A 72,089-nucleotide genomic window follows, 5' to 3' on the forward strand; every position below is an offset into this window, starting at 1 on the left:
TTTTTAATAAAATAATCCTATTTATATTGTCACTTAAATTGGAAAAAACTCCCTTATTCCCTCTCGGGTGTAGTAAAAAAGGAAGTGTGACAGCTCTGGCGACTCTGCTGGGGACAAGAACCCAGAATCTCTGGTTCAGGGTTCAGAATTCGAGCTTAGAATATCTGTTATAATTGGCTTTATTTATTATTTGATTTTTTATATGTTTGAACCTAATGTGCTAAATGCCGCTCTTTTACCTCTTTGATATTGTTGAACTGTATATAAATTGATACGAAACCCTCCTCCTCTCTTGAGTCTTCTAAATCATCTAGGAAGTATGCACTTCGTGTAACTTATCTTCTATTAGAGTCATATTCCAATTTTAGAATGAGGTTCGGACAAGTTGCAAAGCCGGTGAAGCTTCTGTATTCCCGGTATGCTTCCCCCCTCGGCTCGAGCTGTCTGCTCGGGTAAGCCAGGTCTAGAACAAATAAGCCCAGGTTTTTAAACCTAGAATAACATAGCCTCATGCTGGATCCCTAGTAGGAATGCTTGTTCGCTTCACGTGCATCTGACTTTGGGGACTCAACACAGGGGTTGGGTCCGTCTAGGACATGTGTACCCAATATAACAGACCATCTTGATGCATCATATGTACTACATGTTGCATTTCTTCAAGGGTAAAAGGGTCATTTGGTGGACCAATGATAGTTGAGGGCAAATGAAAAAAGAAATAAAATGAGAAAGAAAAGAGGTTGAAGTATAAAAATGAAGCAAGTGGGGCCCAGTTATAATTTTCTTGCACACCTTTTCAAAAAAAACCAAAAAAAAATTGAAAAAAAAATCCAAAAAAAAAAGAGTTTGCACTTTCCCCGTCATTTTTTTAAAAAAGGAAAAAATCAAAAAAAAATAGGAAAAGAAAATACAAAAAGAGTTTACATGTTTCATCATTTTTCAAAACAAAAGACAAAAAAATATATTTTCTCCAAATCAATTATTTTTTTTTAATTCTTACCCTTATCCAATTTGCCTGAACTACGCATACTTGATTTTCGTCTTTCGGGGCATGATACGTAGGCAACCCATATAGAGTCCGATCTTCCTAGTGAGTTTAGGTTCTTGGCTTCGCGGGGTCTTAGCCAAATCTTGCATTTTTAGCCACTTTTAGCCACATAGGTTAATTTTACAAAAATAGTCACAATCTTGTCTTGCATGTGTCCAACAGGAAGTATTATTGTCTCACATAATGTTCTAGGTCTTTAACTTTATTTGGTTTAATTTTATCATACAGATGTGAATCTACTTACCGGAGTTTGGGCATGACAGACGCCTTAGGACCATCCAGTCAGGGTTGCTCATTTAGGAGTTTGCTTAAGGAGATTTTTTTTTTAGTTATTATGTTTTGAGTCTGTTGTTCCTTTTTATGTCATCTTTTACCTTCTAGTTTTGTATAGTAATATCGAGTATTTTAGGTGATGTTAGAATTTATCATAGTCTAGTTAAGTTTGCCGAGTCTTTTATTATTGTATTTCCTATTTCGTATTTGGAAAACGTGTTATAAATCAAAAATCCAAAAAAAAAAAAGAAATTTTGTGTTTTTATATTTCCATTAGAAGTTTTCTTTAGAATACTAATTCTAGGAATAAAAAATCATTTGAGGTGGTTTTCCTTTATTAAATTAATATCTACAACTCAAATCAAAAATTGCTTTTATATTTCCTTTTAGTACATTAAGACTAAAAATAAAAAATAAATCTTTTAGTACCTCTTTAAAAAGTTTTCTTTAAGGTATTAATTCCAAAAATCCAAAAAGATTTTCTTTTGAGGTTCTTCTTTGAGAAATTAATGAAAAATGAAAAAAAAAATCTTTTTATTTTCATTAAAATTTTAGGATAATGTACATAGAATAAAAAAACATACTTTATCTTTTGTTTATCTTTAAAGTTTCTTCCTTAGGTAATCAAAAACTGAAATCCAAAAATATTTTTTTTATCTTGTTCATTTCTCATTTCGAAATCTTTTTTCAGGGATATCAAATGAAAATTCAAAATATTTTTCTTCGGTTTATTCTTTAGATTTCCTTCCTAAAAAAATCAAAAAATAATTTTTTTTCTTCTTCTAGGGCTTTTTCCTTAATAATTTCTCATAGAGTATTTGTTTCAAAAAGAAAAAAAAAAGAATATATGCTCGTTTAAGCTTGAGTTTAGAATAGGTTATAGAACATTAAGTCTATAAAATTTAAAAAAAAAAATTTGCTTCTTTTATTTCTCTTTTTTCATACGAGTAGTCATTAAGGTAATAAACAAAAAAGGGCTAAAAAAAGAAAAAGGGAAAAAAAGAATGTTAGTTTTTACTTTATTTTCGATCTTCCCGAACTACGCAAAGATCTGATTCATGTAGCGTCATGATACGTAGGCAACCTACGTAGGGTTCGATCGAATTATTTTTTTATTTTATTAAAAGAAAAAGAAAAAAAGAAAAAAAGAGATGAAATTATGGGATGTGAGAAATGAGAGGAAAGAAAAGAGTGATAATTAGAAAAAAAAATAAAGGAAGAAAAATGAGGAAGCCAAGAAGTGCTAGAAAAGAAAGAAAAGAGAAGATTGAAATGAACAAAATTGGGATTATGTCAAGTGACCTTGTGACCCTAAAAGTCAATCTAGAACCATCAATTGTTGCAAGGTGCATTGCACGCAGTGTGATATTTTTAGCTGTTAAATACTCAATGCTAACAGGATGACCCCATTTTATTCCTTTTGTTATCTTCATTTAGCAGAAGGGTGGTTGGTTTGTGGTTCTTAAGGTAACTCATCCATACAACACAAGGTTAAAGAGCAAGGTAGTCATGACTGGCAAAGAGTTGGACAGAAGGGTTATTGATCCATCTAAGGGAATTGTTGAATCAGAATCTGAGTTGAAAGAAGAGGTCTTAAGGGTGAAAATACAAATGACCGAAATATACCAAGCCTAGATTAGTGGGCGTCCTCCACCATCAGTTCCCACTAACTACACCGAAAGCCTTGTCACCATTTTGCCACTGTCACAAGTCTAGGATATCTCCCCATAACCTTTTCACACTCCACCCCCCAGAACCACCTCATATCCCGTTCCTTTGACCACTCATGTTCTTGTAGCTCATCCACCTGCTACCTTTCCTCGATCCTCTAGCGAGACTATGTTCAAAATTCCCGATGCCCAACACTGTGCTCCAGAACCAACTTTCAAGGTTTCAGTTCCATACTCTCACGTTCCTCATTTTGAGCCTCCCGGTGAGATTGCAAAGCCTGCTAAGACAGTAGATCAAGATAAGATATCCAGAAAGTTGAAAGGGTTTAAAATGCCAAAGTTTAATTTGTATGATGGGCGTAGAGATCCAGAAGCCCATCTGAGGGGTTATTGCAGTGAAATGAGAAGTGTTGACAGGAAAGATGAGTTGTTGATGGCGTATTTCAGGGAGAGCTCACTGGGGCAGCTTTGGAATGGCATATTCATCAAGATGTCGGTAAGTGGCATACGTGGGATGACATGGCTAGAGATTTTGTGCGACACTTTTAGTACAATATAGACATTGTCCCAAACCGCTCCTCCCTATCTCAAATGGAAAAGAAACCCAAGGAAGGTTTTAGGGAATTTTGGTTCAGATGAACGAACAAGTTTCTCGGGACTGTCCTCCCATTGAGAGAAAAGATGTTGCTGAGCCCCACCAACGATAGGATCTAGTGGTCATTCCTGCTAAACATTTTCAGCCTCAATATTGACCCCATAAATATCCCCGAGCTCCACATAATCCACCCCAGTATTATCCTCCGAACAACGTCTGGCCATCTGTCCAACCACTGGGTCATTCCTCATGGCAAGCGCCAGCACCGCATAATGCACTTTTGCCTTCATAGCATTTTCGAGCATCCAACAACCCTAGAAAATTGGGGCATGGAGGGAAACAAAGGCAAAGAAATAGTTTCACGCCAATCGGAGAATCCTATACAAGCCTATTTGAAAAGTTAAAACACTTTGGCCTGATTGAGCCGCTCCTCGGCTATACTCCAGACCCATATGCAAAAGGTTTTAATCCTACCGTACAGTGCATGTACCACTCTAACATCCAAGGTCATAGCATTGAAGATTGTAGTACTTTGAAAAAGGAAATAGAAAGAATGATTCAAGAAGGGATAATTGTGATCCAGGACAGTGACACCCATTATATCGCGCATAATCCTTTACCTGCAAATGACGATGCACACTTTATGGGGATGATGCGTGGTGACAGGGAGCATGATAATTCTCTTGGGAACTTGCTAGCTGAAGTTAATGATATTGAAATTGGTAATGGTCTTAGTAATGTTGATACAGAACTCAGTGGCTAAGATGTCGTGCTTGGTAATTGGAAAGGCGCTCCATCTCTTGTCTAGCCGGGAAGGAATCTTGGTGGTTTATTTTGTTGTCATTTCTGTTGTTCGGGTTATTTTCAGGGTTATAATCCAGATATTGTCTTGTGACTCAAACCCTTCTATACTTTTATTTTGCCTAGTTTGTTTGGTCGTAGTAGCTCGCTTAGTATTGTCTGGTTTTGTTCCAGAGTTGTACCCCAGTTTATTTTGTTTGTCTTGTTGTTCAAACCCTTTCACCGTCGGTCTAATGCAATTTCCTATTTTCTGTTATTTCTGGTCATTTTTTGTTTAGTTCTCTTCTCCTTTTATAGTTTTTTTTCTCTCATCTGGCTCTAGTGACATGACATGCGCATAATTCTATGCCTGGTCTTAAAGTTAGTTTAATCATGAAGCAATGAAATAATTTTGAAGATGATAGGGACATTTGAAGGAAATAAGTATAGATCCGGACATTTTGAGATCATTTGGAGCCCGAATTGTGTGAAACTGGGGTAGATAACTTGGTAAGTTAATAGGGTGACAAGAATTCATTAAAGGAGAGTGCATCCCGGACGATTTGAAGCAAGCAACTTTGAGTCCGAGTGCATCTCAAGTTACGGATAAAACCAAGAGAGTTTGCTCCAAACAGACGGAGGATATCCATAGTGAAGAAGAAATTACCCAACGAGGGTTCTGAACTTGACAAGGCACTAAAAAGAGTAGAAGGCATATCAGTGATATCAATGTCGATGCTGCAAAAGAAATGCTATGCATGATCTTCATTTTTCATTTTTAAGTTGTATGTGTTATACTTGGCATTTTCAGGGATTGGGAGGTCCTCTTTCATCTACCCAAACACTTATACCATTTTGTACCCCTTTGAGCATGTGCTGAATTCTTTGACTTCCCCTCTTTTGGAATCAAGTTAGAGTAATACAAAAAAAAACTTCATGTCTCCATAGGTTTATTTTAGAAAGTTCACTCCAAAAGGAGAATTCAAAAAAGGAAGGAAAAAATAGAGATAAAGAAAAAAAAGGAAAAAAAAGAAAGAGAAAAAGAAGGAAAAAGAAAAAAAAAGAAAAAAGAAAAAGGAAAATGCTAACAAGAAAGTATCTGTGTGAACTACGTTCGACCTGATTCTTGTCACCACAAGATACGTAGGCAGCCTCACGGTTCGGTCGCACCAAATAAAATATTTCATGATCCCACGAAGTCGAGAGTGGGTAGAAATTTCATCTCAAAAAGAAAAAAAAAGAGCTAAATTCCCTTGTTTTAGAATTGGGGCAAAGTTTTAAAATGGATTCTACAGTCCAAAAAACACCTCCCAGATAATCTTTGAGAGTGTTGAGTTTAGACATGTCAAGAGTATATGATGTTTTTACCATGGTTAATGCCTTATCATTTGCAGAATCAGAGGAAATAAGAAGAAAAGAATAAAATGAGAGAGTCTTATTGGTGAAAACCTTCACAGGCACCATAAGGCGATGGTGAGTTGAGAAAAAGTACAAAATGAGAGAGGCTTGATGGTGAAAACCCTTCGGGCACTACAAGTCGAATAAGTATTGTGAATCAGATTGGATAATCGAAGCATTGGAGCACAATTTCACGGTTTAGGGGTATAACAAGAGTTGAACATCAGACTTGTTTGACAGATTAGGCCACTTAATCCAAAGGTGCATGTCATGGTCATTAGAGTTGGTACCCACATCTAATAAGTTTCTTCTTTGTAGTTTTCTTGTTAGAAATCATCTCTTTCCATTGTCCTTTACTCTGTTCCTTTTGTCCTATTTACTTTCTCTTCCTGAGTCTGTTTGGGCAAAACAAGTGAGAAATGACTTCAAAATTTTCCACCAACTTTCCAATTGCACAAAACGGGATCTAGCTAGCATATCAAAGTGGCATAAGTCAGGAAAGAACAGCGTGCGCACTGAGTTGGTAACAATCAATGTGCTTTGGGATTCATGTGAAATACAAAGGTTTGGTATATGTCAATTCATGAACAATGCAACAGATGGAGGGTGTGTTGGTTGAACAAATCAAAGGTATTTTCTGTGATAAGGTTGACAGAGAAAGTGGATAACTAATGATAAGCAAGGTCTTCCAAGCAGAAACCAAAGTTATCATGGCAAGTGAAGGAGCAATAGACCTCAAGGCCAAGGCTAGTGGTTTAAGTCAAGAAAGAATAACATGCGCACTGAGTTGGTAAAAATCAATGTGCTTTGGGATTCATGTGGAACATAAAGGTTCGGTAAACGTCAATTCATGAGCAAAATGCAACAGATAGAGGATGTTGGGTTTGAATGGATTAGAGGTATTTTCTATGAAAAGGGTGGCAGAGAAAGTGGTTAGTCAATAAACAGGCAAGGCCTTTCGATTTGAAATCAAAGTTATCATGGGAACTGAAGGAGCAATCGCCCTCAAAGTCAAGGCTACAAACCAACCACCATATTTATAAACTCACAAGTTTTCTTTGTTTGAAACAGGGACAAAAATTGTGTCCAAATCAAAGCTTGGAAGTTTGAAATTTTTTTTCAAGTGTCGTGCCCAAATTTTGTCAGCACAAAGGCGGTTTGCGAAGGGGAAATAAAAATTTGTTCGATCTACAGGAACCCTCCATGAGTAAAAGCATGGTTCACGGCAAGGAATTGTGTTCGTTTTGCAGAGATCCTCCAGGAAGAAAGCATGGCTCAGGTAAGTTCATTTTCGGCTTTTCAGGACCCTCTTGGATAATGGGATTTAATTTAAAATTTTTAGGACCCTCCTGGATAATGGGATTTAATTTAAAATTTCAGGACCCTCCTGGATAATGGGATTTAATTTAGAGTTCTCAGGATCCTCCCGATAATGGTCTTTAGTTAAATTTTACGACATTCATAGTTAACAAGATTTAGTGTAAAGTTTTACTTTTAGGAGACATAGTTTAGCTTTAAAGTTTTCACTCTTAAGATGAGATTTAATTTGAAATTTTCAGGACCCTCCCGGACAATGGGATTTAGCTTTTGAGTTCTTATAGCTCTTTTGATAACAAGATTCGATTAACACTCACAGATGTTCCCAATATCAAACTGGAGTAGAAAAATTTCTTTTGTTTTGTCTGTTCTATTGTAAGCAGGCGTCCACCTAGAGAGCAAAGGAAAACAACACGAGTTTCAAGAATAGAAAGCAGTTCAGGCAAGTAATCAGGCACCCACCTAAAGAAACAAGGGAAGATAGTTCAAAGGAAAAGTAGTCACAAGAGGAAGTAGTTCGAGGTTTCGCAATCAGGCGCCCACCTCGCAAATAAGGGAAAACAATCCAAGATTCAGAGGAAAGGAATAGAAGTCAAAGTGTTGGTAATCAGGATCCCACATGGAGAACAAAGGGAAAGCAGCAATGTTCAAAGGAAGACAGTAATCAGGAACCCACCTGGAGAACAAAGGGAAAGCAGTTCAAGTGTTGGAAATCAGGAGCCCACCTGGAGAACAAAGGGAAAGCAGTTCAAATATTGGAAATCAGGAGCCTACCTAGAACAAAGGGAAAACAATTCAAGTGTTGGAAATCAGGAGCCCACCTGGAGAACAAAGGGAAAGCAGTTCAAGTGTTGGAAATCAGGAGCCCATCTGGGGAACAAAGGGAAAGCAATTCAAGTGTTGGTAATGAGGCGCCCACCTGGAGAACAAAGGGAAGCAATTCAAGTTTCGAGGAGAAACAGTTCAAGTGATGGAAATCAGGAGCCCACCTAGAGAACAAAGGGAAACAGTTCAAGTCTCAAGGAAAAACAGTGCAAATGTTGGTAATCAGGAGCCCGCCTGGAGAACAAAGGAAAGCAGCAATGTTCAAAGGAATACGGTTCAGGTTCAGCAATCAGGAGCCCGCCTGGAGAACAAAGGGAAAACAATTCAAGGGAAAAGCATTTCAAGTGTTAGAAATCAGGTGCCCACCTGGAGAACAAAGGAAAAGCATCAATGTTCAAAGGAAGATGGTTCAAGTTCAGCAATTAGGAGCCCACCTGGAGAACAAAGGGAAAACTAGTCAAGTTTCGAGGGAAAAGCAGTACAAGTGTTGGAAATCAGGAGCCCACTTGGAGAACAAAGGGAAAGCAGCAATGTTCAAAGAAAGACGATTCAAGTTCAGCAATCAGGAGCCCACCTGGAGAATAAAGGGAAAATGAGTCAAGGGAAAAGTAGTACAAGTATTGGCAATCAGGCGCCCACCTGGAGAACAAAGAGAAGGCAGTCCAAGTTTCGAAGGAAGACAGTTCAAGTGTTGGTAATCAGGCTCCCACCTGGAGAATAAGGGAAATCATTTCAGAATTCAATTCAAGTTAGAAGTAGCAGAAGCTCGCGGCAAGAATGCGAGTCAACAGTCCGAGATGATCAACAGAAGTCAGTCACAATCCAGAATAAAAAAAAAAAGAAAAAAGAGAAAGAAAAGAAAAAAGGGAAGTGAATCCAAATGCAGAAGCAGATGAAAGATGTGAACTGTTCAAGTCATGGTTGACGTCACAAGCACTACAAGTCCGGTCTTGATTCGGAAAGCTAAAGAAGAACGAGCTAGCACCTGTAGCTAACAAGTTCCAAGGTTCGAATCTAAAGTCTACATGAAGAACCATTCAAGACTCAAGATCAAACTTCAGAAGACTTATAGATAGGAATCTTGCAACTCGTAGTTGACAGGCTTAGCTAGTATTTTTCATTTTTTGATTTTTTATGTAATAACAGGACCGCGGACCGTATCCTCAGAGGAACGGCACCTCGACCGGCTCTCCACCTCGGTATACTCCATCATCTAATTCACTTCTGAACTACACGTGGTCTGATTCCTTTATAGCCAAGGATATGTAGGCAGCTCAGATACCAGGGCTCGGTCACATTCCCCTTTCTCTTAGTTTTGGTCTCCTTAAATAAGGGTCGGATAAAAAACCTGTCTAGTCGTTCTTTGTCTGAAAATACTTTATATTTCCAGTCAAAGAGGGGCAGCTGTAGACATGTGATTTTTGACCCTCCCCAAGATTTTTTATATTTTAGCATGTAAATATTTAATTTAGGCCTAATATTGTTATTTCAACTAATCTTGACTCTTTTACTTTATTTTATTACAAGAAAATAAAAATTACAAAAATAGTTTCATTAATATTTTATAGTCATTTTTAATCTTGAAAATACCAAAAATAGATTTGTTTTAACGGTCAGTCTTATTTTAATAGTTATTTTACTTAAGTAGGACTAATTAATAAATGAGATCGCATTTTTAGTCTCGTTCGTGGGGAAAGAATAAAATTCGGGCTTAAACGACCCATTTTTAGGCCTAATTTTCGGACCTAGCCCATAATTTCTAGGCCCATACCCCTTAACCTAAAAAACCCTACAAAAAACCTAGATCCCTACCCTCTATAAAAGCTAACCTAAAAATGCCTAAGGACTGAGAGTGAAGATAGACGATCAGCAAAAGGAAAAATCAATAAAAAGGAACTAATGTCTAAGAGCTAAAAAGGGAGGCTACTTAATTCAGGTAGGAAATCGTGTAGGAACCGCGGTTCACGACACGCACACACTCACGTTTCTCAGACGGAAAATAAGAAAAACGAACACACAAGAATTCTGCCTTCCTTTAATTTCGCTTTTGGTGTTCCAAAAATGGAGATTCAATTGAGGTTTGAAGTCCGGTTCTGAGGTCGTCACTGTTCGTCGAGGTTCGGAATTACAGTCCATAGTTTCAGACGATTTTGATTGTTGTTGCGGTTTCAATTTGTGGTTGTTTGTTCGTTTGGATATTTGAATTCCAAACTTTGTACCAACTGATTTCCCATACATTAAATGAAAGCAATTTCAAGATCCTTGAGGTCTATGATGGCAAGGATTCGAACAGTGATCATCCTTTGGTAAGCTTTTCATTGTTTAAGCCGCGAATGTATTAGAGTATTGTCTAACTTCTTAATTTGTAAATTTTGCTTAGTTTGGTGTTTGTTGTGCTGTGGAAATGGGTATCTTAATTATGTTGGTCCATATTGATTTATTGGTATAGAATTTCATTTTGTGCGTTTATTGTTGTCTTATGGAAATAGCTCATTAGCTTTTGTTGACTTCATAATTAGTTTGAAAATAAGGAAGATTAATATTGTGATTATTATTATTGAAGCTAGTAGCTGGAAATCGTTGACCAACTATGCCGATTCCTTGTTGTGTAGTGTTTAATAAATAGCTTGGTTTAATTTCAATTGGTATATCCATGGATAATTAATTATATAACAAGTAGATACAGATTTGTTGCTTATCAATAGGGTTGATTTGGTAAGGTTTCATAAAGAAGATTCTGAGGCGTGCCATACGCAAATAAAATCCATAATCCATGGCCATCACATTAACATTAACTTGGTATGGAAAAATACCTCTTTAAACACTCGTAGTTTGCCCTAGGTGCGTTTATAATAAAATTGTCATAGTTACGGGTACGGTTCCCGTGCCGTAGTTGTGACGCTTAATTGCTAAAATCCGGGGGTGCATTTCATGTGACCGGATTCTAATTTCCAACAAGGTTAAATAAAGCGTGTCGTGAACTGCGGGTGCATTTCATGTAGCGTGGCTTACGATGTGTTTTAAATAACCTTGAAATTTCTTGAAATAATAAAAGCGGCTAAAAAGTTAATAGGGCACGTAGGATTAAAATGTGTAATTAAATTAGATAATTGGGCCAACAATAATAGTTGAGCGACCGTGCTAGAACTACGGAACTCGGGAATGTCTAACACCTTCTTCCGGGTTAACATAATTCCTTACCCGGATTTCTGTGTTCGCGGACTATGAAACAGAGTCAATCTTTCCTCGATACGGGATTTAAATCGGTGACTTGGGACATCATAAATTATCCCAAGTGGCGACTCTGAATTTTTAATAAAATAATTCCATTTCGATTATCAGTTAAATTGGAAAAAACTCCCTTATTCCCTCTCGGGTGTAGTAAAAAAGGAGGTATGACAGGTTTATCGAGGGGCTCCATCCCAGCATCAGGATTAGCATGGCCCAGGAGTTGGAGATGGATATTTCGTACCAGCAGCTTGTGAGTATTGCTAGGAGAGTGAAGGGCATTCTTGCTCGGGAGAGAGAGGAGAGGAAGGCCAAGAAATCTCGAGAGTCTGGCACTTATAGTGATACTCGTCCCCCAACTGCATTTCATTATGGTAGGGGCTATGTGAGTCACCATGTTCATTTAACACTTCCAACCGCCAGTGGTATTCCGGCTACTCTTAGGACCCAGGAGCCTTATTATGCACCTCTAGTATCTAATATACCTCTTGCATGGGGTGGTTTTAGCAGTCAGTCCAACAAACCTGGCCCGAGCCAGCCACAATAGCCACGCCCTCCGAGAGCTTGTTTTGAGTGTGGCGACACTCGCCATATGGTGAGGGATTGACCCAGACTTAGGAGGGGTCCACCTCCACAGACTTCTCAGACATCGTGTGCTCTACCGGGTCCTCAGGCTATGATTACAGCACCAGCTAGCACTCCACCTACTCAGCCAGCTCGAGGTAGAGGTCGCCCTAGAAGGGGAAGTCAGGACAGATATTATGCTCTTCCTGCTCGTACATAGGCAGTTGCTTCCGACTCTGTCATTACAGGTATTGTTCCAGTCTGCCTTAGAGATGCATCGGTTTTATTTGATCCAGGCTCCACTTATTCCTATGTGTCCTCTTATTTTGCCCTATATTTGGGCGTACCTCATGGTTCATTGAGTTCTCATGTTTATGCGTCTACACTTGTGGGAGATTCTATTGTTGTTGACCATGTGTATCGGTCGTGTTTGGTTGTTCTTAGTGGTTTTGAGACCAGAGCCGATTTATTATTGCTCAGTATGGTAGACTTTGATATTATTTTGGGCATGGACTAGTTGTTGCCCCATTATGCTATTCTTGATTGTCACGTTAAGGCCGTGACTCTAGCTATGCCAGGATTACCGCGGTTAGAGTGGAGAGGTACCTTAGATTATGCTTCCAGTAGAGTTATTTCATTTCTTAAAGCTCAACGAATGGTTGAGAAGGGTTGTGACACGTATCTAGCTTATGTGAGAGATGTCAGTATTGGTACTCCTACAGTTGAGTCAGTTCCAGTAGTGAGGGATTATCCCGATGTATTTCCAGTTGATCTTCCAGGCATGCCACTCGACAAAGATATTGACTTTGGTATTGATTTGTTGTCGGGCACTTAGCGCGTCTCTATTCCTCCATATCGTATGGTTCCTCTTGAGTTGAAGGAATTGAAAGAACAATTACAGGAATTGCTTGATAAGGGCTTCATTCGACCCAGTGTGTCACTTGGGGTGCCCCAATCTTGTTTGTGAAGAAGAAGAAGGATGGTTCTATGTGTATATGCATTGATTATCGCCAGTTGAACAAAGTTATAGTGAAGAACATGTATCCATTTCCTCGTGTTGATGACCTATTTGATCAGTTATAAGGTACCAGAGTGTTTTCTAAGATTGACTTGCATCCAGGTTATCATCAATTGAAGATTCGGGAGCTAGATATCCCGAAGACTACTTTCAGGACTCGGTATGGTCACTACAAGTTCCTTGTGATGTCATTTGGGATGACCAATGCCCCAGCAGCATTTATGCATTTGATGCACAGTGTATTTCGGCCCTATCTTGACTCATTCGTCATTGTGTTTATTGACAACATTATGGTGTACTCCCAAAGTCAGGAGGATCATGAGTAGCACCTGAGGACTGTGCTTCAGACCTGAGGACTCTTGCCACTTGCGAAGTTTGCCTACAACAACAGTTATCAGTCGAGCATTCAGATGGCACTGTATGAGGCTTTGTATGGTAGATTGTGTCGATCTCCAGTGGGTTGGTTCAAGCCGGGCGAGGCTAGGCTTTTGGGTATAGACCTAGTTCAGGATGCCTTGGAGAAGGTTAAAGTGATTAAGAATCGACTTTGCACAGCCCAGTCTAGACAGAAGTGTTATGCGGATGGAAAGGTTCGCAATGTTGCATTCATGGTTGGGGAGCGGGTCTTGCTTCGAGTTTCGCCCATGAAGGGTGCTATGAGGTTCGAGAAGAAGGGCAAGTTGAGCCCAAGGTTTATTGGTCCATTCGAGGTATTGCAGCAAGATGGGGAGGTTGCTTATGAGTTTGCCTTGCCTCCCAGTCTAGCAGGAGTTCATCTAGTATTTCATGTTTCGATGCTCCGAAAGTATCACGGTGATCCGTCTCATGTGTTGGATATCAACTTAGTCTAGTTGGACAAGGATCTATCTTATATTGAGGAGCCGGTAGCTATTTTGGATAGGCAGGTTCAAAAGTTGAGGTAAAAGAACATCGCTTCAGTGAAGGTTCAGTGGAGGGGTCAGTCGGTCGAGGAGGCGACTTGGGAGGCCGAGCATGATATGCGCAACCGTTATCCTCATCGTTTCACTACTTCAGGTATGTCTCTATACTCGTTCGAGGACGAATGATTATTTTAAAAGGGGGAGGATGTAATGACCCGGCCGGTTGTTTTGAGAGTATTAGCCCCTATCCCCTATTTACCGCTTTCCCTGTATCTTTTTCTACTTGTGTGATTTACCGGGATGTTCTGCTTTTGTGAATCTTAACATGCTATCAAGCATGGCTTAAGCCAAGAATCAACTTTCTCCTTTCAAGATATGAATAATATTGTTTCAAATCCATTGGAAAATAATTTCCTATACGTTTACGTTTTGCAATAAAGATAAAAAAAATAGGGTTAAACAATCTTCAATATCGAATAGTGTATATCACAATATGTTTTCTTACATGACCAACTGTGTTGCAATTTTAAGAGGCATATCGACGTATATAACAAGAGTCCTGATCATAACAAAGCAACAGAAACGGATGGAAGGAAACATACATCAGGGATATCGTTTATAAAGAAGTATTAGGTGAAGTACGCTTATTACATATTTATACCTCATAAAAAATGACATGTACTTAATTAAACTTTAATTGTACATCTTCTTTGATTCAGACAATATTCAATCATTCCGACCTCGGCAAGGAAGTCACTATATACACTACGATCCACATTGATTATCCACAAAAAACTTGTACTTTTAATCTTTCATGTATTTTTGTTACTCAAAAGTTTGTTTTAATAATATTAATATTATTTACAAATCACCTATTACATGATACAACATAAGGAGAAACTAGTATAGTATAATTTCGAAGAAATTATATCATATATCACTTGGGTCATACAGCCCATTCGAAAATAGCCCACATTTGAAGCCTTTACCTAGTTTAGCCCAGGTTGTATATGTTTTGAAATTTTGTTTTCACCCGGTAGCCCACAAATATTATTAACGGTTTTTGCTTTTTAAATTTCTTTTTCTCTCTCTTTTTCTCACGCTTTTCTCAGAGACGAAGGCAACCATCCTCCATTGTTGGGTCTCAAGTAATTTTTTGAGCTTTCAATCTTATTTTCCGGCAATTTTTGTTTCATTTTATGCTTTTACCACAGTTTTGGTTTTAAATTTTGTTTTAATTTTAATTTTTTTGCTTTTTTGATTTTGAATATTTTCTTAACAATGTTGTTGTGTTTTTCGTTCGATTTTGTGTTCCCTCTATCTTTGTTCTGGGCCTAAACTTGATATTTTAGTTTGCATGCTTTCGACTTTTAGGGTAGAATTTAATTTTTGAGTTTTGTTACAATTTGGGAAAATTGGCCTCTGCTTTGTGTTCATGGCCTTTGTTTTTTGTTTGATTTTTGTGTTTTCCTTCACTTGTCTTCACTTTTGTTAAAGCTTTGTTTGCTTTATTGTAGAAAATACGTTCAAAAATACCTGCTTCTAAAAGTCGTATGAAGGTCGTTGGAAAAGGTGTTAAGTTCGATTTTGCGAAAAAATTGAGGGACTTGCCCTCAAGCCCTGATTCTGAAGCTAATGTGCATGTCCAGGCCCCAGTCCTGCTCCTCCAAAAAAATCTCAACAAAAGAGCAGTCGAATGACTCGTTCGCAAACGAAGAATACTCCTACTCCAGTTAAATCATTGAGGGACTTGCCCTTAACCCCTGATTCTGAAGCGAATGCACATGTCCAGGCTCCCGATGATGATGATTTTGAGTCTCCTGCTCCTACAAAAAAGTCGCAACAAGAGAGCAGTCGAATGACTCATTCGCAAACGAGTAATACTCCTACTCCAGTTAACATTATTAGAATAAGGAGTAAGAAATGTGGGAGACATGAAAATTCCAAAGAAAATCAGAAAGTTGATTTGGTTAATGAAGATGATGTAGGTCCCAGTGTTAAATCGAAAAAGAAAAGATCAAGTACGATGGTGAGAGTGGTCTTGATTGCATATCCAAAGAACAAAGGATTGCTATTCGCCGCAAATTGAATGAGAGAAAAGCTAAGCTAAAGGTATTCCCTGTGTTGCTATTAATTTTATACATGCTGATACAATTTCATACAAAGTTGTACAGTTGTTTAACATATTTATACAAGTACTGCTACACTGATTTATACATGTTTATACAATATTTTAGTATAGTTTTTGTTCCTGATTTCTTTCTTGTTATTTTTCCATATGCAAGGTTGGAGACTTTTATATACAACCAGTTGATCATTTCCACAACAAGATTAGTTCCCATACCGAGACTGATATTGTTAGTATTTTGAAGCAATGTTTGACTGACACGCACCTTCAAATGTTCTGTGCTAGTTGTTTTGGGTACTTCTTGGACCTGCCTTAATTTGAAATTCAAAATCAACTTATTCATTATATACTATTGAGAGAAGTCGTCCCAGGGCGGGAAAGGGAGTTGTGGGTTAAAATTAATGGTTGTTTGCTGCGTTTTGGCATTGAAGAGTTTGTTGTTATCACTGATTTGAAGTGTGTAGAAGAAGATGCCACTTTCTATGACAAACCAGATGTCAATAGGTTGCTAAAAGAGCATTTTCTAGGAGATTGAAAAAAGGCTATAATGAGGGGGCAACTTCTTGATCGCTTCAAGAAAAATGACTGGAAGTCGGACGAAGATGCGTTCAAGATGGCCTTGATGGTGTTTGTCCATCATTTCATATTCTCAGATGCCAATAATCATGGTATCAACAAAGATGATTTTGATATCATTGAAAGTGGTCAATATCAGACATATGCTTGGGAAAAAAAGTCATTTGAAGATATTTTAAAGACAATGAGGGACAGACAGTGTGACTATTTGACAATGTATAGGCTCGGAGGTTTGCCACTTGCGTTACAAATATGATTTTTTGAGTGTTGCTCTATGGTTGACAAGCATCTAATTGTTCGCGTTGGCACAAATGTGCCGCGCATTCTTAATTGGAAAGTCACTGAAACTCCAAAATATACGGATTTGACTAACGGGGTGAACATATCTAGTATCGACCTAGTAAACATTTTGTACCATAATACTTCTTCATATATGATTTCAGTTTTTTTGTAAGTATGTATACTTATGAATATATCACAATTTCCTTTTTCTATTATTGTAATCCAGTTTTTGTTATTGTAGTTGACATATACGAACATTTCCCCTACTTGTGAAGAGATGTCAACTCTGAACATCGCCACGCTTTTTGAAGTTAATGCCGATGATATTGCATCAGGGGAGGTGCTTGCCTTTCACACTGATAATTCTGTCTTTACATCTCCATATTGTCCTCAGAATATGGAGCAACAGTCTAAATGACCTTATCTTCAGAATACGAAGCAACAGTCTAAACGACCTTATCCTCAGAATACACAGCGCCGGCCTAATCCGAGTTATAATCCTTCGGTGCGCATTGATCTGTTGAATGTTGAAGTTGAGAAGTTGAGGAGTGTTGCTGGAAAAGTACTGGAGCTTTAGCTTTTCTATAGTTTATCTGTACTTTTTGTATATACATGATTTTTTGGTTATAAACATGGTTGTTGATTTACTTTTGTTGTTTTTGTTGTTTTTTGTTTTAGTTGACTGATACAGTTACGACACTCAATAGTTATGTAGTTTCTTCCTTTGAAAAAGTGTTCAGTTTTCTGAACATGAAGGAAACCAAGCAAACGAGGGAAGAGGTTCCTGATTTCAAGGTAATGTTTTACTGATAAAACCAAATCAGTCAACAGTTATGCCTTCTTTGAATCATCACTCAATAATTATGCCTTCTCTTTCTATTATTTTTTATTAGATTCATCAGTGCGTGTCTGATGAAAATACATCTGGTCTCGGCGAATTTGATGGCTATCAATATGATGTTGTTCCTGACTTTGTCGATCAAGTGAATCAATATAACACGCTAGCTGACCAAACAGATTTAGGTGTCAAAGCAAACGAGGGAGTCACTGATGGTGTTGATCATGGTATTCGTTCTACATTTTATTTTCTTTTTTTGTCTGATTTTTCTTTTCTTCATTTTGAAAAGTTTTTATTATTGGTTTTCTTTGTCTAAGGGGCAGAAGGTGATGTCAAGGATGATACATTTTGGGATGACATTAGCGATGAAGATTTAGCTACACTACTGATGTCCCAAAATGTGCTTCACAGACCACTCATCATAGATGTAGAAGAGGATTACATTTCTCCTGAACAGTTGGTTCGACAGAAAATACCAGGAAAATATGCTAAATCTCCATATTTGCCAGTTTTTTATTCGGGGGCATCAGGATCGGTGCACTAGCTCATTTTTATATCAGACATCCTTTCACGATCGAAATTGATGATTTTGATCCCTTGTCACCATTGGCCAAAGAGTTTTACGCGTTTGTTGATAATGGGGTGGATACGAGGCGAAGGCATCTTAACTTTCTGTAAGCTTTCATGTTCTGATTTTATACTTGTCAATGAAGGTAGTTCTGATTACTTTTTGTTTTGTATGAATTGAAGTGCCAAAAATATTTATACCGATGAAGTAAATAAGCTTGCGGAAGCTTTTACTTTTGGCTCGTGTCATGTGACCACGAAGGATTGGTTCCACTCACTCGTGTATTATGGTCGACCTTTGATTGACATGGTATTTAATAACTTTCTGTCCTAATGCCTTTTTTATTTGTTGCGTATATTTACTGTTTGAGACCCCCATAGTGTATACATAACTTTGTATAATCACGGTATAAGATTGTATAACCTTGTATAAATATGTATAACTCTGTATAATAGCGTATAAATTCGTATATTTAAAAAATCTAGTAGTGATGGTTGTTTTATTTTATTTCTTTTCTCAGCACTTGGATGTCCTCCTTTATTATTTGATGAAGAGGGGAAAATATGGGCCGAACGTTGCCATGCGATTTACTAAAACCGACTTTGCCTTTGGTAACAAAATCAACTCCCTGTATAAGGATTTCAAAGTGAATCAAGATCCTTCAGTGATTCCTGAAGGACATGAGATAGAAGAGTACATTAGAGGGTCTTATTGTGATGCAAATGTAGCGTGGCACACTGTTGTACACGTCTTATTCCTTATCTATGTGAAGCGCGAAAGAGCAAAATTGGGCCATTGGGTTTTGGGGTTGTTTACGTTCATAGATAGGTGCATCCACATTTATGACTCTAACCGCGGAGCTATTAATGATAGACTTGCTTTGGATGCTACATTACCTTATGCATTTGATACCTCAATTCTTGAAGAGTTCTGATTTTTATGTCGAGAAGAAGGGCATTGATTGGAACAATGGTGCATATCCCGATAAATCACATGCTGATGCTTTACAAATTAATCTAGTTAATAATGTGCCACAACAGATCAAATGGTAGGTTAATCTCAATTATTTTACTATTTTACTATTAGTGTACCTATTTACAGTAACGTACAGAGAATCTAATTTTTTTAATTATAGTGATTGTGGTGCTTTTGTTACTGGTTTTGCTGAGTATTTCATCCTGGGTAAGGAAATTCAAAAAGATAATTTTGACATTGAGACATTTCGCACCAGGCAGGGATCTCTGTTCTGGGATTATGGAAGGAAAAAACAACAGTCCGGTGCAATTAGTGGTGATGAAATCACAGGGAGACTTTTCAGGAAAAGGGGACGACCGAGAAAGTAGTTCTGTTTTTTTCATTTTAATGTAGTTTTGCTATGTATCAAGAGTTGTTGCCTAGTTTTGTCTAAGTACTATTATGCTATTTGTGAGATAACATTAAAGGATATTATAGATGTTTTTATTTTTGTGTAATTTGTGGTAGTCATTACACATTGTGGTTGTGAATGAATTACATTTTAATGAATATTTCAGTTGCTTTTGTCCTTTAACAAAGTATTTACTTTCGTTATTGTTGCAGTTTTGTTAATGTTGCAGGGTTTATACATATGTATACAATAATATACATAGTTATACAATTTTATACAACCATATACTCTCATTTATACATCTGTATACATATAATAACATTGACTGTTTGCAGTTCTGATTTGCATTTGTACAATCTATCAAAATATTTAGCACTATTAAAAACAACAACACACTATTATTGGATAATCAAAACATGTATAATGAAACATATTTAACGTAATTGCAACATATAGTGTAAATTGTAATTCTTTATTGGCATATGTACCTCAAATGTTTGTGAAACTTAACTACTCAATATTTGTAACTCTATTGTTTGTGAAACTTAAGTCCTCAACATGACAACATATGTAATAGGAAGTGTTATGTTTCCAACTATTTATTTTGGTCGATTCCTACATGTTTTTCTATTGACCATTTTGTCCACACACAGAACATGAAAACACCCTCTTAGACTCTCTCTGAAGCAGGTTTGAGTCTTTCCTTTCTTGGCCTTCCTACATTCCTTCTCCATTTAGGTGGTAGGACCACATCTTCTAGCACCTCTATTGGAATTACCCATAAACTCTCATTTGGCATCGGATTCACTGGAAATTCATAAGTTCTAAGGAGGTTATCCTTCTTGTAGTAAAAAGAACAATATTAGCCAGGTTTCAGCTGTTGGTTATTCAAAACCACCCAAGCATGCGGACATGGAAGTTCATCCATTTGAAATTTATTGCAACTGCATGTTCCCTCTTCAAGGCACACTATGTTTCGCCTTACCCCTTCAAGCACAGTATATAACTACTCCGCAGCAGGCCTCACCTGCAAAAGTTTTCTTTAAAAAAAAGTTAAACCACATTATACATTATTATACAGAGTTATGCATCCTTATACAAGCAGTAAAATGCAAGTCAGTAGTGCCATGCATCATTATTTTTGATTTGTTTTACCGTCATTTGCTTCGATGCAATCAGATTTTCCTGAAGAAGTTTGTCGTACTTTTTGCCAAGCTCTGTAGATGTCTCCATTGCACTTTCTCTATTTTTGTTGTTCCATTGTCGTAGCAAATTTGCCATGTACTCCAACAATCGCATTACTGGTAACTCTCTAGCATCTTTGTTTGCTGCATTCATTGACTCTGCAATATTGGAAGTCATTACCATCAACCTTTTCACTTTGGAGTATGCCCTAGACCACCTTTTGTAGCTAATTTTGAACAAGTAAGGCTGCACCCTCGGATCAATTTGCACATCTCTATCATATGGTAGTCAAATTTCTCTATCGTGTAAGCTCTAGCCAAAACAAAGAAGATATCCTTCAATTGTTTGTGATGTTTATTGAATGTGCACTTGACATTCTGCCACAAGTGAAACATGTAAATACAATGTGGTACTTCTGGGTACACAGCTTTTGTGGCATTGAAGATGCTTTCATTTCTATCTAAAACTATACACATCCCTGTAATGACTCGACCGGTCATTTTGAGCTTTTGCACTTCACTCGCTAGTTCTCGGGCATGACTAGCCCCGTGTGATACATTATGACTTATGTGAATCGTTGATTTTGGTTTTTCAGGGTAATCAGAATGAATTTAAAAGAGCAGTCCTCAATTTGAAGTTTAAAATTTAAAAGGTTTTACCAAGATTTGACTTGTTGGTATATGATCTCAGATCGGAATTTTTATGATTTGGTTAGCTCCTTTAGGTGATTTGGGACTTAGGAGCGTGATCAGAATGTGTTTTGGAGGTCCGTGGAAGGTTTAGGCTTGAATTGGCGAAATTGAGATTTTGGTAATTTCCGGTTGATAGGCGAGATTTTGATATAAGGGTCGGAATGGAATTCTGGAAGTTGAAGTAGGTCCGTTGTGTCATTTGTGATGTGTGTGCAAAATTCCAGGTCATTCGGACGAGGTTTGGTAGGCTTTTTGATCAAAAGCGGAATCTAGAAGTTCTTGGGATTCTTAGGCTTGAATCCGATGTGATTTTGGTGTTTTGATGTTGTTTTAAGCATTCCAAAGATTGGGACAAGTTAGAATGAAGTTATAGGATATGTTGTCATGTTTGGTTGAGGTCCCGAGGTGAGTTTTGGATGGTTAAACGGGTCAATTTTGGACTTTGGACTTGGCAGTTTTTGCTGGTTTTTGTTGCAGACGATTTGTTCTGCGCGTTCGTGGTCAGGGACTCGCGTTCGCAAAAGGTGTTTTTGTGTGATGATATTTTTGTTCTACGCATTCGCGAGGAAGAGGACGCAAATGTGAAAGTGAAGGCTTCATGTGTATAGCGGACGCGTGACTGGGGTCGCGTTCGCAAAGAGGAGTAAGGTCGTTGGGCACCCCAGGCCCTTGTGTTATGCGTTCGCGAAAGGCTGGTATGGTGAAGCATCGCGTTCACGTGGAATCATCCGCGTTTACAAAGGAAAAATGTAGAGGCAGTGAATTTTGTCTACGCGAACGCGAGAGTGCAATCGCGTTCGCGAAGAAGGAAATTTTACCTGAGGCAGAATGTTTAAAAGTGGGTTTCACGATTTTTGGTTTATTTTCTCCATTATTGAACAATTTTTGGAGTTTTTGAGAAGGATTGAAGAGGGAATCGAAGGGAAACACTTGGAGGTAAGATTTTTGAACTCTATACTCGATCCTATGTTGATTCTTACTTGTTTAATCATGAAATATGTGGAAATTAAAGCCTAAAATTGGGGAATTAGGGCTTGATTTTAGCGAGTGTAAATTAGGAATTTGAGGGGACAATTGGGGTCCAATTTTGATGTTCTTGGTATGTATAGACTCGTAAGAGGATGAGGATTCTATTGATGTGACTTTTATCAGATTCTGAGATGTGGGCCCAGGGGCCGAGTTTGAGAAATTTCGGGAATTTTTATATAAATTGGATATTTTCGAGTAGGATTTGTTCCCTTGGCATATTTTAATAGTTATGTACTGATTTTGGTTAGATTTGGAGCATCTGGAGGTCGATTCGAAAGGGCAAAGGCATCACGGGCTAGAGTTTGGACCGGATCGAGGTGAGTAATGATTGTAAATGTTGTCCTAAGGGTATGAAACCCCGGATTGCACATCGTTGTGCTATATTGAGGTGACACACACGCTAGATGACGAGCATAGGGTCGTGCATTGTTGGGGATTGTGACTTAGTCCATCCCGAATGATTGTTTTACCATGTATTTGACTAAAAGCTTTTGCTATCATTATGTTTTGGGCTGAATGTCATACTTGGGCCTCGTGCCAACTATTTGAACCCTTATGAGATTTTTATTGATATTTACTTACTGTTTTGACTTTATACTTGAACTCAGTCATGCTATATTCTACTGTCTTCATAACTCAGCCATGTTTACTCTGCTTTAACACTTAAATGAGATTTTAAATGACATTTTGGGCTGAGCACCATGTTTTACTGTTGTCCGAGTGGCTTGTGAGATTCTGACTGAGTAAGGCTGAGGGCCTATGTTGTGAGGAAACACGGATTATGATTATGAGGTCGAGGGTCTGAGATTTGTACGCCACGAGGTGACTTGAATGAGGCCGAGAGCCTAGTGATGATGCCACGAGATGACTTGATATTGCGCTTGGGCCGTAAGGGGCCCCTCCAGGAGTTTGCACACCCACAGTGAGTGCAAATACCCATTGTGATATGAGATAGAGTCCGAAGGGCTGATATTGTTCCGTGTGTTGCCCGAGGGGCTGATTTTGTCGGTATTGTGCCCGACGGACGGTTCTTTATGTGTTTACCTTTTCTAGTTGCATGTCTGTTACTTGCTTAACTGTTTAAAAAGGCACTTTAAGAAGCTTAAACTGAACTAAATTGACTTGCATATTTTCACTATTTCATTACTTTTACTGGCTTTTACTGCTTCTTATAGCCTGTAATGTGCTTTACGTGATTTCTTATTAGTCAGTCTGTATTTATTATTATTACTCACTGAGTTGGAGTACTCACTTTACTCGTTACACCCCTTGTGCAGATTCGGGCGCTTCAGGTCCCGCTAGCGAGTGTGATCTTTCCAGCTCAGGCGGATTCGGAGATTCTCTAGGTAGCTGCCGACGTTTGCAGCCCAGAGCTTCTTCCCTTCTCTCATTTTCTCTGTTTTAGCTTTGTATTAGACTATGTAGACTCTTCAGACTTACAGTATATTGATAGATGCTCATGATTGGTGACACCTCGATGTCGGGCTGTGTTGGTTTTGTTTTTCGCAAGTTGTACTGTTCACTGCTTATTTGGGAGTTTATCATGTTAAAGACTCAATACTTATTATTTTAATTGCTTAAAATAAAGTGGGAATATGTCAGCTGGCCGTGTCTTCACGAGAGGCACCATCACGACCGGATCCGAGTTTAGGGTCGTGACAATCCCTTCCCTAACACCAAAAGTACCCTTTATCTGGATGAAGAACCACTCCCAAGATTTATTATTCTCTGAATCTACAATTGCATATGCAAGTGGAAGGATTTTTCCTGTTTATACAAAATAGATATTAGGATTCAGACAATTATACAAATCTTATACACAGTTATACACGATTATACAACTTTATACATACTGCAAATTTTATAAAAACAGCAGCTCTGAAATCCTATTCACGTTTATACATGAAACTACAACATTATACAAACTACAGAAACAAGGTAGATGCAGTCAACTCACCAGCTCCATCTTGTGTGCAAGCAGTCAATATGGTACCCTTATATGCTGCTTTAAGGAAACTTCTGTCAACAACCATTATCGGTCTGCAATGCTCCCAACCCTTGATAGATGCATATAAGGAAACATATACATAAAGAAAGCATCCATTTTCTGATTTGTGCAACTTTGTAACCGTTCCTGGATTTGTATGCTCCAACATAAACAAATACCTCGGCAACTCCTTATATGAATCGCTCGGATTCCCTCTTATCATTGCCATTGCTATCTCCTTAGCTCTCCATGCTTTCATATAGCTCACGTCAATCCCGTACTGCTTTTGTATGTCCTGTGTTATATCATTTGCGGTGTAAACTTTTTTTGGATTAACATACTTGTCCTTGACTATACTAGCAATTACACCTGAAGTAGCTTGCCGTTGCGTTAAGTATCTTTCACCATAGCCGCATGTATGATTATTATTGTAACTTCTCACCTTGAATATATTTGCCTTGTAAACGTCAGAAGATTTGAAACTCCAAGCAAAATTGTCATCCACACACATAAGGTGATACCTAGGATTAAAGATCATTCAACTTCTAAATACACTTGTATACAAAAACATAACTAGATATATACTAATTTTAATACCTATATACAAATATATACTACTTTATACATATTTATACATACATATAACAGAATATACAACTATTGCCATACCTTGTTGTGCTTGATCTCTTCACCTTGAATTGGAACCTCTCGCGTACAGTCAAGTTCTTCATCACATTCATAACTGTCTCTTTATCTTTATAAACTTGATCCTCCTCCACAAATTCGTTCAATATATTATCTATTATACCCGTATTTTCACTAAATTTCGTGTTTTGAATGAATTCGATATCAGGCATAATCTTAGTGTTATCAATTGTGGATACATCTATAGAATTGGAACTTGTAGCAACCAAACAACTGGAACTTGTAGCAACCAAACAACTGAAACTTGTTGCAACAAAACGATTATCATAAATCTCTTTCACAGTCACAAACAACGGGTATTCAGTGAAATTCAAGTTTTTCTTCTTTAGTTCGATATACACCTTAACACCCGTATCGTTGTAAATCAGGATCGGTGGCAAACCATCATTTGGGAGAAAGTTAATCTCTATTGTGTTTAACTCACAATCGATCCTAATCTGTTCCAAAATAGCTGCAACTAAATTGTTGTAGCTGAATGTCGACTCGATTATTACACAATCGCTGACGAAATTGATAAACTTGTTTTCTTCCCATTCACCACTATGAAGAACGTAAACTGGAAAAAGCTCCATCGAACAAAAAGTTGAAATCAAAATTGCAGCAAAAATGAAAATTGCGCTGATTGCAGCAAAAAAATTTCACTTTTCGTGTTTGATTTGCTGTTAATTCGAGAAGAAGAATAATTTCTAAGGTTTTTGGAGTTGCATTGACTGCAAAATCGCGTTTTTGTAGATTTGGGGAAGAAGAATGGAAAGAATGAGAGAAAATCTCGCTGAAAGATACAAAATCCCCCTTCTGAGTCCCAAAAAACGAAAATAACGCCCCTTTTTCGGATATGTGCCTGTTATTTTTGGGATACTCAATTGTAAATTGAAATATGGGCTATAAAGTTGAAAAGTAGGCAACCCAGTTATTTTAATATGAAATTTTCCCTATAATTTCACTAATTAAATATATTTTTTAAATAAATCATACTCATTCAGATAGGATCCAACATTATCGCGCCTACCTTAGAGGGTGTTTGGCTAAGCTTGTAAGCTGGTCAAACTAGCTTATAAGCACTTTTCGGCTTATCTACATGTTTGGTAAAGTTAAAAGTGCTTATAAGCCAAGTGCTTATAAGTCAAAAATAAGCCAAATGACATAAGCTGGTCACCCACAACTTATGAATTTTTAGCTTATAAACACTTTAAGTTTGACCAAGATTTTTACTATTTTATCCTTAAAATATTCCTTTTTAGAACAAAACCATTATATCGGTACTCATTGCCTCAAGTATTCAACCTAACCCTCCTTCCCATCTCCCCTCTCCCCACCCCTACCTCTTCAAGTCTGCAATTCTCATTGACTATTTAAGATAAGCAAATTCTCTATTCTTTTGCATACTTATATCTATGTGATTGTGTATTAATCTTTGAACTGTATGTAATAAATGAGGACATATCAAATTTTTGGTGTATTGCTTTCTAAGTGTTGTGGTGATGAAGACAATGTTTGTTTCTCTTCAAATAATTTGTCCTATTTAGGTTTATTTTTTACTGAGAAACTTTTGTCAATTTACAACAACAACAACAACCTAGGGGTGTTCATAAAAATCCGTAAACCCGAACCAAACCGAAAACCAAACCAAACTGACCAAAAAAATCGATACTTTTTGGTTTGGTTTGGTTTTGGTTTTGAAATTTAAAAACCGATCAAATTTGGTTTGGGTTTGGTTTTAATTAAAAAAACCCGAACCAAACCGAATATAGGAGTAGCTATTTTAAATTTATTATTACACCTATATGTATACACACTATTATACAAAGTTTTAAATTTTTTATAGTAAATATTAATCGTTTGCACTTTTAGTACAGTTCTTTACCTTTACATTCTAGTTTAATTGGTAGTTCTCTTTTGTTAAGTGTAAAAATCTATTTCATGTTAAAAATAATATATTTTTAATTGAGTCCTTAAATTATTCATCACTGTTTGATTCAATTGTCATCAATATATCTTGGTAAATAATAGATTTCTCAAAGGTCAATTGATTTGATAGTGTTACGTTGAAAATATGATTGCCAAAATGTGTGTTTGGTAGTGTATGTCTTATATTTAAGAAAAACCCGACAAATAACCGAAAAAACGACATAAACCGAATTGAGAAAAAACCGACTTAATTGGTTTGGTTTAGTTCTAATATTTGAAAAACTGACTTACTTGGTTTGGTTTCTTTAAAACCGATCCAAACCGAACCATGAACACCCCTACAACAACCCAGTAAAATTCCACTAGTGGGGTCTGGGGAGAGTAGTGTATATGCAAACATTGCCCTACCCCGAAGGAGGAGAGAGTCAATTTATTAATTATTATAACTTATGATTATATGTTTATCATAAAATAAATTATATTTATCATAAAAATTATCTTATATAAGCATAGTTATATTTAAAATAAAATGACAAATAGAATATTTTGTATTTGAATCGATATGGAATCTAAAATTTTAAATAAAAGTGTAAATAGTTCTAAGGTTATTTAAGTCATTTTAATAGAAAATACTGCATCAACTTATTATCAATTTAAGCACTTGTACCCAAACACGTAACTGCTTATTTATTAAATCAATTTTAACACTTAAAAGTGGTTTTAAACACCCCTTATCAACTGCTTCATATCACCTAATCCAAACGGGCTCTTAATACTAGTCAAAGAAAAAGTGGAAAGCTATTAATGCCGAGTGGAAGAGGGCACCCACAAGCAAACACAGATGGAGGTGGAATGGCTTCTTGTAATCCACGGCCTCGTGACACTCCTAGTATTGGTTTCTTTCCTCTGCGGCCAATGGCCTATCTTCGATGGCACTTTCATTCAAAAAATCCACTTCTTCCTCACTTTTGGTGTCTGCGATTATTTCCGGTATTTATTTTATTCATATAATATAATTCTTGCTTGTTTCGGTCCCGATACTTTGTAATTTTAGTAATGGTGTTTAGCCCTAATTTTGAATTTTCAGCCGGTTTGTGGGTGCTGTTTTTGGTCAAAGAGGCTCCAATGCACTCTTCTGCGTCGAGTACTATTGTTGTGATCGTCCTAATCCCATCCTCCAGGTTTTTCCTTCTTCTTAATTCATCTTATTTCAAACCCAAATCAGTTGTTTGATTAATTGTAAAAGTCAATTGCTTTATCAGAATATGTAGTGTGCAATAATGTTGAAACTGGCCGCTTCATGATGACAAGGTTTTACATAATGCAATGTTTAGTTTGTGACAGTGTAGCAACTTTGAATGTTTGGCGGTAGCTCTAGTAATGTCTGTCTTATGTGAATTCTTTTGATAAATCAAATAATCAGTTCATTGTGATTGCACTAAGATGGTACGAAATTTACAAGTAATTTAACTACTAGCTTCCAAATAATCCAACTATATGTGCAAAGAGGAATAGACCCATATTACACAATTACACTAATAACAGCAGCAACAACAACAATAATAATAACATAATAATTAGTACTAGAAGTTCAGATAGGACTGAAACACTCCGAGAAAACATAAAACATAAAGTAGATGTACTAACATGACTAAAATATCCCAACTAATAGGTATCACCTATAGATCTTTTTCTTCCATTGGACCTTTCTTGGTACACCATGGGACATCATCTTGTGTTGTATGAGTTAGATCATTCTTAACTAAGGTAAACAAGTAAGGGCTCAATGTTGATCCCTTTGTATCTCCTACTACTGTTTTTACACTAGTGATGACTCATTCATGCTTATCCTTTATGATATTTATATACGTATATGGATTTGTTTTTTCTTCATAAAGGACCTTTCTTGGTGCTCTATCACATGCTTTCTCTAGGTCAATGGATACTATGTGTCTAGATCTTTCTTTTACACCAACAGTACAATTCAAATAAACAGTAACTCTTATACCTTACCTTATCAAAAAGAATAAGAGCTAACACCAGCTTACGACAATGCGTTCTCTCTCTCTCAAATTATGCGCCATAAATATGGCATAGAAAGTGGCACACCATGCAAAAATGCTTCTATTTTAGATGGTCCTGTTTTCCATGTCTTAATTCTGGTTTCTAAACCTATTATCCAGGAATTTTGGTATGATTTTAGTGATAATTCTTTGCTCCTGGTCCTCCCCACAACATTCTATCTTTCCCTTCCAACATGTCCATGCTACATATTGAAGATTTTGAAAAGAAGAAAAGGCTTCTTATATTTCTGTGTATTTCTTACATCCCTAAGCAAATGTGTTTATACACTAGGTCTTATAACTATTTTAGGAAGGAAAATAAATTACATTCAATCAGAATAAAATTAAATCTCAATCAGAAGTAAATCTTTCCTAATAATCAAGCCAATCAACACTCCCCTCCAGTTGGTGCAAAGATGTCCCACATGCCCAACTTGCAAACCAGTGTGTAAAGTACAGAGACAATAGAGAAATCTCTCTTATGTTGTATTCAAGAAGTAACAAGTATATATACAAGTACATAGAGCCCTAACTATGGAAAGAATAAAAAAGGAAATCCTATAAATCTGCCGTGAATCCCTATAATTATGTTAGTTATGTATATTATATAAGATTATGCCTACATTTAGATTATGTCTACATTCATTATCTAACACTCCCCCTCAAGCTGGAGCATAAATATTGATCATGCCCAGCTTGTTACAAAGGTAATCAACTCGAATTCCATTCAACGCCTTTGTGAACAAATCAGCCGGTTGCTCTCCTGTCTTCACGTATCTAGTGGAGATCAAGTTCTCCTGAATCTTCTCACGAATAAAATGACAATCAACCTCAATATGCTTATTTCTTTCATGATACACCGGATTTGACGCAATATGGAGGGCAGTTTGGTTGTCACACTAGAGTTTTGCAGGTATTGGATGCTCTAACCCAATTTCAGTCAACAAATGATGTATCTACATAATCTCACATGTAGACTGGGACATAGCTCTATACTCGGATTCTACACTGGATCGGGATACAACACTTTGCTTCTTACTCCTCCATGATACCAGGTTTCCTCCAACAAAGACACAATAACCAATAGTAGATCTTCTATCAATTTTCGATCCAGCCCAGTCGGCATCTGCAAAACACTCAATACGAGTATGATTGTGATTGCTATATAATATGCCAAGTGCAGGAGCTCCTTTCAAGTAACTCAAAATCTATTCCAGAGCTGCCCAATGTTTGACCGTTGGTGCAGACATGGACTGGCTAACAACACTTACCGCAAAAGCAATATCTGGACGAGTCTCAGTGAGGTAGTTTAATTTCCCAACTAACCTCCTATATCTCTCTGGATCATCAAAAGGATCACCATCATCTTTCATAAGATGCACATTAGGAACCATTGGAGTACTGCAAGGTTTAGCTGCCAACTTTCCAGTTTCTGCAAGCAAGTCAAGAATGTACTTTCTCTGAGACAAAAGAATTCCCTTCTTGCTTCCATTTACTTCTACTCCCAAAAAGTATTTCAACTGGCCCAAGTCCTTTGTTTGAAACCTAGTATGCAGAAAAGACTTGAGGGAAGAAACCCCCGCATAGTCACTTCCTGTGATAACAATATCATCAACATATACAACAAGGAGAATAGTGCCGGCTACTAATTTCTGATAGAAGACTGAGTGATTGCACTTACTCATTTTCAACCCAAACTCCTGAACTACTTCACTGAACTTGCCAAACCAAGCTCGTGGACTTTGCTTCAAGCCATACAAAGACTTCTTCAAATGACAGGCTTTCCTGTACTCTCCTTGAGCAACAAAACCGGGTGGTTGCTCCATATACACTTCCTCCTAAAGATCACCGCGAAGGAACACATTCTTGATATCCAACTGACATAAAGGCCAATTCTCGGACGCAGCTAGAGAAATAAATAAGCGGACAGAAGTGAGTTTGGCAATCGGGGAGAAAGTGTCAGAATAATCCACCCCATAAGTCTGAGCATACCCTTTCGCCACAAGTCTGGCCTTAAGTCTTGCCACAGAACTATCTGGATTAACTTTAACTGTAAAGACCCACTTGCATCCCACTAGTTTCTTTCCCTTTGGTAAATCTACCAAATCCCATGTGTGGTTATCCTCTAAAGCATGTATTTCCTCAAGCATTGCATCAGACCATCCGGGATGATTCAAAGCCTCCTTCACTGTTTTGGGTACGGAGATGGAGTCTAGAGAAGCAATCATAGATCTAGACGTAGAGGATAAGTGGTCATAGGAAACAAAGTTAGGAACAAAATATGTCGATTTGCAAGTACGTGTACCTTTGCGAAGAGCAATAGGAAGGTCAAGGTTATCTAGAGGATCAGGCAAATGAGGATCAGATGATGCAGGAACTAGTGCGGGACATGTATCATTTGTCTCTCGCCTCCGCGAATAAACTTGAACAATTAAAAGTCTTGCTAACACAGTTGGAGCAGGTACTGAAGGCATAATAGTCGATTGGTGCTTAATAGAAGAACTGGGAGATCGAAGAGTATCATCTGATTGTTCTGTCAAAGTACGAGTAACCTGATATACTAGCCACTCATCTTCCTCCCCCTGGCTTGTAGAAATTGGAGGTGCATAGAAGAATGGTGTAGTCTCTGAAAATACCACATCAGTTGACACTAAATATTTGCCAAGCTCAGTAGAATAATATCGATATTCCTTCTGAAGGCGAGAATAGCCCAGGAAAACACACTTCACAGCCTTGGGATCCAACTTGGTAAGAGATGGTCGAACATCTCGAACATAACATGTGCTTCCAAACACCTTAGTTTCCACCGGAAAGAATGACTTGTTCGAAAAAAGAACACTATAAGGCACATTACCATCGAGTACACTAGATGGCATGCGATTAATCAACAAACAAGCCGTAGAAACCGCATCAGCCCAGAACTGTTTAGGAACTTTCATTTGGAACAAAAGTGCTCGAGCTGTCTCAAGTAAATGCCTATTCTTCCTCTCAACAACTCCATTTTGAGAGGGTGTATCAACACATGAAGACTGATGTAATATACCATGTTGTCTCATGTAGGACTGAAATAACTCTAACATGTATTCTTTAGCGTTATCACTCCTTAGAGTATGTACTGAAGCATTGAATTGAGTTTTGACTTCAGCACAAAAGGCAGAAAAATGAGTAAACACTTCAGAGCGGCTCTTCATAAAGTAAATCCAAGTCATTCGAGAAAAATTATCTATAAAAGTGACAAAATACTTATGCCCAGTTTTAGAAACAACTGGACATGGTCCCCTAACATCAGAATGGACTAACTCAAAAGCTGACTCAGCTCGCTTATTAACCCTTGGACTTAACGAGATGCGATGGTGTTTTGCAAATCGACATGACTCACAATCTAATGATGAAAATTCTAAAATTGAGGATAGAGCTTCTTTAACAAAGGCAAAGAGGGATGTCCAAGTCGACAATGTGCTTCAAAAGGAGACACGATACTAGAGCATGCAACAGACTGTGGCTCCCATTCATCAAGGATATAGAAATCACCAGATATATATCTTTGACCAATAACCTGCATCGTCTTGAGATCTAAAAACAAACAATGATCGGGAAAGAATGCAAAACAACAATTAAGGTCTTTGGTAATTTTACTAACAGAAATCAAGTTAAAGGCCAAGTTTGGTAGACTTAATATAGATGACAGGGTAATAGAGGAAGTTGGTTTAACAGTCCCAGATCCAACACTGCTACAAGTTGATCCATCAACTACAGTAACCGGAGAGGGTGCTTTATGTGAGCGAAAGCTAGAAAAAAATATTTGGATTACCTGTCATGTGATTTGTGGCACCTGAATCGATCACCCATTTATTGGAAGAGGTGATAAGACATGTTTTATCCGGGAAATAAAAAATACAAAAAACATTGCTGTATTTCCAACACTCCGGATAGGCGGAAGGATCTATGTCCATCCCTAACTTCCTTTCAATCCATATCGGAAAATTTAGGTCGGATTGACAAAAGAGGCTTGGATTGGAGATTCTTGTGTAAACATTCAAGTTGACAATCGGCTTTCTAGACAACCAGTGCTTTTTGAGGCCGGTTTGGATGAGCGTGGGCAAGTTCAGGATTCACTATTGCTTTTCGCTTGGAGCGGCTCACCCCCTTGTCACTTAAAGGGCGAAATTGCCGAAGGGAGTCGACCCGGCAAAGGTAGTAACCGAAGAAGATTCCTTAACTGATTTATGATATTGAAGGAATTTTAGAAACTCATCTGAAACCAAAATTGTTGGACTAGGAGTTGTTGCATTATTATTCTTTACCATCATTTTTTCCTTTCAATAACAAACTGATTAAACTAACAGAGGTCCCCGAAGCTAAAAGATACCCAAACAGATCCTGGTAGATACGAAATCAACAATCTATTGAACAAGATTCAACTTTAATAATCCACTCAACCAAATCAGAGAACCAAACGAATTTGTCCCTAACTCAAACAAAATCAAAGACCAACAAAGTTTCTAATAAGGGAAGACCCAACAAACAATATCAAGTCACTAATCGATCACCACAGTGAGTCAAAAATAAAGATGCAAGCTTCTCACAGAGGCAGCCTCCAAGAAAAATACCACAGAATTAAAGAAATCGAATAACCAATAAACCAAACTCAAACCTGACCAAACAAAGTGAGAATAAGATCTGGTCTGAGGTTGTTCTTTGCCAAAATGTGGTTCTATGATTAGAGAACAACCACAAGTCAACTGGAAATGTCAAAAAGACCTCAGATTAGCTTCCAGCCAAGGAATTTCCGGTAGCGGATTCGTCTCAACTCCGATGAGCAGTAGACCTGCTCTGATACCATGTAAAGTACAGAGACAATAGAGAAATCTCTCTTATGTTGTATTAAAGAAGTAACAAGTATATATACAAGTACATAGAGCCCTAACTATGGAAAGAATCAAAAAGGAAATCCTATAAATCTGTTGTAAGTCCCTATAATTATGCTAGCTATGTATATTACATAAGATTATGTCTACATTCATTATCTAACACAGTGTATGAAAAATCCGTTTGTTGAACCCTCAAGAAAAGATCGGAGAACTTGGACCACGTAAGTGGTGCTGTGCCAGCTGACCTACTCGCATCATAAGTCTGTCACCATCTGTATGTGGCTCCGTCAATTGGAAAGTGGTAAAGTCGACCCCGTTCGACTCCACCAACCCAAAGTACGCAAAATCTGATGACACTGATCTAAGAAACCCTATGCATCCTCAGAAGCCCCTTCACCGAAATAGGGAAGGTGAAGTCTCTAAAACCTCTCCAACCTCTTCTACTCCTCAACAGACACGACTGGCCTTACCTCAGGCTGTACTGCAACTATGGGATGTACCCTCATAACAACCAGTGTCTGATAAGCCAGATGCTCTGATGTACGTGCGGCGGGAGTCTGGGCTCTTCTCCCAGCTTGTGAAGTAGCTGGTGCAATCGGATCAACATTACCTGGCCAAGCTCTCGAACATACTCATAAAGTGAGCCAAAGTCTCGTAAAGTCAAGGTGTAGCAATAGGCCCCTCAGTTGCCTGAGCGGGTCCCACCTGTTCAATATGATCGGGCTCTTGCTCCTCAACTGGAGCTACCAGTGGCTCCACAACTGCTACTCTAGCGAGGACTCTAGTTGCGGCGCGTGCCCTACCTCGGCCCCGTCCTCTCGCGACTCTAACACGGGGCACAGGTGCCTGCTTCGCTCATCCCGCAAATTGTGTCCTCACCATATGTGAGAAAATGAAAGGTAAAGGTTCAAACTTTGGAATAAACAAATCCGCCCACGATGCTATCTTGTTCATTGTGTCACCAAACAAGAAAAGTTAATAAGCGAAGAAGTGGAGAAAAAATAGTCAATCACGTTTTTTAAACTAATGCTCAAATAAACTAATCACCAATGTTTATTTTCAGTATATTGAGCTCTTTAAATAGGCTTTACAATGACTAAAATTGATTAGGTTAAAGGAAAACTAATCCTAGTTAAACAAGAATAAGAATAAAATTATGAAAAGCCTATTCTAACTAAAATAAGAAGAGAAATTCTAATAGGAATGAAATACCAACTAAGAATCCTAGTTTTACTAGAACTACAAATATAATCCCACTAAAAGAGGGAATAAGAAATCCTAATCTTAAATGAATTCTTGGACTTCTTGAATTTCTTGGATTCTAGGAAGTTTTCTAATAGTTCGGTAGCCTCTCGAAGATAAGTACAGACGTCTCCGTATCGATCCGCAGACTCTACTAAACTTGCTCATGACTCGTAGAACTTATGAACCTAGGGCTGTTATACCAACTTATAACTATCCAAATCCCACTTCCCACCAAAGTGTCGTGATGACACCTAACCTTCAAGCCTAGGTAAGCCAATCACATTAACAACATTAAACTATCAAGACATGATATAATAAGTTTGATTTATCATAAACAACGAAAATAGTTATAAACATAAGCCGGAACAACAATACATAATACAATACAACTCCCAAAATCAGATAATACAAAGTCATGAGCTCTGAATACATAAGGAATTTCAAAATTACAATATTGTCTGCAAGTAATAGTATACAAATGTGGGAAGGGGACTCCAAAGGTCTGCGACGTCCATGTAGTACTACCTTGAATCCTCTCAAACAGACACAAGCTCGCTCTCGAAGCCCGCTACCTCCAGCACCCGGATTTGTACAAAAACGTGCAAAAGTGTAGTATGAGTACGGGACAACATGTACTCAGTAATTATCAAGACTAACTTCGGTGTAGTAGTGACGAGGTTAAAGCCATTTGATACTCACTAATCAAAGAACCTGTGCAGTATATCCAATAACTGGTAACAAGAATATAACAAGATACAATACCGAAGCTCAACAAAACAGGAGATATCAACTCAACATAGGTAAAATCATCCGGACTAGCAAAATCTTCAAATGATAACAGAGACATAGAATAGCATGTTAAATACAAGTGGAAACATGTCTAAATGCATGACAAAACATAAAAAACGCATATGCATGATCAGGAATGCCATCGTTATACCGCCACATGAATATCAACAGTGAAATGCCACCCTTATACTCCGCACAACAACAGTGAAATGCCACCCTTATACTCCACGCATCACAATTATTCACAACAATCATGATACTACAGTACGCATGTACACCATCAAGAGAGAAACATGAGAGGGTGACTATAGGGGGATGGATCTGTATCCATACGTTGCACGACAACAACCTCGTGCATAACAATAATCACAATTCGCACGGCCAAAACCTCTTGCCACAATATCATCACAATCCCACGACAAAGACCTCGTGCCATAATATCATCACAATCGCACGACAAAGTTCTCGTGCCAACACCCAGTCAATCCGCCCAACATGTCCACATGTGCCATGATCATAACATTGCAATATGCCAAATTATCATCAAAAGACTTATGCTCGTAATTCGTCAACAAGGTGCACAAGGACATGATAATATAACGATGCGGATGAATGTTCAACATATAAAGCATGACTTCAGCTAGATCAATTGTAGCAACTAGGTTCATTTAGTCATAGAATGATTAAACATGTTTCATATAAAGCATGTCATCAAAATAAGGCATATTAGAAGCCTAAGGTCTAATCCAGTCAAACTACACATAGCTCCAAGGGTTTGCAGCGTCCATGTAGTACTACCTTGAGTCCTCTCGAACAAACACAAGCTCACTCTCGAAGCCCGCTATCTCCAGCACCCGGATTTGCCCAAAAAAACTCGCAAAAGTGTAGTATGAGTACGGGACAACATGTACTCAATAAGTATTAAGACTAACTTCGGTGAAGTAGTGACGAGGTTCAAGTCATTTGATACTCACTAATCAAAGAACCTGTGCAGTATATCCAATAACCGACAACAAGAATATAACAAGATACAATACTGAAGCTCAACAAAACAGGAGATATCAACTCAACATAGATAGAATCATCCTGACTAACAAAATCTTCAAATGATAACAGAGGTATAGAATAACATGTTAAATATAAGTGGAAACATGTCTAAATGCATGACAAAGCATAAAAAACGCATGTGCATGATCAGGAATGCCACCCTTATACCGCCACACATCACCAACAATGAAATGTCACCCTTATACTCCACACAACAACAGTGAAATGCCACCCTTGTACTCCACACATCACAATCAATCACAACAATCATGATACCACAATTCTCATGTACACCATCACGAGAGAAACATGAGAGGGCGACTATAGGGGGATGGATCTGTATCCACGTTGCACGGCAACAACCTCATGCATAACAATAATCACAATTCGCACGGCCAAAACCTCGTGCCACAATATCATCACAATCCCACGACAAAGACCTCGTGCCACAATATCATCACAATCGCATGGCAAAGATCTCGTGCCAACACCCAATCAATCTGCCCAACATGACCACATGTGCCATGATCATAACATTGCAATATGCCAAATTATCATCAAAAGACATATGCTCATAATTCGTGAACAAGGTGCACAAGGACATGATAATATAACGATGTGGATGAGTGTTCAACATATAAAGCACGACTTCAGCTAAATCAATTGTAGCAACTAGGTTCATTTAGTCATAGAATGATTAAACATGTTTCATATAAAGCATGCCATCAAAACAAGGCATATTAGAAGCCTAAGGTCTAATCCAGTCAAATCACATATAGCACCCGTGTACATGCTCGTCACCTCGCGTACACGTTGCTTTACACGTAACACAATTAGGCAAATAAGGCTAAATCCTTAGGGTTATTCCCTCACACAAAGTTAAGCAAGATACTTACCTTAATAAGTCCAAATCAACCCTAAAAATAGCCTTTCCCTTAAAAATCACCTATGTCCGGCTCAATTCTAGCCAAAAACAACTCAATAGCATCAAACATTGCTATAGGAATCAATTCCAAAAATAAAGTTTCAATCTTTACCTAATTTCCAAAAAGTCAACAAAAGTGAACCCCGGGCCAACACGGTCAAATTCTGAGTCAAAGGATAGATTCCGACTAGCCATAACCACACGTGTCCAAATATGTAATTAGGTTCCAAAACTGAGTCCAAATCGACTACCAAATTCTATTTTCATTTTTGCAAAACATAGTCAAGACCCCCCAATATTCTCTTCCAAATCCCATAATCTAGGTGTAATTATCTATAGGAAAACAAGATATAATATCAAAATTAAGTAGAAATCACTTGCCCCAAAGCGTTGTGTGGAAATTCTCTTAAAAAATCAGCCATCTCCAAGTCTAGGGTTCAAAACATGAGATAATGGGTCTAAAGTCCCGAAATTCTTCCAATATAGTCAGCTGCAGAAGTTGTAAATGGGACCAGGGGTTCGCAACTGCGAACCTCGCAAATGCAAGCTGGCTCCCTCAGCTTCAGTTCTCGCAAATGCGACCAAGTGTCGCAAATGCAATACTCCCTTCACAAATGCAGATGTCGCAATTGCGATACTAATTTCGCAAATACGAACTGGCCTTCTCAGGCACCCATCGCAAATGCGATCAAGACTTCGCAATTGTGGACCTTCGCAATTGCGATGTCTGCAGCACCTGCATACCTAAGCTTTCCAAAACCAATCCGATACTTGCCCGAGCCCCTCGGGCCCCACCAAACATCCACACAAGTATATAAACCTCATACGAACTCACTCATGAGCTCAAAACATCAAAATAGCATCCATAACCAAGAATTAAACACCAAAACACACCATACAAGCCTTCAAGTTCAAGAATTTCAAATTTCACAACCAAGCGTTCGATTCATATCAAACCAACTTGGAATGAAACTAAACACAAGTTCCAAATGACGAAATAGACCTATTCCAAGTCCCGGAATGACAATTCGAACCCAATAACCTCAAAGTCAACTCAAGATCAAACTTGTGAACTTTCTAAACCTTCAAAATTGCCAACTTCGGCAATTAGAGCTAAATCATTCTAGGAACCTCCAAATACAATCTGGACATATGCCTAAGTCCAAAGTCACTGTACGGACCTATTGGAACCATCAAAACACGAATCCGAGATCGTTTACACAAAAGTCTTATAACTTAAGCTTCCAAAAAGGGAACTAAGTGTTCCAATTCACTCCGAAACCTCCCCGGAACCAAACCAACCATCCCTGCAAGTCACAAAACAACCTAACGGGAAGCATCAAATGTGGAAACGAGTGGCCGGATCGTTGCAAATCGTTCCACCGGACAAGCATCCAAAAAGTGCTTCTTACATCAGAACCTTATGCACTGAAATGAGAAAATTGTTTTATATTTCTAGGAATTACATTCACTATCCAAACATAGAATTGACAGCATTTGATCAGGATTTATTGTTCGACGAATTAATTTACATTCTTGTCGCTGTAGAAATAGGCTTAAGTTACTCTATAGACTGAAAACACTAACTTATACCATAACAATAACAAATCCAGTTTAATCTCATAAGTGGGCCCGGGGAGGGTAGTGTATACGCAGACCTTACCCCTACCCTATAAAGGTAGAGAGACTGTTTTCGATAGACCCTCGGCTCAAGTAACAGTAAAAATAAATTAACAAGCAATAGCAACAGCAATGTAATAGGGTAATGAAAGCGAATGACACAACAAATAATAAAGAACCAGGAATAACCTATAATGATAGAAAATCCTGGCTTTTCCCGAAAGAAGTTTGACGTTGGTTGTCTAAGGCAGCTAGACTTCTAGAGAGGAGGAGAGCTCTCTTTTCACACTTTGTCCATCTCTGTCTTCTGTAAAATAGATGCCTATAATCTTTTCTCTGATAGTTGCTTAAGGCATGTTAAATACTGTTGCCATTCTAATTAGAGATGTCTTGCCTGTATTTCTATTGAACAAAAAAGAGTTTAGCACCATGATTCATGATATCTAGGCATGTACTCAGAATACATATTCTTATTTCTAAGTTTAGTAGACAAGATGTGGAGTAAGAGCTATTTACTTGCACTAGATTGGATAATGTAAAATTGCTCTTAGAGGTGTAAAAGTTGATCTCATAGTGTATCATTAATATTCACAAAAATTTCTGTATGCTTTTCAAATGTTGAAATACTAAATGATGGCAAATAATGAAACTTCCATTCCAAAGAGGATCATTTGAAATGCCAATAACAGCATTCAGTAGTACTTACGTTGGAAATGTGGCTAGTTTTTGAGAGACTCAATGAGAGTTGCCTTGTTTTTTAAGTTTCTTTTGTTTCCACTTTCCATGTTGCTTGTTCTTTTGTGAATATGGAGAAATTTTATTTGACAATTGTCTGTTACTAAACACAGCTCATTTATTTGGGGATAATTGGAGCCAGTTACTACTTTATTGTGCAGTCAGCCTTTAAGTACATTCCTGGGTATTACTTAGGTGAAGTGCACAGGTACTGTTGAATCTTTGTGTTTTACGTTTCTCTCATATGCATCAGTTTGTAACTTGACTATCTTTGCAGACTTTTACCATTATCCAAAAAAGAAAAAAAAACGCTTGACTAGTTTGGTGGATAATCGAGATATATGTACTTGAATTCCACAGAGATTACATAAAATTGCAGGTACACGAGCTTGTTGGCAGTTGGAGGGGGTATTCTACTCTTTCTATTGACTAGCTTTTCTGACCCAGGGACTGTAAATATTGAGAATGTTTCGCAGTATCTATCTGCTTATCCCTATGACAATATTATATTCTCAGAAAAGGAATGTCCAACCTGCAAGATTCCAAAGTGAGTGTGTTTCTTCTGTTTAAAGCTCTGATGCTCTAGTTTACGGCTCTAGCTAATTAAACATTATTTCCTCTCCTAGTACAGACCTGCTAGGTCAAAGCACTGCAGCATTTGTGATCGTTGTGTCGCTCGATTTGATCATCATTGTGGATGGATGGTTTGTTATTGTTTCCCCATCTTTCAGATATATACAAGTTAACTCTATATCTACACTATGTTCCCTGTATATGTTCTTATGGTTTTCATACTGTTTCTCAATATCACTGCAGAACAATTGCATAGGCGAGAGAAACACCAGATACTTTATGGCTTTTCTTCTCTGGTGAGCAAATGATACGGATTGGTCTTTCTGTTTAAGGTCTGATCGCATACACGAATTGCTCGCACTACTGCCACCTGCCGGGGCCTGGGACAGGCAGTGGGGTGTATCATGTGCAGTTGCAATATTTTCTTTCTTTTTTTTTTTTAAATAAAAATCTTCCCACTGTTTACTAGTCTTCATGGTAGTAATAGAAAGATGCTGGGAACGGGTAGAGTGAGTTGGGTTCAGAAAAAAGCATGAGAAATAGTTTGAGAAAATGCAATACACATTCATAAAATGATTTCTGAAATAAGGACGGGAGATGTGATTCTCATAGGAAGTCATCATCTGGAGAAATAAGGCTGTAGGAAAACAGGCTTCTGTAACTGCAGATAGCACCATGAGAAGAATGTGTGGTCATTCTGCATTCTTTCAAAATCTAAAATGGTTTTTGTTGCAGTCAACTTCAGATGTTACACAGTGCTTTTGATTGTAGAATAGCGATTAGATAATTGAACTGAGATTTTTGAGTATCTCTCTATTTTTTTTATAAAAAAAACCATTTAGGTCATTGTAATGGTCTTTTTCATCAAAGGCGTGATATGAAACATCTTTTTATCCATGGTACCAACCCTTCAATGCACTGTGAAGAATTGCCCTTTTTGATAGGGGATATTTGCTGTTTACTCTCCCTTTTCACAATGGAAGTTTCTTGGTAATTTTTGCATAATCTTGGAAGGGGATAGGGGATACTCACATTTCTTCCTCCCCCACCCCCACCACAGCAAATGAGACCCCATCACTAGCATATATTATTGGCTAACCTTTGTGGAACTTGATCACTTTTATTGCTACTCCTCCTGGAGAAATACTCATTCAATTGTTGCCATCGTTTGAACTTATTACATATCAGGCAAAAACAGAAAACGTAAATAGCTGTTTCTTCTACAGAAGAGCTTTTTAAGAAACTGAAAAACACACAGAGCAAAAGAGAGAGATACAACATTAGTGGAGAAATGATTCTTTAAACTTGGCTTCTTGAGAGCATTTACTAAAGCTAATCTAGATAAAAATTTCAACAGCTTGTCCTAATTCCTGAACTCATCTGATCTCTTTATTCTTGTTTCAGAAAGTACTTTTTAGTCGTAAGTCATTGTAAAAAAGTTCTGCCAAATAAGAACTTATTAGAGAGAGTTCTTTTTTTGGTATGTTTAATCTTGACACTGCCTTTACTCTTCACTTCACATGCTCGTGAAAAATATGTATGTGAATAACATTAGATTCAACTTTCATTATGAAGGATTTTGTATTTAACACTGTTGACCAAGTTGATGAGAATTTTTACATTGACTATCCTGTAATTTTCAACACGTATCTGCAGGCATTTTCTTCTCTGCTTATATGGGACAGTTGCTATTGGACTAGTGCTAGCTGGCCGACTGAAAGAACTACGGGTTATAGATATTCTTACTGGTACATAGACGACTCCTTTAAATTTTAATGGTGCTCAATTGCATGTTATATTCAAAATGAAAGTTGAATTTCTCTGTTATTGCAGTTTATTATGGCTTCGAGAACTCATTTAGTAGTTTAGCTCCACATGTTGTAGCGGTAAGTGGAATACCTTTTTCGATTCAGCATCCCCCCCCCTCTTGATGCTTGCATGTATTGTGTGTGCATTGATGGATAGTTCAGACTAACGAAAACTCTTACCAAATACTAATTTTGTTTTGGGAACTTTTAAGAAAGAGTTAACATACGACTCGAGTCCTTGATAAAGGCAGTGCTATCAAGCATTCGTACCTGCTATACGTCCTTATCCTCCATTCATGCTTCACTTTTGCAAAAGCCTTGAGAAGATGATGAGGGATTTCCCATATGACATAAATTGTGACTATTAATTTTTTTTATATGGAGAAATTCTGGAGTCCTATACAAAATGGTCGTGTATTCGGTGATTGGGGATATTTATTTATACACTGTTGGGGAAGTGGCTACGGTGATATGCTAATGAGGAAAGAGCGGTGTGGAGAAAGGTGATTACTGTGTAAGTACGGTAACAACCAATTTGGTTGGTTCTCAAAGGATGTGACCACTTACTATAGTTGAGCCTGTGGAGAGGCTTAATGAAGGAGAAATGAGACTTCTGAAAGTTTACTGGCTATTCGTTGGGAACGGAAACAGAGTATGGTTTTTGGCTTGATATATGGTGCAGTGACAACATACTGAGACAACTTTCCAAGATCGTTTGCCTCTGGAAGTGATGGCTGAAACGATATAAAAATAACAAACAAACAAAAGAAAGCAACAAAGAGATATAAGTTAGACACATATTGAAATTCAAATAAGCAATGCTTGGAAATAAACCCAAAATTACCTCCTAATGGAATCCAATAAGAACCACAGCTATCAGACACCCTCAAGTGGAATGGGATTCACAAGCAATATTCCAGGAAAGTTTTAATCACAATAATCGATATCACACCTTTAATCTTCACAGTGGAATTCATACAAAATAACCAAGCTACTGATAATGGATAAGAACCAGCTGCTTAAAGTAAGCTAAAAGACCCAAAAAAAAAAAAAAAAAAAAATTGGCCAAAAGGGCTAGTACCAAAACCCTAACTAAAAATAGCCTATGTCTCTCCGGATTCATTATTGCTGCGATTTCTGTGGAGGTGCTGCGATTGTAGCTCTTCTTCAGAAGCTATTCAAGGATTGGAAATATGCTGTTATGCTGTGATTGCAGCTTGGCCTCCTACACTTGCAGCCCTTATTGAGTTTCTGTCCAGGACCTGATGTAGTTGGATTGCGATCACAGCTCTTTTTTCCCCAAGCTGCCAAAAGCTGATCTTTTCTCATCTTTAAAGGCCTTCATTCCTCTAGGGACCCGACCATTCAGCTAGGAAACCACTGGAAGTGGATTGTTGATCCTTGGTTGCTACGATTCCCTCCCATTTGAAAAGAATTAGTCCTTGAATTCGAATCTAGCAACAGGAGGAAGATTCCTGAATTAGTAAATATTCCCCCAAGGTTAAGAATGCACCAAGTAAAATTGACACAAGATAATGACCATGCATCCTTTTAACCCAATCGTTCTAGATGGAGTAGACACTCCTCTAAGCAACATGTGCACATCACATCACATCACAAGGAATGTCATAATCTCCAATATATCTGCAAAATGCATGCCTGAAAACATGTTACTAAATAAACCTTGCAAAATGCTGATAATTGTAGGGGGATCTTTCTGCTGTAGTATGGAAGTTCTGGAATTAGCTTATCCTTTCAGTGCATTGATGATCTAATTTAGGATGCTTTCTCCCTTTTTAAAAATTCTTTTTCCCTTTCACTAGCTTTCTTAGCATGTCGTGTCTGTACTTATGCTTGTGTTTGTTTCTTAATGATAATCTTCTACTTTGTATCAGTGGTTGTTGGATTCATACAACACTCAAATACTTATCATGGTGTTTCTGGCTATAGTGTCTATGTTACTTGCCGGTTTCCTTGCATACCACACCAAACTGTGTGTCACAAATACTACAACGAATGAGGTATTCCTTTTTTGTATTTAATTCAGTACAGTACATATCTCCAGTAGCTTAGGATGATTTTTTGGTTTTGCTGTGCAGTCTGACTTTTCTTCTCCTTCATAGTACCTGCATTTTCTTTAGAAGTAAGCTTTTGGAACTATATGTGTCTACTAACAATGAACTTCTTGTCTTATTACTCAATTTTCTTTTTTTGATAACTGAGAAATCCACGAGAGCCAGTGGGGCACAGTTCGAAACTCGGTGCCACTTAAATACCAGGTTTTTGTCTTTAGCAGGGTTCGAACCCATGACGTGTATCTAACCCACACATCACAAGTTACGTTCTTACCACTAGCCCGAATCCTTGGGGGCGTTGTAATATTATTACTATTACATGGACATTTTCACCTAGAAGGAAATATGGCTTCTGATCTATCACTGAACAAAGTTCAGGCCAGTTGGAGACCTTGAAATCTCAAAATATTTCGGCAAACAAGAAATAAGAAGTCTGCTCTTATAAGGGGGATCAAGTAAGTAAACACAATTTTGACTGACCAACCTAAAAATAACAAGTTTAAGGACCAGAGGAGCACTATCTCTTGGTCTGATAGCAATCTCTCCTTTGTCTTAATTTTGACTAGGCATGAGAAAAAGAAAAGTAAAGAGAAGAAAGGAGGAAGAAGGGGAAACATAAAAAGAAAAAAAGCATTGGGACATTCTAAATCCTGATGATATCCCCTATTGATTCAGCATACCTCCAAAATTTTAGGAGTCGAAACAGCGGCAGAAGCTGTTCTTAGCTCTCATAAAGCTAAATTTTGCTCGTGTGGACTGCAGACTTTCAAATGGCAAGAATATTTAAACTGGAAGAGGAAAGTCAATGAAGCAAAGGCAAGTGCAGCAGCTCTCAAAGCAAGTTTAGGTGAATTGAACCAGGAAATGACGCGCCCTGTGAGCAAATGGAAGGCCTTCTTTCGGAGGTCCCATCTGGAAGAAGTGGAGGTGGTTAAGAATAACATTTACGATAAAGGACTACTCCAGAATGTCTCTGAGATTGTAATTCCTCTTTCAACAAGACGTTCATTCATACAGAGGAAATCAAAATCAGGTTAGAATTGTCAGTTGGTGACCCATATTCCATTGGGGCTTGATAGCTCATCTTGGTCCAAGTCTTTAGTCTAATGGTCATAAACACCAAGGAGAATGCTCTAAATGTGAAGTACGCTCGATTCTATCAGAACCTATTATAAGTATCGACAAGTCATCTACCTTTACTCTTGGATGGGCACGGTTAATGCAGTTTAATTGCCCGTGGTGAAAGGATTGGACGGGTTCTGAGAAGGGGTTTAAGTGCCAGTAGTGGTGTTTGCTTCCTTTTATTTGCTGCGGCTGCAGCTGTTGAAGGGAAGGGCTTACTGTTCTTTTTGGTGCATTCTGATTCCTACTGGTGTAGCCTGGGTTTCTTCTCATTTCTAGGATAAATTTCAATCCTACTTTATTTAACTTTTTATAGCTCTTCGCTGCTTAGCAGCAAATTTTTACTTGTACTATGTAATACGACGAGAATGAGTACCTGGTATATGTTGCAATCCAATGTCTCATGTTTCCACCAGCTGTGGAACTGGAACTCTGTAGAATTCAAATAAATTTTGTGCTAATGTAGCGGAAAAAGAGAGAATGTTACCCAGCAGCTTAATATTTCTTTTAGTTATAATGTAAATTTCATTGATGCCTGGAGAAACTCTTGTATGCAAAAAGCAGGGAACTTACATTAAAATGTGGTTCTCTAAAAAAAGGCTCCCAATCTTCTATCCAAACTGAAACAGGGACTGCATGGATGTACCCCCAAAAAAAAAAAAAAAATTAAGGAAAAACGAAACTGGAAAAGAGGATATTCTTCTACTTACACATCACCGTTTCAAACATTCGCGTATTTCTCTCCTCTTATATATAATCCACATGGGGGCTAGAAAAGTAACATCCCATGTTTTAGGTCTTCTCTTCCTCTTAATAAAGGCCCAACAACGAAACGCCTGTTATAAATATATAATATTATGGATGTTCATTTAGTACTCCGTTGTAAATAAGTTTCTTAAAGAAGCTTATCCATACGGGACTCCGCCGTAAATATGTTTTATCTATTTAGTACTCTATTGGAAATAAGCTTCCTGAAGAAACTTATCACTTCGGTACCCGGTTATGGATAAATATTACCCCCGGTAGAAGATTATTCATACCTGGTACAATGAGCTTATCCTTTCAGTACTCCGTTATGGATAAACATTACTCTCATTAGAAGATTATCCATATCTGGTACAGTAGCAGCTTACACAACAACTTTCAGTAGCAGCTTACAAAGCAGCTTCCTTTCTTCTATAAATAGAAGAGATTTCAGTTCATTATGTACATCATTTTGAATTCGAATAATATATCAGTTTCTCTCTATACTTGTCTTTACGTTACAGTCTTTATTTTATAACACGTTATTAGCACGAGACTCTGCCATCTCGAGCAAATACTTTGAAAGTATCTGAGGTACGAACTTTCTTTTTCTATATAATGTCAAATCTTTCTAAACTTGAATTTGTAGCCCTAGATATATCGGACAAAAGCTACATGTCTTGGGCGCTTGATGCTGAAATTATCTTAATGCGATGGGTCTGGCAGACACCATCAAGGATAAAATCAGGCATCAAACCAAGACCGTGCTAAAGCAATGATATTCCTACGTCATCACCTTGATGAGGGCCTGAAAATGGAATATCTCACTATTAAAGATCCAGTCATACTGTGGAATAATTTGAAAGATAGATATGACCACCTGAAGATGGTCGTTCTTCCACAGACACGTTATGATTGGACTCATCTAAGGCTACAAGATTTTAAATCTATAAGTGAATATAATTCTGCTATGTTCAGAATTATTTCCCAATTGAAATTATGTGGTGATAATATTACTGATCATGATATGTTGGAGAAAACTTTCACCACTTTTCATACCTCGATTATGCTCCTGCAACAGCAATATCGAGAGATGGGATTTAAAAGGTATTCTGAACTTATCTCACATCTTCTTATAGCCGAGCAACATAATGGGCTATTAATGAAAAACCATGAAAGCCGACCTACTGATTCTTGTCCATTCCTTGAAGTGAATGCGACGAACTTCCACCAAGCTAGACGTGGAAGAGGTCGTGACCTCAGTCGTGGTCATGGCCGTGGTCAGAGAAGAAATTTTAATCATGGTAATAATAATGCACCAAAGAACCCTCCTCACCACCAACAGTGGAAAAGGAATGAACAAAAGCATGAAGCGGTGCAAGCACCAAATGCAGAAAATGCATGTTATAGATGTGGAGGAAAAAGGGCACCGGTCACGTACCTGTCGTACGCCGAAACACCTGGTTGAGCTTTATCAAGCCGCCCTGAAGAAGACAGAGAAAAATGCTGAAATAAATTTTATTTTTGAAGATAATTTAGACTTCATGCATTTGGATGTAGCTAATTACCTTGCACTCCCAAAAGGAGAAACAAGTCATGTAATTGGTGGTGAATCTGTAGAAATGTAAATATTTTAATTTTTGTTGTTTGTAATAGATAGTATGGTTATGTAATTGTTGTACATAAAGAAAAATTATGATTTGATAAAGATGTTTACTATAATATATCTTATTTATGTCATTTTGAAGAATATAAATAACATTATTAGATCAATTTAAACTCTAGCAGAGTTTGCAAGAAATATACAACCACCAGAAGTGGTTATATTTCGTATATCTCATTGTAACTGTATTTTATTAACCACCAGAAGTGGTATATGCCTATGATCACCAGAAGTGATAATTTAGGCTTTCTATGATTACAATTGAAGATAAGCTACATAAATATTCTCTATATTAAATGCATGCTTCGATTTGCTCCTAAAGTAGTAAATATTTTAAAAGAGGTTGAGGCATCACAATTTGATGTGATTAATGCGCATTCAGATAATTATGTTCGATTTCCTGAAGGATGAGAAATTTTGATAATATTAATCCATTCCCTGAAGTGAATGTGACAATATTAATATGGTAAATATGAACGCGCTCTTGATGTGAATATATTACAATTCACCTCCAGAAGAGGTAATATAATTGAGAGAATATATACTCAATATTTCGTATTTTAAATTTGCTCCTGAAGAAGTAACAAAATTGAAATTGCCTCATGAAGTAGGAAAATATTATGAAAAAGAGTTTTCTTGTGCTTAAACAAATGTTTAACATTGTTTATTTGATTGTGATTTTCTCTCATGATACCAGAAGTGTATGAGCAATATTTGATAGTACAAAATATATCAATAACTCCTGAAGAACTAACTGTTTGCCTAGAAGACACATGACACCATTCGTGTCCGATAAATATTAGATTGTGGATAATAAATGAAGGCTCTCAAAGATCTTATATACAAATATGTCATTCATATTATATGATTATGGTCAAAACATATGTTGTATTAAACCTGGAGTTTACTAATACAAATGACTATCATATTGAGACTACAAATGACTGAAAGATTGAAAATCTTCATGTTTCCACAATCATAGGGGTAAAATAATATGTATGTGAGAAGTTACCCGTCTTATTCTTCAATTTTTATTATATCGTGTATCACAGTAAATCAGAAGTTTACTAATGCAAAAGCAGTCACGGTAAATCAAAAGTTTACTAATGCAAAAGTTTATGTCATAGTAAACTAGAAGTTTACTAAGAGATAACACATGTCATGATAAACTTGAAGTTTTCATTTGCCATTTTTGAATGAGCTATTTAAGAATTCAGATAAGCATATATTGAAGAACTAGAAAATTCTTCAAGAATTCTCCTGTGTTGCTTGTTCTCATAATAAATTGATTATACCAACTAAAGTTGGGACTAAGACCCCTGATTCTAAAATATATAAAAGGTGAATATGGGCCCATTCACCTATCATGTGAACCACTTATAGATGCATATATAAGATGGTTACATTTATGTTTATTGTTAACCTGCAGTTTGGCATTTGAGATTGCTTTTCTCAATTAAGAGCATAACTTTCAGATTATGAAATCAAGACAGTTCATCTTGATAATGCTGGTCTATATCCAAGCTGGTTTAGCATTGAATACCTCCTACTAATGGCTAAACTATTGCTTATGAGAATAAAGCTTCATGTGTTGGTCTAAGATATTCTAAATTGCATACAACAACACTTGTATGCATCAGACCAACAATATATGATAAAGTCCTCCCCTCACAATTGGTTTAGGATCAGAAATTAAATATTTTTACTATCTTTTGATGTGTGGTATATGATTAATTTCTCTACCACAATACACAAAGATATGTTTCCCAAAGAAGATTGGGGATATATGTTAATTTTTCTAACATTTGGGGGATGGAATAAACAACTGAAAGATATGCTATATGAATCGAATTATCATTAATATGATCCTCACTTAGAAGATAATTCAAGTCAAATGCCAGAAGCATTTGCTGATCCAAAATTTAATATCATATTTCAGCTACAAATGCTCCTATTAGAATTAAAGTCCCTAAATGATAGAGTTTACTGTACGCATGAAGCGTGGTAGACCAATTGGTTTCAAAGATAACAATCCTTGAAAAATGATAGGAGCTAATGATCAAAATGATCATAATGAGAAGGAAATAAGCTCTAAAAGAGTCCACGACATAACATTTCATGAAACTCCCAAAGAAGTTTAGGTACCTGAAAATAAAGAAAGTGATGAGATCTCAACGAGTTATGTCACTTAGGAACTGACACAAAATGATCGTCAACGATATATTTGATACAATATAGTGCACAATATTGTAAAAGATTGTGAGGATCGGACCAGTAGTCCAGACACTTGAAGATGTCATATCATTTAGATACAAGTCTTAACATATATGACTTATTTGATTAAATCTATATGAAGATCCTTGAAGGATTGAAAATGCCTGAAGCATATAATTCAAATTTTGAGAAATGTACTCGATCAAATTATAAAGATCTTTGTACGGCTTAAAGTAATCAGTGCACGTGTGGTATAATCGCCTCAATAAATATTTGCTGAAAGAAGATTATATAAATGATGCTATTTGTCTATGTATTTTTATATAGAAAATGTCATCAGAATTTGTTATACTTGCTATTTATGTTGATGACATAAAATTTGTTGGAACTCCAAAAGAGCTCCAAAAGGCAATTGAATATCTTAAGAAAGAATTTGATATGAAAGATCTTGGAAAAATAAAAATTTGTCTTTGGTCTGCAAATTGAATATTTAGCAGACGAGATCTTTATCCATCAATTTGCCTATACAGAAAGGGTCTTTAAATGTTTTTTCATGGACAAAGCGCACCCATTAAGTACATCAATGGGTGTTTGATCACTTGAAGTGAATAAGGATCCGTTCCAACCTCCTGAAGAGGATGATGAACTCCTTGGTCCTGAAATACTCTATCTCAATGTAATTGTTATGCATTTATAGGTGGTGCAGATCGTATTGGTTATGCAGATACAAGATTAGAATGCGGAGACTCAAATATTTGAAACAAGGTTTTCACCAGGGGGAGTAAAATACGCTATGCACTCTTTTTTCCTTACTAAGATTTTTTCCCACAGAGTTTTCCTTATAAGGTTTTTAATGAGGCTCCTAGCAATGCGTATTACTAAATATGTGTACTCTTTTTCCTTCACTATGATTTTTTCCCACGTGGTTTTTCCTAATAAGGTTTTAATAAGGCACATTATCTTTTAATGAACATCCAAGGGGGAGTGTTATAAATATATTATATTATGGATGTTCATTTAGTACTCCATTGTAAATAAGCTTCCTGAAGAAGCTTATCCATATGGGACTCCACCGTAAATATGTTTATCTATTTAGTACTCTATTGGAAATAAGCCTCCTGAAGAAGCTTATCAATTCGGTACCCGGTTATGGATAAACATTACCCCCGGTAGAAGATTATCCATACCAGGTCCCGGTAGAAGATTATCCATACCGGTTATAATAAGCTTATCCTTTCGATACTCTGTTATGGATAAACATTATCCCCTGGTAGAAAATTATCCATATCGGGTTCAATGAGCTTATTCTTTCAGTACTCCGTTATAGATAAACATTAACCCCAATAGAAGATTATCTATACCTGGTACAATGAGCTTATCCTTTCAGAACTCCATTATGGATAAACATTACTCTCAGTAGAAGATTATCCATATCTGATATAGTAGCAACTTTCTTTCTTCGATAAATAGAAGAGATTTCAGTTCATTATGGACATCAGTTTGAATTCGAATAATATATCAGTTTCTCTCTATACTTGTCTTTACTTTACAGTCTTTATTTTATAACAACGCCTCAGTTATCAAAAAAAAAAGCTGCAACGCCTCATTCATTGTGCACAACATCATTGTTTTCGAATTCGTTTGGGACCACAGACACAAGCACAAGCTGCTACATGACAACGCACAAAGAGGTGATATGCAGATTGTTTGCATATTTTTTCTCTTATATCAACAAGCCTGGTGATAGTAGCCTATATTATACGATGTAGATGCTATTTATGCTCTAAGTTAACCATACTTTATTGATGTTTTAAGTGCTAAATGATAAAAAAATGCTCTAATTGAGATTTTTATGCTTTGGAGGAACTACTCCGAGTTAGGAGGAGGATATAGAGTGTTTTGGGGTCAAATATGTAGATACAAGGCCAATCGAGAAGAGCCCGGATGAAAACGAGCAAGAAAAGGTGAAGAAAAACTAGGCAACAGTCCACCGTGACCGCGGTAGGGCCACGACTGGAACGCGGTGAAAGAAGGCAAAAAACAGAAAGGTTAAAAATGACCGCGGTCGTGCCACGATTGTCCTGCGACTGCGGTCAATCTGGATAAGGCCAAGAAGTTTAAAGGCTAAAGTGTAAATCGTGGGAAACTTATCCTAACCCTATATAAACTCAACAAACTCGCCCAAGTCAAGATTAAGCTTATTTTTAGACTCAATTGGAGGCAAGAACAAGTGTGAAAAGATCAAGACACCATTAGCGTTTTTCATTCTTCTTCTTGTTATCATTATTTTGTGAATTATGAATGATTTTATGGTTTTATCTTATTTTACCATGAGTATCTAAACATTTAATCTAGGGTTGATGGAACTAATTGTTAGATGATGTTTTGACTCAGTTTTGTTATAATCGAGCCGGGTTTATTATATGATTGTTCAACTATGTTTTGTATGGTGATTAATTGAATGGGCCCTTGATTAATCGTGTCTAATTGCCTTGTGTTGCTTGAGAAAGAATACTAGGTTAGATTATTGTGGAACAACACCACTTTTGGGTAATTGAAGATATTCATTACTTAAATTTAAAAGTGGGGTTAGAAATAACGAAACTTTGGTGGGATAATTTAGAGTTGCATAAATTATCAGCTAGAGTAGTTCGAGAGAATGCTCTAGTAAATTATCGTAGTTGATCGAGAGATAATTGCGGTAACCCATAGCTCATAATCCTCATAGAGTACTACAGCGAGATTATAGCAAAATAGTTAAGAATTAATCTAGCAATTGGGGAAATCAATACCCTAGATCTCTTTACAATTGAATTATCTTTAATTTGGAATATTGTTAGTTTAAGATCATTTTACTTTAGTTAAACAAATCCTAATATTTATTGATAAAAATCTTGCATCCGAAATTATTTGAGCTTGTACTAGCATCATTAAGAATTGTAATAGATAGGTTAGTTCCCTGAGGATTCGACTCCGGACTTGTAAATCGGATTATATTTTCAACGACCGCTTTGTCTGTTATAAGGTATATTTGGGCGTGATCACCTGGCTGTCCCTTTTAGGGTGTTTTGGTCAACAACCTAGCAGTGCCCAACAACCTAGCCTCTCCTGGCTCAAACCAGCCAACTGAAGAACGGCAACGACACTGCCGTATATATAAGCCTCATAAGTAGTCATCTGAATACTCGATTGGTAGTTGTTATTGTAGGCAAACTCCGCAAGCGGTAAGAACCGATCTCATAAAGAGAGCTCCATGACGTGTTGATGTGATGGGTGGTTATGAGTTTTTGCATGTTTTTTTCATCAATTTGGAAGAAGGTTTTTATTGATAGGAGGTTAGATACCGGTACCAGGTTTACTATTTGAGCAACTATTGTGTCGGGAGCTATTGCTATGTGTATCTCGGTTATGTGGAATATCATGTGATTATACTTGAGATGTGGCTATGGCTTGATGCAGCTTGATTCAGACTTATATAGTATATAAATGCGAGAATTGGGCATTATAATGAATTTCGGAAGTTGGAGATTGGGTTATAACAGTTGTTAGCTAAGGTTAAGGTAAAGATCCCAGGCTAGATTATGTTGTCGGACTTAAATAGGTTGATATAATGTGGTATCACTCATAGGTATGTGTATGTCAAGTTTATATAACGATTTGATGGCATTGTAATGGCTCTTGGCACGTTCGAGGACGAACATATGTTTAAGTGGATGAGAATGTAACGACCCGACCGATCGTTTTGAGCTTTAGTATTCTATTAGGTTGTTTGAGACTTTGAGTAGCTTCATATTATGTATTATGACTTGCGAGTATGGTTGGTTTCGATTTTTGAGCGGTTCGAGATTGATTTGGAAGAATGATTCTCGTTTTAGAAGCTTTAAGTTGGAAGAGTTGACCAATGTTTGACTTTTGAGTAAACAGACTCAAAATCAGGTTTTGGTTATTCCGATAGGTTTGTATGATAATTTTGGACTTGTAAAGATTCCTAAAATAATTCGACACTATTTGTCGAAAGTTGGCAATTTGAAGAACTTAGGAGTTCATAAATTTGACCAAGAATTGACTTTGATGTTATTGGACTCCAATTATTGTTCCGAGACTTTTAGATAGGTCTATATAGTTTAATTGAACATGTGTGCAAAGTTTGAAAGTAATCCGAATTGTTTATGTATGATTTGGACACTCTTTTAAAAGAATGAAGATTTAACAACTTAAGAGAAATTATATTAGGTTTAAGCCTCTATTCTTTGTTGTGATGTTCCCGAGGGTGTTTTGAGGCTTTGGATAATTTTGGATGATGTATTTGTACTTGTTGGTATGATTGGTTGGGGTCTCAAAGGGTTCGGGTGTATTTTGAATCATTGGTTGAGAAACTAGTTAAGTTAAGGATTTGAAGTTTGACCATAGTCAATATTGGGTCAAGATGACCTCTTTTCGGTGTTTTAAATGCGGAGCAGGTTCGTTGCGTGTTTTATGATTAAAATGCATATATGGTTTGTGTCCTTGAAGTTCCGAGTTTTGGGTGCTAAAACAAAGATTTTCCTATTGTTGGGTTTTTTTCTCCTGGTGTAAGTAATTACAAAAATATCATTTATCTCCCTAAAATTTTCAGATTTCTTTTAAAAATTCAAAACATCATATCTTCCTCGTTTTAAGGCAAAATTGGGTGATTCAAGAGGCTATCTTGGGTGTAATATAAGGATCATATTTGGCTTATCAAACGTGAGTTTCGAGATCATCTAGGACCTGATTAAAGCTGGGACAGTTGCTGCATTTTTTTCTTGTATCGAAATTTAGTTACTTTTTCTCACAAGGTCTTGGAGCTCGGTTTTGGGTGATTTGGAGGGTATTTTTACTACTTGGATTGGGTAAGTATTTTTAATTCGAATTTATTATTATTTCATGATTTTTGCCTCAATTTTAGAGTTTGATTAATGATTTCAATTGGAGAAATTAGGGATTTTAGTAAAACTTTTTAAAACATAAACTGATGGTTTGAAGGTCGATTTGAGGTCTAAATTGAATGATTTTGGTATGGTTGGAATCATATCGGAACGAGTGTTCGAAATTTGTGAGTTTTGTCGAGTTCCAAGGTGCGGACCTGAGGTTGACTTTTTTGGTTGACTTTTTGATATTCATTAAAGATTGAAGCTTTATTATCCAAAATTGTTTCCTATTACTTTTATTTATGATATTAAGTTATTTTAGCTATATTCAAGCCGTCCAGAGGTTGTTTCACATGGGAAGAGCTTCTTAGAATACTGATTTAACTTCTTTGAGGTAAGTATCTTGCCTAACTTTGTGAGGGGAAACTACCCCTTAGTATTGGGTTTGATTGTACTATTTGAATTATGTGGAAAGCATATGCATGAGGTGACGAGTGTGTACACGGGCTTATATGTGAATAATTTACTGGTTTGGACTCTTATGTTACTTGTAAGCATTTAATTGAAGTTGTTATTATTTGTTCTATCTTTTATTGTCAAGTTTACTCATACATGCTTTAATTGAAGTTGTTAATACAAGTCCTTATTTCCATTGTCAAGGTTTCTTTATATGCATTTGTTTGTAGTTATTGCTACATGCTATTCTTTCAATTGTTGAGCTATTCTCATGCATTTAGTTGTAGTTGTTGTTATCTCTTTCATTGTTAAGTTCATGTTATGTACCTTAATCGCAAGTTGTCATTTCATGGGAATACCTTCATTGTTGAGTTATTGAGGTTATAGTTATGAAAGCTATTAATACTTTATGGTTGAAGTTGTTGATTATTGGAATATCTTTGTTGAGTTGCTTCTAATTTATTTTATATGAGATTCTTGTACATATTGTGGTTGAGCCGTGGGCTATGTGTTGTAGTAATATCGGTATTGTTGATTTTGAAAATATTGTGGCATATGGGCACGTGTGATGCGAGTTGATTATTGTGATGTGATATTGATGCGCATGCGGTGGTATAAGGATAGGGGTTGATGTGCATGCGATGACATAATGTGGGATTTATGTGTGAGCACGTGATTTTTGCCTCACACAAATTATTCCAAAAGAATTCCCAAAATTAGATTTTTTTTAATTATGTGTTATTCTAGGAATTACTGTGTGATTTTCCTGATTGTTTGCATATTTTGTGTGCATATTTAATTTTATTAATGCATTAAAAAATACAAAAAATATAGCATCTGCATTTAAAATTTGATTTTATATTTTTAGATTAATTAAGTAATTTGCTGTTTTACAAAAATAAAAAATCACAAAAAAACGTATTTGCAATTTTATTGTTTAATTTCGAATTTTTGTAATTTTATTTTAATTTGGTATTTAATTAGGTGTGGTAATTATTATTTAGAGATAATTAAGTTAATTTGGTAGAATAATTTGGTTTAGGGGTTAATTTAGGAATTTAGGCTAGGGAATATGTTCACCTAACTAATTAAGAAGCTTCTAAAGTGATGGTCTTCATAATGCACTAATTGAATAATTTAAAGAAAATGGTTTGAGTGGAATCAAATAATAAAATGGGGAAGGGGCATTTATGAATAGGGTGTGCACTAATCTACTGCCTATTTAGAAAGAGGCTTCTGAAAGAGGAGGGGACTGACAGAAAAATAGAGAGCTTCCTCTTCATATTTTAGAGCAGCGGCGCCTCTCTCTCTCTAACATTAGAGACTGGTCCCCACCTTACTAGAAGCTCTAGCAACGCCGTCCCTAATCCCTTCACCTCCCAACGTCGCCAGCCACCCCACTCGTCCTCCTCCGAGCTTCGTCTCATCATCACTTACACATACAAAAGGGATTGAATCTCGGATTTAGAAACAAAAAAAAAGAGCTTTCAGAAACTGGAAACAAAAGCTTCAACATAGATTAAGAGGATTTTCGATTTAGCTGAGTTTTTGGACTGCCATGTTTCTTGTTGCTGCCTCGTTCACCACTGCTACTGATATCCATCAGTATTATTAAGACTTTGTTTGGCTATTGAGAACTTTATTTGCTGTTGTTAAGGTACTGTTCCCTCTTAAAAAATAATAATTCAAGTAAGAAGAAACGAGAGGAGAAGTTCAAAACACAGAAACGAAAAAAAAGGGATGGCTTCTTCTTAACGGTGGGTATACACTCGATATACAGTCAGTATACATTCTATATACACTAGAGATACTCTCGATATACACTGGATATACACGGGCAGCCATTGAAAAATATAAGGTCATGAACCCCACCCCAGACGACCACTATTTCGTCTTCTTCATCCTCACTGCTGGAAACAGATACACACACACATACCAGCACAGCTGAAAACCAAGACAGAATATGAAATATTGATATAAAAAGCAAGTTTCATATTCTGTATTTTGTCCAAAATGGGTGAAAGCTGAGAAGGTGTTCGAAATTTCGGAGCCGTCGTTCGTGTTTCTGGTCGCGGTTCGTTGTCCTGGTTTGAAGATCTGTTGGAATCCCTTCATTTCGGATCCGTGAGATCGAAGCAGTGATTGATACGCGCTTGATTTGAAGCTCTGTTTTTCAGTGTAAAAGGAAGAATTCTAAGGTTCATTTCCATCTTTAATCTTTCACTTCCTGATTTTGTCACATATATTTGAATGACAGATTCTTATGTTCTTCATGACTAGTGGTGGTGCTTCGATTCTGTGATAAAGTTTGGCTCATTAACATATGTGATTGTTACTGAAATAACAAATTGGTACTTGGTCTTAATCGAATGAGAAGCTCGAATTTGAAGTTTAACTGGAATTGATTTGAATAGTTGGGTTGCTGGGTAAAATTAAAAGATTGTTGGTCTATTTTGTTCAATCTATACTAGTCCTGTGTGTTGTATATGATAGTCTGACTTCTTGGTTCCTTTCTCTGGTATTAATCATTTGAAGTGGAAATATTTTATATTCCTTGTGCTAACATGAGCTATAGTAAGTTGTTTAGCTCTTTCAGTTTAGGAATCATTAATTGTGTGGAGATTGTATAGTAATTATATTATCTAGGCGTCAGTAGTTAACGGTGAACTAGGAAGAGGAGGGCAGGGGAAGTTTTATGAGTCACTAGATCTCTTTTTTGGAAGATGCTTCTATTTGTTTATTAATAGTATGGTAATTACAAATGATGCAACAGTACATGACATTTGCCTTTCAAGTTTGCTGGATACTTGACCATTTTGTATAAAAAGGAATCTCTTGAGCGTTAAAATAAAATGTTAGTTTAAATGTGGAAAAGTATACAAGGTATTTAAGAAAGGTATTTTAAGTTAGTTTGAAGTAAATTACATTGCTAATTCTTGACCTTCCACACTAATCTCAAGGTAGTTTAGTAAAATGATTATGAACATCCATAGTTTGCTTTAATTGAGTACAATCCTTTGAAATTAGAATCGAGGCGTGTCATTTAGCGAATTTCCATGGCCCCCGCAAAGATAACAACATGTTAGTTGCTTTAGGCGCGTATTTTAATAATCTACTTTCCTAAACTCGGGTGCACATTTATGTGACCCAAATCCAAATCTCAACAATGTTAAAATATGTCAAAAACCATGGGTGCATTTATGTGACGTGGTTCAAGATGTGTTTTAATAATGTTGCAATATTTCTTAAAATTATATAAAAGCGGTAAATAATCTAAAATTGCACTATGGGTTGAAACATGTATTAAAATCAGGTAATATGCCAATTATGATAGTTTAAGCGACCGTGCTAGAACCACGGAATCCAGGGGTGCCTAACACTTTCCCACGGGTTAACAGAATTCCTTACTTAAGAATTTCTGGTTCGCAGACTTCACTTGGAAAGTCGAAATCTTCCTCGATTTGGGATTCAAAATAAGCCGGTGACTTGGGACACCAAATAAACTATCCCAAGTGGCGACTCTGATAAATAAATAATCTCATTTCGGATAATGTCACTTAAAGTGGAAAAACTCCCTTATACAATATCTTTCCGGGGTGGTGTGTAAAAAAAGGAGGTGTGATAATATGCGTGTTGCTAGTAAGGGAATTACTTGAAGTCACACGGTAAGATAAGGGGGCTAAAGCGCGTGCGCTATTTCGGGAAAAACAAAATACACGACTCACGCAGTGATATAAGGAAGATTGTGATTGTGACTTGTGAAATGTGAATATGAGGTGTGGTACCTCAGTGTGAGTCTTGTTGTACATTCTATGTTGAAAAGGCTTGTTGATTTGAACAATTATTGTTTTGCTTTCTCACCTCATTCCTATTCATAATTTTGATTGTGCTTGATTATCTGTTGTTACTCTTGTGTTGGAACGATTGTGATTTCTTAGGTGAGTCATGCATTCTACGTAATTTGTTGTGTTGCTTTAATGTGCCAATATGTGCCTCCATTGCTACTTGGTGAATTGATTAATTGATAACATGCTTTACTATACTTGATTCTCAAAATAAAACTTGTCATCTCACTCGGTGATTTACTATATTTAAATTGTTATCACGCTTTACCTTAAATGATTCTACATTTAATTCGTTATCTTTTTCGATGTTTTACTTTATTTAAAAATGTTGTTTACTTTACCTAATTGATTTCTAAACTAAACTCATTTTTCCCATTTGATACTCTACTTTGTATAAATCGTATTTTATTTTACTTTATTTGACTTACAAAATAAACCCATTATCTCATTTGACGCCTTACTTTATTCAAAAATTTTATTTTGCCTTGTTTTATTTAAATAAATCTTTCGAACATTTTTATTTGTCAATTGACACGGATACAATATACATGGTAGCACGTGGACTTTTCTGTGCGAAGGTGATTGATAATGTCGGCACGATGTGTTATGTGTGTAAGATTCCGGGTTGTGTGGTTTATGATTTGTGATTTCGAGGTATGGTGCCTCGAGATATTGTTGTTGTAAGTCATACATTGGGAAAGATTTGATTACTTGAATTGTAATTTGTTCCTTAATTGATTTCATTCATACCTTATCGGTATTCTGATTATTTTGGTGTTTTCTTACCCGTTTAATTCTTGTTGACATTTGGGTTTCTATTATTCTATTGTTGGTTTTATATTAATAATCTTTGCGTTGATAGCCTTACATTGATGTTCTTTCCATCTTGCACATGTTTTTATGTCTAGTGGGTGTCTTGACCTGGCCTCGTCACCACTCTACCAATGTTAGGCTTGATACTTACTAGGTATCGTTGTGGTGTACTCATGCTATGCTTCTGCACATTTTTGTGCAGATCCAGGTACTTCGGATCGTGTTGGATTTAAGAGTTGTGTCTGCTCAACTGGAGACTTCAAGGTATACCTGTTTGACGCTCGTAGGCCTCAGAGTCACCTCATAATATTATCTTTGCTACTATTCATCTTCGTTCCAAAGCAGTATTGTACTTAGAGACTCTAATGTATCTCACTAGAGCTTATGACTATGTACCACCGGTTCCGGGGATTGTATAACTATTGTTCAGCTTTAGTTACGTTATTTTATTTATCAGTTTAATTTTATATAGCTAAATTGGTTATTTCTGTTAGATCTCTTCATGTATTAGACTTACCTAGTCTTAGATACTAGGTGTCATCACGACATCCTAAGGTGAAAATTTGGGGTCGTGACATGAAATTACCAAATCCAAATTTGGACATATGCCTTAGTCCAAAATCACTATACGAAGCTAATGGAACCATCAAAATTCCATTCCGAGGTCGTCTACACAAAAGTCAAACTCCGGTCAATTCTTTCAACTTAAAACTTTTAATCTCGAGACTAAGTGTCCCAAATCATCCCGAAACTTCTCTCAAAACCAATCCAACCACCCCGGCAAGTCAGATACCACAAATGAACATAGAAAAGGCAACAAATAGGGGGAACGGGAGCTACAATACACGAAACGAGCGGCCAGATCATGGGTTAAATTTTTTTAAGATTTTTAACATTGTACCCATTATAATTTTAAAGTTATAGGTTCAAATTTATTATTTATTTCAAAATTTTAATAAATTTTACATATATTATGGGTTTAATTGAACCCTTACTCATAGTGCAACATTCACCTCTTGCTGGATCTTAAAAAATAGGCCAGGGAATGAAGTAATGGAGTATCGAGGATTGGGGGTTTTAATTGAGACATTTTAGAGATAAACTGATAAAATTATTAGTCAAACTAAAACTGCTTAAAATCTGCCCTAAGATCTAAAGCAAGGACGAGCGTCACTCAGTGGCCACAAAATTTCTGAATCGCCCACTTATTCCACAAAACCATGAATATAACAAGATGAAGCTGCATCCATCCAAATGCAGCAAAAACAATGAGATTTTGGTTTCTGATTTTCATAAAGTAACAAACTCACAAAGCTACATTGACATTGACAACAACAATCCCAATGAGTTCCTATTCATGGGTCAGGGGAGGAAAAGATGTACGCAGCCTTACCCCTACCTTGTAAAGGCAGAGATGTTTCCGATAGACCCTCGACTGAAAAAAGGGATGAAAAGGAGTATTGGCAACAAGTAGGAACAACAAGATAAAAAGGACCAAAGCAGTTAAACTCTAGGTAGTAATAGCAATCTATGAATAAAAAGATATTATACCAACACTACATTGAATTTTGAAAAAATTAATTTCAAGTTTATATAACTCAAATATTCTAAACAAGATATAAAAAAGCATAACCAACTAAGCAAGTGCATTGTAGTCTCCAAAACTTGTATACAATGATAGAAACAAACCTAAGATAATGGAATCCAACTTAAACCTTGTAACCCCTGCTCTTTCTTCTTCCTCTGGCCCTCTCAAACTTCCTTCCCTTGGAACGCACATATGGTTTCGTGTGGCTGTGTGGAACTCCCGGAGCTGGACCAAAGTGCCTCACTGCTTCACGAGCATTCTTAGGGCCTCTGAGAAGAACCTGCAAATATTAACAAGATCTTAGTTGGAGTTCAGACACTTGCGTTGGAAGTGCAACAGATGACATTGAGCAAACACTGTTATGAATGGAACTCCAACCATATAATATGGAAACAAAAGGATTCTTCAGCAAGCATGGCAGAGATCTCGGCTCCCAATTAGCAATTATACATAAGTGAAATCTCCAATGCTAGGTTAAGATAATGAGAGAAATGTACAAACATAACCATTGTTCATTTAACTTATTAAACTCTATATGCCTTGGGGATTTAATTACAATGTTTTTTATAAGGATTAATTACAATGTTTAACCGTTGTTATTACCAAAAAAAACAATTATTGTGTCCATTCATGTAACTAACCCATGCTACCTAATACTCTAAAAATGCCAATATCAGTTTTCCCCTATAGGCAGCTCCCACAGAGTCAAGACACTGCTATTAAAAAATTTCCTAGCAAATGTTCAAACAGGGAATACACATTGTTTTACAAAACAAGAGAAACTCTTTAAGAATTTTTAATTAGCCGAATAATGTGATAGTTAAACCTATAGTTAGAACATTCAGTTTATTCAAATCTAAAATCTACTAAAAGGGAAACTTGAATAACTATAATAAAACAGGTAAACTACCCTGATTCCTGAATACATATATTTTTATCTTTATTTTTGAGAAAACCCCGATTCCTAAATATATAACTTTTAAGTAACACTTTTCCGTTTTTACATGTGAATAATTACATAGCATCTTCTTCCAAGGTTTCAAAAGTTGTGGAAAATTCCTCCACCTATAAGCCAGTCATCTGAAGGAAAGGGAGGATTAGAATAAGAATGTAATATTAATTGAATTAATGTAATCCTATAGTATTCAAGCATAACTCCATGGATTCTTCTGGTAAAAGGCTCAAGCAGATAAAATCTTAGGAATGAAGAGCTCAAGGAAACAAACATGCAAGAGGACAAAGTGGAAGCTCAGGTAGCAAGATGAGGACCATTCAAAGAAAAACTGACAAATAAATACTAAGCATCGACAGTGTCCAATTTCTATCATAAACATGTCAAATCACATTTGAAGAATGCGAAAAAAGAATTCATGCTTTTTTCAATACCAATTCAGGCCTCCAACACAACAACTATATTGCATTCTACTGACTAATTCGAATACAACAATTCAAGATAGTGTTCTTTTATCTCGTAGACTACCATCTCAACTTCTTTCCTACAAAATAAGACTTAATTACTAAAATATGAATTCAAATGGCTGCAGCGACCTATACGCAAAATAAATGGCACCATACAGACCACATCCAAGGTTTCAAAAAATCTTAAGGAACTACCACGTTAAAGGGCAATAAATTAAGCAACAGAGAGGTCAAAGGGTGTGATTCATTACCGTGTTTTGACCAAGTGGAGCTCTAAGAGCCAGCTGATCAAATGTCAAACACTCACCACCAGCTTTCTCAATCCTTGCCCTTGCAGTCTTTGTGAATCTCAAAGCACATACCATCAATGTTGGAACTTCATAGGCCCTAACATCATCGGTAACAGAGCCCACAATCACAGCAATCTTATCCTCCTTAAATAACATTTAAAAAATCAGCTAAAGCAAAGAAAGACAAACAAATGAACCTATACATCTGCAATAAAATGCATCCAATAACGGAAAGAGGAAAGATATACCTTTCCTTTGGTATAAGATATCAACCTCGAGAGTGAAAGGGGAGGTTTGTTGGTTTTGCTCATAAAGAGCCGCTTAAGAATCACTGCGTTGAACTTGCTTCCCGTCCTCCGCACCAAAAATCGGTATAGCTGTAAAAATGTCAAACAAAAGACTGCACTAATCAAACATTTGAACTACTGAATAGAGTGCTTGGTATGATAGGAAAATAGTTCACTTTGCAATGTTTGATTACTATAAACTATTTTCACCCAAAAGGGTTAGAATGACTTCCTTCTCTAATGGGCAATACTCATTTTTCATTCTCAAATATCACAACCCTTATTCCATTTTGTTTCAACCAACACGAGACACTATTTTCAATCTTTACCAATACCCTACTTTATATGCACTAAATTTTTATATTATCAATGTAATTTAACTTGTTATAATAGTTTACTTACCATTATTAAAGATTACAAATTAATGCTACTAAATAAAGTTACTTGCAATTTAAACTTTTAAGTGACCTAACCTGATTGTGTCAACATTTTTCACACTGTCAGTTCACAAAAATGTAACTAGGAGGGGCAAACGGGCGGGGCGGGTCGGATATGGTTCGGCCGAAAACGGGTAGTGAAAAAATTGAATCAATTATCCGACCCGACCCATATTTAATACGGATAAAAAACAGGCTAGCCGGCAGATAATAAACCATATTATCCCTGGCTTGTTGCATATAATCACTTTTGGGAGAATTCTTAGTCGAAACCTCTATTTGAGGCTTTATAAATGTAAAAGTTAGACACATTGGTTATTAATTGGTTATCCATTTTCTAAATGGATAATTGGTTCTTATCCATATTTGACCTGTTTTTAAAAAGTTCATTATCCAACCCATTTTCTAGTAGATAATATGAGTGGTTAACTATTTTTTTTAAATTATTTTGTCACCCCTAACTATATAACTCATTCTTCATCTAGTATGATTATTATTATGTCAATTATTTTTATAGCCAAGCAAACACACTAGATCATGATGGTAACAACAATTTTCACAGAAAACAATTTGTATGAAAAACATTTTGCTCCGTACCAAACACATCCTACATGGCAACTGCACTAATACTAGAATAATATATACTAAGAAAAATAAGGAGAGTCGGAGGAAGTTTCACCTTGACGAGGAGTTTCAAGTAAACATCATCAGACTTAGGTGCTGTGCGCTTTGTCTTCTTGTTCTTACCTCCAGCCTTCAGATCGATACCCTGCTCACAACATAATTCACACACATTTTACACATATTTATTATGTTAGAAAGAAAATGGACACCAATGCAGGACAAGGAAGTACCATTGCTTCTATGGGTTGTTTGAGCTGTGATTCTCGGGTTCGGCGCCTCTCACTCAATATTTATGAAATAACGCGCTAGGGTTTTTTGAGGGGATTTTACTACTGGAGCTACGGTGCTGGTGAGGTCTATGACAAATTTATGCACCTAATCTATCTATATCTATATTAAAGATAAAGATAAAAGAAATAAATTTTGCATTACGGTCAAATCAAGTGGGAGCTTGAAATAAATTTAGGAGGGGTTAAAAAAAAAAAGTGGGAGCTACTATAACACTTGGAATTTTAGGAAAATAATTGTAATAACATTTAATTTAAATTCGAAGATCAAGTTTTTTAAAATTTAAATATAAAGACAGTAAATAAGATTCTTTTGAATCTAAATAGACAGAGTGAATATATTTCTAAAGATATTGTTGATACTTAATTTTGTCCTTATATTTTATAAAGTATTATGTATACTTTCAAAATATCATTTTGCACTATTACCCAATTTATAAGGATTATATAAGTATTTTCTATAATTTTTAAAGCTCTAAAATTGATTTCTTGCATTTAAAGTATTGAAATATATATTAATTATCCCTTCAAATTATTTTTGTGGTGACCTAATCATCCGAATTTACTATTTGTACCTATATGCATTTTACAATATTTTTGTCCCGATTTTACATAATTATATTTGCATTTTTACCTATTATCTACATTAGTTGCAATAATAACCTATATTCTATAAACAATTGCATTTATTATATTACTTATGCCAAATAGCATTCTATATTTTTATAATGTTGAGTTATTAATTTTTAAGCATTTTATTTCATAAATAATATTTTTTATTATTTAGTAAAACGTTTTAATAATTTTATTTTAATTAATTTCGGATATTTTAAAGGTTGACCCATGTCAGGCTATTTCTGAACCAAATCAGCGGTCCAAAACCTCCAAATCCTTAGCCCAGCAGCCCTTGGCCCAAACCAAACGACCCTTTTAATTCAACCCGCCCCAATATTATGTCTTGCCTTGCATTCTTATGTTGAGGTCTTCTTGAAGGCTGTTGTTAGTATCTGCCCCAAGGGTGCCTCTCGAGCATGTCATTGCTATTTGTTAATCTTCCTGGAATTATTTCATGATCCTGCCTGCTTTGAACTCTCATGTTTTAGTTCCTTTGTTTTATGGATTCTAGTTTGCCAGATTCCTGCAATTAAATCATGTGTATTCTAAGAAGTCTGTTACTTTGAACTTGTTTACTAATCTGAAAGCCCATGTATATACCCATCCTATGTATTTTGCATATCCTCTACATCTTATATGTCTTTATGTGAAGTTCAAGTGTGTGCCTTATCCTTGGGATGTTTAGAATTCTTGCTCCTGCTAGTTGTAGTTAATGGCCAAAATGTGCCTATGCTCTTCCTTAGAATTTGAGTTATGCTAAATAATTTTGGTTTGCATGAGTTGTCATTCGTGTCTTCATTAGCTGTAATTAGTAATGGATGAGCAAGAGAATTGGTTTTTATTTGGCCTGGACTGCTGAATTTGATTCTTGGTACTGTGATTTTGAGCACACTGTCTGCGCCTAGGATATGGGCTTGTCTGAGTTTTAAAGCCCATATGAAGGCCTAGATGCATAGCTAGGTTATTTTACATTTATGTTTGGACCTGTATTTATTTCATTTGATCTGTAATAACTTGTAAAACGAATGATGGGGGGTTAATGAAAGTGTGGGGGGTGAGATACTTTAATTCTCGCATAAAAGAGTAAAAACATGCATATAGGATATAAATGTTTCATTTGCTACTTGCTCAACATGCTCTACTGCTATGTATTGTTAGATAGCATGCCTATAGGATTTCAAGGTGTTTAATTAAGTTTGTTGCTACTGCTATCCTTATCCTACTACTGCCTAGATGACATGCTTATATGAGTACAATAAAGCCAGTGTATGTTCTCAATTACTTTATCGCGCGGATGTTATTATCTAGATACCATGTCTATATTTTCGCTATTCATTTAGACATCATGCTTGCATGATCAAAGACAAATAACTATGTGTTTTCAACGATCCCCTAGTCTAGTCATTAATTCACCTAGAGATCATGCCTATAGGGTTCTAATAAACCATTTGTTAAATCAGCAGTTCGTAGGATCTTATATCAACTATTGGGTCGTTCAATCACATAAAAATCAGGCCTATAGGTTTTGAACAATTTTAATGTATCTCGACTCCAAACCTGCCTACAGCCATTTACTGCATAATCTGGAACACTATTAGCATAAGCTTATAACTGTTTGCGTGCATTTGTCTCTATGTGAGGAGGCCAAGTTAAGCCATCAACTATTAATTATCTGTAGTCCTACTTGTTTTGGTTGCGAGCCTAGTTTTATCATTTTTAAGCATCCTAAGTAAAGTCTAGAACCACCAAAGTAGTAGGTCCAAAGCCTCCTAGACTATAGGCATGGTACGGGTAATGCACGCATAGGATGCGGTTTAAAATTAAACTAGAACGCATTAGGTAAACAACTTTAAGATAGTAATTGGGTAGCAGGAGATGATAGTCTGTGTCTGCTGAATAATATGAGCAACTCTTACCTTAAAGGGAGTTGCGAAGTATTATTTATGTTGCACGGGGTGATCCTTTAGGCTAAAAAATGTAGGACCCCCGTATATGGTTACTACTTGTACACTTGTTTATTTGAACTTAGATTAAATTATGTACCTTGTAATCATCAAAAGATTATGCCAATCAGTTATCGTTGTATAATCCCTTTCTTTCATATGTGCATTCTCTTTTAAGTTTGTTTCAAATTATTATTAGATATTTAGACTCCCTATCTTTCTTTAAATTATATGATTACATAGGATAATTATAATTCAATAATCCCACATAGTGTAAAATTTGGCCGGGAACCACAATTGTGGACCTCGAAGAGTGCCTAACCCCTTCTTTTTAGGTAATTTGAGCTCTTACCCGATCTTTGGTGACGTAAACTAGTTAAATAGATTTATTTGCAAATAGGTGCCCTAACGCACCTTAAAACCATTAGGTGGCGATTCTTCTCTTTTAAGAGTTGTCACACATCGAAACCTGGTTTGGTGAGAAAATGGGGCGCGACAGCATATCGACTCTGCTGGAGATATACTTAGGCTCTTACCATAATGAAGTTTTCGCTTGTGTGGATTAATGGATTATTTGACTTCTTTCATGTACATCCCCCCTCCCCACTTCCCTTATTTGCTTAAAATACTATATCATGTATCTCTTGTCCCTATCTCCCCTATTTGCTTCATTTAATTACATTTTCGAATTTTTCGTATGATATGCTAACTTCTCTCCTTTGTATTTCCTTTTTCTTCCTTTTTTGTTTATCTTTATCGCATTATTTACTATTCTTATGTGCTTTCATCATGCAAAATATCTGGCAACGTGTTATTATTTTTCGCATGCATCTTTTCAACATCATACTACTTTCGTGCTTATTATCAACATAGTAGTGCTTGATGAGTGTCCGCACTTTCCTAAGAACACCTTTTAAACCAGAAAGGCTTATTAGTGGTAGACTAGTCGATCAATGTGCAGTCGACAATCCCGTGTCTTTCCATCTCAAGTCGTCCACTTGAGAGTATCAGTCTAAACCCTTCTAGAACCTCACTCTGATTTGAAATGTACATGCATCGTGTTAAACCTAGTATGGATTGAAATGTCATTTACACATTAATCCGCTTAGATAAACCTTGTCCAAGGTCCAAAGGGATTTCCATAATCCCAAAGGACACCATCATATTATGTGCATTACTTGGAGAAAACGTGCCAACATGTTGATCATTATTGCGTAAATAGTCGAATCTGGAGGGGGAAAGGGCTAACTTTTATTTGTTTGCAGAAAATGAAGCCTGGAATTCCCAGGTTTGGCATAGTCCAGAATATCCCATCTCTGTTGATTGACTGGTGAATGACCTTGCACCATGTGATAGAAACCACGTAAGGAGTGTGTTGGGTAACTTGCTGTCTTTGCTGAACATTCGACCCAACAGAGAATTAATTGAGGCAGCCACCATATTCTAGGATGAAAAGAGAGTTGTCTTCCGATTTGGCAATATAGTAATGACTCCTCTTCTAAAAGAGATAAGAGGCTTCGCCAAATTGCCATGGGATAGACCGGGTCTGTTGGTGCCAGAAATTGCACCCCACGTTATTTCCTGAAAATTCTAGAGTTCAAGAATAACGACTGTCACACCTCATTTTTCCGCCCTCGCGGGGGAACAGGAGTTTTTTCCAATTAAAGGACAGTCGAAACGGGATTTGTTTATTTATTTCAGAGTCGCCACTTGGGAGATTTAGGGTGTCTCAAGTCACCAGTTTAATCCAGAATCGAGGAAAAGAATGACTCTGTATTACAGTCCGCGAACCAGAAATCCAGATAAGGAATTCTGTTAACTCGGGAGAAGGTGTTAGGCATTCCCGAGTTCCGTGGTTCTAGCACAGTCGCTCAACTGTTATATTTGGCTTGATTATCTGATATAATACGTATTATAAACTTATGTGCAAATTTATCCCTTAGCCGCTTTTATTATTATTATTATTATTTATTGTTATTATTTTACGAAGAATTGCAACATTGTGAAAACGTATTTCAAATCACGTCGCAATCAATGCACCCGTGATTATCGACACATTTCGACTTCGTTGAGATTTAAATTTGGGTTACATAAATGCACACCCGTATTTAAGAAAATAACATTATTAAATACGCGCCTAGAGCGACTAGCATATCATTATTTTAGGTAGGGCCATGAAATTTGCTAAAACGGCTCCTCCCTAATTCTAAGCGATTAAATGTACATTTATTGAGGGCCCCGCAATCTATACATTTCATTAAGCGAGGCTCATCTCATTTATTTTAAATGGACAAATCTTAAAACGACTACATTTTTCTATAAAAATTAGTCTCTAAAATAAAGAAAGAAAATCCTAATTAATTACTAGCTTTTTATTATTTTAAGAAGACATGACATGCTAATTGCTTGATTAATACAAATATTGATGAAAAAGGAATTTTACTCTTAATTTCGAAATTATAAATAAAATAAAAATTCAACAACTAATATTCAAAATAAACAAATATAGCTAGATTAAAACTCAGCATTGTTATTTTTTTTAAAAAAATATTATTGAGATTAATTATTCACAATCATTTGAAAACTAGATTTAACCATAATTACTAAAGCTTATTAGAAAGTTTATTAGACTTAAACGTTCTTTTAATCTTGCTTAAGTTCAAGTCATGCCTTAATGCCTAATTTACGATGTTTAATTTAAATTCGTGTCTTAGCTAAATTTAGCTACTTGTTCATGATCAACCTATAATCTTGAAGCCTTCATAACTAGTGAATTAACCTATTTTGCCGAACTGATTTATTACAGACTAACTTATGATATTATTTTCTTATTCCAGTTATTATTTAGTAATTCATGAAATAGCTTAAATACAATCAACAAAAGGAACAAAGAAAAAAACGAAATTAAAACTTCAAATTTTCATTCTTCATATGTATTCACGCTTCATATTTTGGATTACAATAAACAGCTTTTCAGTTGTGTACCTGATATTGGAAGCAAAAGAAAATGAATATGAGAATCAGCAGCAACAGTAAAATCAGTACAACACAGCAACAATAGCCCAGCAATAGTAACAACCCAGTAATAGACCGGTGGAGTAGTAATCCAAAAAAAACAAAAGCTTCCAGCTTTTATGAAACAACAATTAATTCTGATTTCAAACAACAAAAGAAAACAGAATATATTTTTTTAGTTTTGTTTTTTTTTATATTTGAAAGCTTAAATATTTTTCGGAATTTTCTATCTCTTAAATGTTTAGCCCTTTTCTCTCTCTTATTTTCAGATTTGTTTTTTCTCTCCCGTTTTTTTCTGTCTGTGTATATATATATCTGATTTCAAGACTTCTACTTATATCCCATCCCATAAAGCTTTTAATCAATTAAAATCAACCCATTTTCTCTACCAAACCCATTATCTTCTCACTCATCCCCATTACATTAAATAAACATATCACACCACCCCATTATATTTTGTTCCCCATGCTTCACTTAAAATAATACAAGATTCCCCCCACTAAATTTTGTCTTGTCCCCCCTTTATATTAAACAACTATATCACAACCCACCCCATTTCATTTTGTCCCCCATGCTTCATATAAACAATTACAAAATGTACAATTCCTAAACTACCCCTCCGACCCTATTGCAAATTACTATTTTACCCCCGAAAGTACTATAAATTACCAAACTACCCATCAGCTATAACACATCAATTAATCAAACTTAACCAAAATATAGACAATATGATTAATTTTTATCAATGTTCAAACAACAAATTTCATGAACATGATTTCTTCAACATTTCAACAACAAATCACATGAACATGATTTCTTCAACATTTCAACAACAAATCACATGAACACAAATTGAACAACAAAGAACAACTAAAATTTGATTGAACAATATTTTAGCAACAAACAATCCTATTTTCGGATTCAACAATAACAACAAACAAGTATATTTAGATTTCTAAATTCAATAATATTGAACTTAAAATCAACTCTAACAACATTACAACAAACAATTCCTATATTAAACTTTAAACAAGATTATGAGACAAATTCAAGAAATAATCATAAATGATAAACAAGAAATCAAACTATACAAAATTCGGATTTAAGAACAATTAAACAAAGTATGGACATGAATTAAATTTATTTTGAACAAAAACAACATGAGGATTCAAATGATTAAGCCAACATACTTCTCTATCACAACTAAATTCTTTTAGGCAAATAACAAA

The 72,089-nt window shown here is 36.4% G+C and overlaps 3 protein-coding genes and 1 long non-coding RNA gene across 8 annotated transcripts; 3 read left to right on the plus strand and 1 right to left on the minus strand.

Annotated features, from left to right (window-relative positions):
* The first annotated feature begins 9,580 nt into the window (after positions 1-9,580).
* Positions 9,581-16,599, plus strand: LOC142181153 (uncharacterized). Its single transcript, XR_012709532.1, has 3 exons — positions 9,581-10,209; positions 15,112-15,706; positions 15,880-16,599. It is a non-coding gene; the product is annotated as an uncharacterized LOC142181153 (long non-coding RNA).
* A 105-nt stretch (positions 16,600-16,704) lies between these two features.
* Positions 16,705-18,403, plus strand: LOC142180607 (uncharacterized). The gene is made up of 4 exons (XM_075252667.1): positions 16,705-17,142; positions 17,259-17,375; positions 17,474-17,645; positions 17,736-18,403. The coding sequence occupies exons 2-4, from the start codon at positions 17,331-17,333 to the stop codon at positions 17,960-17,962; spliced, it is 444 nt and encodes a 147-aa protein (XP_075108768.1). The 5' UTR covers positions 16,705-17,142; positions 17,259-17,330; the 3' UTR covers positions 17,963-18,403.
* Positions 18,404-27,571: 9,168 nt separating this feature from the next.
* Positions 27,572-46,230, plus strand: LOC107829589 (putative protein S-acyltransferase 17). Of its 5 annotated transcripts, none has more exons than XR_001657975.2 (11): positions 27,572-27,848; positions 27,946-28,039; positions 40,267-40,361; positions 40,533-40,700; positions 40,785-40,857; positions 40,970-41,022; positions 42,383-42,474; positions 42,560-42,612; positions 44,485-44,555; positions 44,831-45,064; positions 45,176-46,230. XR_001657975.2 is itself a non-coding variant. In XM_016657036.2 (10 exons), the coding sequence occupies exons 1-10, from the start codon at positions 27,700-27,702 to the stop codon at positions 45,645-45,647; spliced, it is 1,179 nt and encodes a 392-aa protein (XP_016512522.1). In that variant the 5' UTR covers positions 27,572-27,699; the 3' UTR covers positions 45,648-46,230. The 5 variants fall into 5 exon arrangements, 2 of the variants coding, with proteins under 2 accessions (XP_016512522.1, XP_016512523.1); XR_001657977.2 differs by having other exon boundaries at positions 45,372-45,512; XR_012709533.1 differs by having other exon boundaries at positions 44,430-45,064.
* Positions 46,231-61,916: 15,686 nt separating this feature from the next.
* Positions 61,917-65,370, minus strand: LOC107829591 (large ribosomal subunit protein eL18y). The gene is made up of 5 exons (XM_016657038.2): positions 65,231-65,370; positions 65,056-65,145; positions 63,901-64,029; positions 63,614-63,796; positions 61,917-62,223 (listed from the first exon to the last, which is right to left on the minus strand). Exons 1-5 carry the CDS (start codon positions 65,231-65,233, stop codon positions 62,065-62,067), a joined length of 564 nt encoding a protein of 187 aa, XP_016512524.1. The 5' UTR covers positions 65,234-65,370; the 3' UTR covers positions 61,917-62,064.
* Positions 65,371-72,089: the final 6,719 nt, after the last annotated feature.

This window comes from Nicotiana tabacum, chromosome 5, assembly GCF_000715075.1.
Source record: "Nicotiana tabacum cultivar K326 chromosome 5, ASM71507v2, whole genome shotgun sequence".
Classification (NCBI taxonomy): domain Eukaryota; kingdom Viridiplantae; phylum Streptophyta; class Magnoliopsida; order Solanales; family Solanaceae; genus Nicotiana; species Nicotiana tabacum.

Bases quoted from the DNA above. Each gene is read 5' to 3' on its own strand.
- LOC142180607 (XM_075252667.1), top strand. From the start codon at position 17,331: ATGAAGGAAACCAAGCAAACGAGGGAAGAGGTTCCTGATTTCAAG. The intron at 17,376-17,473 runs GTAATGTTTTAC...ATTTTTTATTAG, and splicing joins AAGAGGTTCCTGATTTCAAG to ATTCATCAGTGCGTGTCTGA. The intron at 17,646-17,735 runs GTATTCGTTCTA...TCTTTGTCTAAG, and splicing joins CACTGATGGTGTTGATCATG to GGGCAGAAGGTGATGTCAAG.
- LOC107829591 (XM_016657038.2), bottom strand. The intron at 64,030-65,055 runs GTGAAACTTCCT...ACATTTTTACAG, and splicing joins ACTTGAAACTCCTCGTCAAG to CTATACCGATTTTTGGTGCG. The intron at 63,797-63,900 runs GTATATCTTTCC...ATGTTATTTAAG, and splicing joins TATCTTATACCAAAGGAAAG to GAGGATAAGATTGCTGTGAT.
- LOC107829589 (XM_016657036.2), top strand. From the start codon at position 27,700: ATGGAGGTGGAATGGCTTCTTGTAATCCACGGCCTCGTGACACTCCTA. The intron at 42,475-42,559 runs GTACATAGACGA...CTGTTATTGCAG, and splicing joins GGTTATAGATATTCTTACTG to TTTATTATGGCTTCGAGAAC. The intron at 44,556-45,371 runs GTATTCCTTTTT...TGTGGACTGCAG, and splicing joins CAAATACTACAACGAATGAG to ACTTTCAAATGGCAAGAATA.